This window comes from Quercus robur, chromosome 5, assembly GCF_932294415.1.
Source record: "Quercus robur chromosome 5, dhQueRobu3.1, whole genome shotgun sequence".
NCBI lineage: Eukaryota > Viridiplantae > Streptophyta > Magnoliopsida > Fagales > Fagaceae > Quercus > Quercus robur.
In genome coordinates, this window is record NC_065538.1 from 5,834,315 (window position 1) to 5,906,403 (window position 72,089).

Below are 72,089 nucleotides of genomic sequence, written 5' to 3' on the forward strand. Positions count from 1 at the left end.
CCCATTTCCCAAACTAATTAGGGAAATGCCCCTCTTTTGAAACTCGATTTTCTCCAAATCGAGTTAAAAAAAAAAAAAAATTGGAGCCCTATAGTGGTGTTTTAAGGAGCCTATAGTGACGTTTGAAGGACTTATAGTGGCGTTTTGTAATCCAATCTCCATGAAGTCGAGTTACATGCAATTTTTTTTTTTCTTTTTTCTTTTTTACCTATAACTCAACTTCATGGAAATCGGATTACAAAACGCCACTATAGGTCCTTAAAACGTCACTATAGGATCCTTAAAAACGTCACTATAGGATCCTTAAAAACGTCACTATAGGGCTTAACTCAATTTTGAGAAAATCAAGATTCAAAAGAGGGGCATTTCCCTAATTAATTTCGGAAATAGGGCAAAATGCTGGATTATGTTTTTGAAAGGGGCAAAAGCCAATTTTTTCCTCAAAGGTCATAATGCCCGTATGGCAAGTGGTAACTAACACCTTAATTACTTGTACAATTTGTTTAGCCTCTACTTCTTATTAGGTAGTAGTGTATTATTCAAACAATTGTTTTTTAGACTTCACCTAATCTTAGGCAAGTTTAAAGTCTCCTCCTTATTCATTGAATTTTGTTTTCCCAAATATTAAAATTAGGATGACTTTTACCTTAGAAAGTCAATGATGGATTGAATATAACTTTGTGTTTGAAAGGAAAATAAACTAGTATGTGAGATTTGGTTTAATTGATTATGGAATTTCTAAATCTAAATAGTATAGTAGTAAAAATGTAAAATAGAAGCATTGAAATTTTTCTAAACTTTCTTCTGTGTTGTAACATAAAATTTTGAAAATTCTTGGTTCTCAACATCAAAACCGTAATTGTTAGATCCAAATTATAACTCACCTACTAAAGTTCATACTTTCATTTTTCTCTTCAAATTCTCTTATTGAAAATATTATTTTGGTATTTACACTGGATTTTTCTTTATTTTGCCTTTGAAATGTAGGTAAGATATGCAATATCTGTCGCTTTGTGGGAAAAATTATTGAAATTAATCTCATATGATTTAAATATCTGAATGTATAATTTCATAAACATTATGTAAAACATAATTATTGTAGGTGACTAGATGTGGAGACTGGACCACCCAAAGCAAACAGATTTAGGTGGTACCGTTGTCTTTGTTGCACATGGTACCTTTAATTAAACATAATAGATACCTTTCATTTGTCAAACAGTGGTAGATAGCAATAACTTGATGTATTTGTCTTCTACTCGAATTCTCTTCTCCTATAAAAGGATAACAAACTGGTTTTATAAGAATCAACGAGTACTGTTCATAAAAAAAAAAAAAAAAAGAGTCAACGAGTACTGTAACACATACTTCCCAAACAGTAGAAAGCCCTTTTCTTTTAAAAGTTTTTCAGTACGTGTGGAAGGAGCTAACTACTATTACTTAGTCTTTAAGGTATGTTTGTATTATATATTGAGCAAGCATACATGTCTATATCATTATTTCTCTCTTTTTTTTCATTAAGTCTTTTGTACTATTTACTATTATTATTATTGTGTGTTGTTTTATTTTTAACTGTTGTGAACTCGTATACATGTATTTGCTTTAAAGTTTATAGCATCAACCAGTTTTTGAGCCGAAGTTAGGCAAATATTATTTGGCGTAAAGGAACCAGTTTTAGACATTGTAAAGCATATATTTGGTCTTAGATACCAACAATAATCTAGAATGGATCATATAGTAATCATAGTAATGATAAAATAGAATGTATCAACTCTTGGTTGATATGCGAAAGAGGGTTATAGATACAAATTGCATATAGAACGTGAAAATAATATAAATAGTATTAGACTATTAGTGCTGGACTAAATACATAGTATTAGTGACAAATCTAGTATGTATATATGTGTTGAAATTTTTAATTTTGGTCCTAATACCCCCACCCCCCCAAATTAAAAAAAAAAAAAAAAAAAAAACTGGTATACATATGTAATCTGAAAAATTAAGGGGGTATTTGGTACATGCACTTAAAAATTGAAAACATGTATTTAAAAATATGTGCAGAAATATGTGTGGATGAAAAAATGTGTCGAAATACGTATAATATTATTTAAAAACTGAAAACATGTGTTTGAGTGGGTGTACAAAACGGGGCCTAAGATTTGCCCTTAAATATATATATTTTTGGATCTCCTCTAAAATATTTAGATATTGACCCACAAGAAAAAAAAAATGGACTGAAAGTATAATTGACAAACTCTCATCCAAAAAAATAAAATAAATAAATAACCGACAAACTAAAATTAACTACAAATAAAAAATAAATATGGACTGAAAACCTAAATTACAATTCTCAAATTTTTACCCTAACCTCACTCTTCCTCCACTCAACCTCATCAACGCCTCCATCATTGCTAGCTTGCTGCTGCTGTTCTTTTCCTCAGATCAGATCCGATGTTGCTACTGCTACTGCTCCTCAGATCTTTGATCACAGTCACACACGAGTCTGGTAAATCTGAGAAATTTCTCTCCTCTCTTAAGTTCATATTTGTGTTTTTTTGTCTTTGCCATATTGCTCTGCCTTTGGCCCTCTACCCTTTACATTTTTTATGAAGTGTGGTGTGTTGTGTTTGAGTTGTGACTTTTTATGGACTGGTGTGTTGTGTGGACCGTAGACTAGTTTGTGGCATTGTACTGACTACTGTGAAATTGTGGCTTTTTTTGTGGACCGGTCAACTGTGTTTGTAACTTTTTTTTGTTTTGGTTTTATCTATAAAGACATAAAGTGGGACCACTAGGACAGTAGGACGTGAGTACTGATCTGTGATTGTGAACTTGTGAGACTAGTCTTTGGTAAGTGACTTTTTTGTGAGATCAAAGTCTTTGGTCTAATTATTTTGGTTTTATCAAAATTTTTTTCTTTGTCACTTTGTGTGATGTGGCTAATATTAGTAATATATATAAACTTGTGCTTGTCTGTTTTTGATTGTTTTGGTTTTAGATATTTTTTTTTTTTTTTTTTTTTTTTTTTTTTAATTTGGTTGAGAAGTCCTTTTTTTTAGTTGGTGTATAGATGTTAGTTTTTATTTTCATAAAAAAAAAAAAAAAAAATTGTTTTAAGCTTTGGCCCCCTAGGTTCGAATCCTGGTTCCGTCCCTGGTGACAAACTTGCTCCCTCGTGATATTTTTGAAGTAATTCAGCAAAGGCTTGAAAAACAAGAAGTACAGATTAGAAAAAAATACTTGCTTAGAAGTCATGAATATTTCAACATGCATGAAGAAATACTAAAACTAACATATCTTATTTATCATGAAAGACTTGAGGAGTGATATTAAGTTTAAAGGACATTATATTCTAGTGACAATTATAATATCCTTTATAAATACTAAATGACTTTAAAGTTTTAGACTCTTTCGAGTTCTTAGTTTGAGTTGTAAAAGAGACTCATATTATCTTTGTAAGTCTCGTCATAATTATTTGGAAGATAATAATTTTAAAATGTCATTTGAGGTGACCATGGTTAAATTATAATGGGACAAAAACCTCACATAACAACATAATGAGGGCGTTTGGATTCCCCGTTTTCCTACGTCCACGTTTTGGTTTTGCGTTTTCTTTTTTGTTGTTTTTTTTTTTTTTTTTTTTTTCTTCGCGTATGTTGACTTTGGTGGACAAAAATTACTGTTTTGCACTGTAGCAGTACTGTTTATGTACTGTAACAACACTGTTCACGCATTAAAAAATATTAAAAATGGGTCCCACGGTACTTTTCACACATTTAAAAATTATTTTGCTACAGTGTTTTCAGTTTTCAGTTTCAGCAACAATAAGCTCAATCTAAACGGACCCAATGTATAGATCATCTAAACATGTACCTAATGTAACCAAATGTTAGCTTAAAGGTTGATAATAAATGCATTAACAAAAACAATTACCATGGAACGAAAACTATAAGTTGAAATTCTATCAAGAAAATAAATAAATACATTGACAAAAAGGTCCCACAATAGAAAAACTGACTTTTCTTTATAACTTATGGATGTGGCTTTTTGATTCATGGCTAGCTGCAAAAAAATAAGAGGGAAAAAATTCATTTTTAATTTCATTAATATAAGTATCAAACTTAATTTAATTAATATTGGTAGTCTAATTATAGGTTTTTAAAATCAGATTATTAAATTTGTTCTTTTTAAGGTTTAACTCATCAAGTCAATTAGTCTTTAATATGTCCTAGCTTAAATTAACAGCAGCTAGTACAAGCACCTTTGAATTGAAAATTGAAGTCCACGGTATTCATTTATACCAGTATAGACTATAGATTCCTATCCAAAAATAATAATAATAATAAGAGTATAGACTATAGATATAAAAGCATAAACTTCTAAAGGCTCAACTTTTTATTTTTTAGTGGAACTTAAGGCTCAACTTAAATTATCTTTTCTCAAAAAACAAAAAGCTTAAATTATCAAAAAAATTCTATTAAAGTAAAGGGAAAAGTTAACTGATACATTATTGTTTAGGAAATATTTAAAAAAAAATTTATGAAAAAAAAGAATTAATTTTTTTTTACTATTTTGAATATTTTTCATAAAAATTGTGTTAAATTAAAAATTGCAGAGTGAACTTGTAAGGGGGGGGGGGGGGGGGGGGGGGGGGGGGGGGGGGGGGGGGGCCGGGGGGGTTGGGGGTTATTTATTGAAAGACGAAAAGGAATGAAATTTGGGGGGGGGGGGGGGGGGGGGGGTGGGGGGTTGGGGGTTATTTATTGAAAGACGAAAAGGAATGAAACCAATATAAATGTGCCGAACTGTAGCAAGGAGAGGGATTAATCTTTGACAAGACTTTTGCTATCTATGAGAATCGTACTTTACAGCTTTTGAAATATAGACATGATAATGATAATATATATGATAGACATTGCTGTAGCTAATGCTATTCTTTCAGATAATTTAATGCAACTTCCGACAAAGAAAAAGGGAAAGTTAATAATCTAGTACGTAGGTCATATGAATAATAGAATAATACATGAAAAAGTATTATTCATACATTTATACTAAAATAAATATTTTTTCTTCCGTTAAAATTAGAATTATATGTCCTTCAAGCATTTGATAATGTCTCCTCAAAAAAAAAAAAAAAAAAAAAACATTTGATAATGGACAATTTTATATGAAACATAAAAAGTTGTTAAATGAATTTTTTCTTCTCCCATAATATATTTTCTAAACTAATATCTTTAAAACATTCATTAACTTTTTTTCCAATGTTAATTATCATTGAAAAGTTTTCAGCTCGTTTTCAAAAAAAAAAAAAAAATTGTTTTTAGCTAGCTCCATGCACTTACTAGTAGTTCTAGCAAGGTTGTCAAACTCGGATCGGACCGGACGGTCCAACCGGGCGGTTCGACCGGGTTAACTGGAAATTGGATTGAAATCCGATTTTTTAAACATAGAGAACCAGATTTATTTAAAATTTCGTGATCCCCTTAAACCGCAATTGGACCACACGGTTCATGTAGATCGGTGGCATGAGCCGTGCAGTCAAACCACAGTTCAAACATGCTTGTTAATTAAGAAAAAATCAGAAAAGGGCGCTTTACCAGGTTTAGAACCTAGGCACGGTCAGAGCTGGAGCTATAATCTAACCACTCAGCTAAGCTTGCAAGTTGATGCTCAACAATTTTTTTTTTTTTTTAAATACTTGAAGTAAACTTAACGCAAATTTATTTTTTTATTTTATAAAAACAATTTAACACAATACTATTCTACTGAATTAAATTATCCATCTCTTAAAAGGAATAACAAAAAATTATAATTAAAATCCTTCAAAGATATTCAACTTTACTTCAAAAATTAATCATAAATTTTGATGTTTTCATGGTTATTATTTTATTTTATTAACTTTCTTATTTAATTTGTAAATATATGCTTGAAAATAATTAAATTTCCCTCATATATATAGATATATTAGTCAATTTTGCTAGTTTTATAAATTTAATATCTATATTTGGGCTTTAATTAATTATTAAAGTAATTATGACGTCATCTTGGTTCGACCTTGGTCAAACCTCGGTCTGACCTTAAAAACCTTGAACCTCTCCCTTTACCAGTTCTTTGAACGGTCCGAGTCTGAAAACCATAAATTCTAGTATACACTAAAATAAGCTCTTTTTTTGGGGTGCATGTGCAAAGTGCAAACAAGGAAGTAGAGTCTTTTTTTGTGCTACACAAGGATCATTCTGAAGAATCTGAACAGAATGTCTTTTGGCTTGCCAGCTCTGTACGTAACTTGTTCACATGCCCTTGGAAATACAAGAGCATTTTTTTTTTTTTTTTGGTCACTGTTACTCCATGAATTGCTGTCGAATACAAAAGTTAATAACCAAACATAAGTCTCATTTAAGATGTTAGTGTTATATTAATGTTTCATTTAACCATGTTGGAGTAATAAATTTAGGATTTTTGTTAAGGGATGCCCTGTTCATTTAAGGAAATACTTGTAATGTATGTTTGTGATTATATCTCAATATTAAGTCCTCACATATTGAGTTTGAGTTCTCAACAAACATAATTGAATTCAAATTCTTTTTTTACTTTTTATAATTCAATAGATGGTGGTTGAAGGATTTGAACTTTGAATATTTCCATTAAAACACCAAAATATGCCAATTAGTTGAACTTCAAGGCTCTTTACGAGTCCAAATCCTTTTAATTGAGATAGAATAATGAGTGACTTAGTAACCTTAGCACTCTTAAAATTTTAAAAGAAGTAAAGGAATTTATATTTTCGTATATAACTAAGCTTTTAGCTAACGAACAAAAATAAAGAAAGTTAGTAAGGATATAAATTGTTAGGTCCAAACTCCAAACCCATTAGATTCCTTAAACATCTCTCACCCTCAACATAAAAAAGTTATCTTTTCTTATTGCTAAAATCATATTATTCCTTAAACATCTTATATAATTTCTTAAACATGTGTTTAATATTTGGATAAACTAGTAATTAAATTAATTTTTTTTTTTTTTGAGAAAGCTTAAATTAAAATATTTAATAAGCCTTAGCCTCTAAAACGATATTCAATCTTAATGTTATAACAAATAAAATTGACTGTAAGACTTACTTGAAAAAGCTTTATTCAAAGTTATATTATCTACAATATATGAGTTAAGACCAAGAATAAACCAAAGTTTCATTGCTGCATACTGTTCTTGAGCTCTCTTTTTTTAATACTACTTTAGCAGCTGTTTCAATATTACAAAAAGAAAGTGAAGCGTTTTGGGGTGAAATATTGGTCATAATCTCGAAAGAATCCTTGTCTGATTCTGTTTGTGTAAAGAAAAATATTGAACATCTGAATGGGTCCCTTCTTTGTAAACCGTGCATCATATATATTTATTTATTTTACACTATGGTTTTGCTGTTTGACATTACTCAGACTAATCTGTCAAAAATTTTGGCCTCTAACAATGTTGGTTTTGTTAATTAATTAATACACATTAATTTTGATTATTTTCTGTTTCCCTGTACACTGCATGTGATTTTCTCTCATTCAGTATCACTGAATTCAGTAACCAAACCCATTAAATAAAAACTCTAGGGCACGTTGAATGACACCTCATTATGGTCAATGATTGACTCAATAAAAACTCTAGGGCACGTTGAATTTAGACAAACATAAACAAAAGCTAATGGCTTCCATGGCAGATAGGTCTATTAAAAGAGAAGTGAAGGCAATGGAAGCCATTAATAATGTTTCAACTAAGAAGGAAGTCAACAAGGGAGCATGGACAGCTGAGGAAGACAGAAAACTGGCTGAGGTTATTGCAATCCATGGTGCTAAAAGGTGGAAGACAATTGCAACTAAAGCAGGTCATTTTCAATTTCACCAAGTTGAATTCTAAACTTGCTAACTTCAATACTATATTTGTTATGAAAATGATGTTCCTAAATTTTGATCAAAGGCTGAATAAGTCTTTGCTTATTGTAGGTCTTAACCGATGTGGCAAGAGTTGCAGGCTAAGATGGTTGAATTACTTGAGGCCTGACATCAAGAGAGGAAACATATCAGACCAAGAAGAGGATTTGATACTTAGGCTCCACAAACTACTTGGAAACAGGTTAATTAATTCACATGTCAAACATAGACCAATATATATTAACATGGTTGTTCTAACTTCTATGTTCATATAGTTGAACATGGTCAAGGTTGGATTTTCCTATAATTGTTTGTTTTTAATTATCTTAGGTGGTCTTTGATAGCCGGAAGATTACCGGGGCGAACAGATAATGAGATAAAGAACTATTGGAATTCTCATTTGAGCAAGAAGTTAAGGCAGAAGGAGAAGCAAAGTGGAGCTGCAACAAGAGATGGCTATAGTGTTCAGGAAAATAGGGAGGAAGAGAAAGTCAATGAAGAAATGAGTGGAGAGGAGAATACATCTAAAGGAGTTGATGACTCAAAAAGTGACTTTGATGTAGATGAGTTCTTTGATTTCTCTAATGAGACTACTTTCAATTTAGAGTGGGTTAGCCAATTCCTTGAACTTGATCAGGGCTTCAGTGATGTTTCATAAACTGCCTGACCTTTTTTTTCTCTTCATAAATTTGGTGCAGTTCATGCTAATCAGTAGGGTGTATGTGATAATTCATTTAATAACTCTATTTTTTTTTCTTCTAAGTTCTTCATGAATTTGGTGGAGGTATCAGCTCTTAGATGTGCTGAACTGTAAATTACTTCCATGAATTAGTCCTTATCATTTTATGAAGTTAAATTTCCCTTTCATTTTCTTCTACATCAATCATTGCATACCAACCTGGCCATGGAAAAAGAAAAAAAGAAAAAAAAATTCATGGCTAGCAACCTAAGGCAATAGAAATATGAAAAGCACTATGGTAATGAAAATTTTGGCATTTAGTTCTTAATCGATGACAGTACAGCTTTGGTGATGGAAACAATGGTGTAAAGATATATAGTAAACAGCTATGATAAAAGTGAGAAAGGAAATGTCCACATTATTGTGGACAAGGGTTAAAGCATATAAGCATGATGCAAACACAAAGACAACACGCGATGTGTTATCGAAGAGGAAACCGAAGTCCTCGGCGAAAAACCTCTCCGCCGCCCTCCAAGCGGTAATCAATCCACTAGAAAATACAGTTGGGATACAAGGACAACAATAGACCCTCCAAGCCTAATCTACCCAGTGCACCTAAGCCCTCCAAGCTTCTTGCTCCAACGAGGTTGCGCCGAACCTTTTTCTTTTCTAGCTTCCCAGATTCCGCTACTAGATCGTAGCATCAACCAATGAAGATTGGTTCCTTCCTAACTGCTTCCCAGAAATCCAAACAACTGTCTCACAGTGAAGATGATGGTGAGAACCAGGTTTGGTATAATGCCTCTCAAGGATTTGACAATGGAGAGGAAGAGAGTAGGGGAATTTGAAGAGACTCTAAGGTATAGATTGTGGGTGAATCAATCTTGTTTTTCTTTAGGGTTTCTCTCTCAAAATTCTCTCTAGAAGCTCTCTTTCAATCGTGGGTAAAAGGGGTATTTATACTGGAGTGGGAGAGGAATGTGAAACGTCAGGTTTTACAAAACAGGGGTGGCTCGCGGCTTGACCTCGCGGCTTGACTAAGTCGCGAGATCCAGTCGCGAGTTAACCGTATGGCCAGTTGTCCTGTTTTGTCCTGTAGCGCTCCAGCTAGCATGACTGTTCATCTTCCAGCATGCTTGGCACGTGTGCTGCTTCTAGCGGCTTGCAGCCGCGAGTCACCCGCGAGTCCCAGCCGCGAGTCTCTGTTTTCTTGCACACTCTTGAGCAATCTTCACTCTATCTCACTCACTACCCTTACAACAAACCCACCTAAATACAGGGTTACTAAATGCTGAATTACAAGCAAATTTGGCACGGAATAAAGCCAATTAGATGGTTGAATAAATTCAACCTTACAATCTCCCCCTTTGGCTATTCCGTGACAAAACCCTAAAACAGACTCTAGACTTAACATGTGAGTTGGGAACAGTTGAACAAAACTCACTCACACCTAACTCTAGAAGCTGTAAAGCATTTGAATCATATGAACATAATACTCCTGAAACACAACAATACACCATGATCATTGTGAGCAGAAAATTATAAATGCATATGAAACAGGCAATATGTGATCAAGCAAAGATGGAGTTAATAAACAAATCATGGCTTGATCAACCAAGTGAACACCACAAGGTAGTGATCACAGTGCTCATTCACACTTGGAATGAACACAAGGACATACAAGTTAACAAGCACAAGGCAAGACACTTGTATGCTCAACACTCAACCAATGCATAACACACAAGGCATATGCATCTAGGAACAATCCTACAAGGGCACAAGAGTGACAGTACATAAACCAAAATGCAGAACATTTAGATTAAAGTACTGATTTCAACATAGCATAAAGGCTGCATTAAGCAAGGTACATACCATAAAGCCTACAAACTATGCATAAAACATTAACCCTAAAAGTTTACAAAAGCATATGGGTACAAACACAAAAGCATTCTGAATAACATCATCAAAATATATTAAAGTTTAAACCAAGAGTATAAGTTATGAATTAGAAACAGCTATACACAAAATACCCAAAAACATAAGCATATATAAACAAAGTTTCTGAATTTGATAATTTTGACAACTCCCCCTCAACACATTACTCCCCCTTAGGATTTGCTTTTCTGCTTTACATCATCAATGACATAATTTCTCCCCCTTTTTGACCGGAATGGCCAAAGGGTCACTGGTCATGCTGAGTTGTGAAGCTGTCAAGTTTTGCAGACAAGACATCAATCTGGTCTTGCATGGCTCTCATCCTGTCAGAGTGCTCAGTTTGGACTGCCCTGATCCCATCAAGTCTTTCCAGAATGATTTGGAAAGCATCTGGAGGTGTATCTGCAGAAGTTGAAGCTCTGGGTCTTTTGCCACTCCTCCTAGGTGTTGAGGTTGATGCATGCCCTGCTGCCTCTGCTTCAGTCTCCATTGGGACACCCTCTCCTTCATCACCTTCATCTTCTTCTCCCGGAAGCCTAACACTTATCCTTTTGCAGGTAAGCTTGTTAATTGCAGAGGGTGTGGACATGGGACTGATGTCTTGAGGGATTGGAACACCCTTCCTTCTAAAAATCCTCATTAGCAAACTGGGAAATATTAATTTAGGCCTAGAGGTTGTTCTTGTCTCATCCACAATGGTGTCATATATATGGGAACTTATGTCTATGAAATTCTTTTCTTTGAGATCCATCAGAAAAACTGCTCTAGCACAATTGATTGTAGTCAATTTCTTAATGGGATAGAGGTTAAACATCATGATTATTGTTAGACACCTCATATCCACTGGAAAGGCAGTGGTATTCAAACATTTCCCTTCTCTCTGCCCACCTATCCTTTGTTGAACAGTTTCAATAGAAACACTCCTATCCTTGTAATTGATAAATTCCTCATCATCTAATCCTTCAAGCCCTAGTACATCATCTATGACATGAGCATCCAAAACGAATTCTTTACCTCTAACCCAGCAACTTAATTCATTCTCCTTTATCACAGCATTTGAGTAAAATTCCCTAATCAGGGGTTCACACACAACAGGGAAATCGCTCAGAAGCTTTTCCCATCCTCTTCCTTCAAAACAGCTGGGAATAAAGGTTTGTCTTAAGTCCTCCAAATCAACAAATCTTTCTTGAATAATTCCTGCATTCAAGAAGTTATCCTTGTATCTCTTAAAGTGGTGAACTGACCTAAACAGTTTAGAATCCATCTTTAATCTTTTGTCAGCCTTCTTTGCAGTAGATTTCTTCTTCTGAGGTGAGGGAGCCATCTGTGAACAATCAGAAAAGGCCACAACAACATAGAACAATATATGTGCAGAACCAGTTAGTACCATGTAATTAACAAAGAGATATCATCCATACAAATGAACTTTGAACACTTAAACAATAAGCTACTTAGAACAATCACATGGATAAACCAAGCCTAAGAAAAGAAACACATGAACAACATGGAGAGACTATCCTAAAGGCAGATATATGTCATTGAGACATATAATAGAAAAATGATATGACACACAATCAGTATTTTAAGACTAACAGAAGCTCTCAACAAATTAACACACTAGAACAAGCACATTCAGCACAGTAAAACACACAATATCCAACGGAACATTTTGAAACAACACAACAGCTCAAGATCAGATAGAATAAAAAACACACTAAGCTAAGCACAGGATGAAGACCAAAAAGGATACGACTATCATCAACACAAACTTTAGCAACAGCATCCACAAGCTAAGCATGAACAAGGAGCAAAAACCGAAACACAAACCCATTTCTAAATCACAAACATATGCGAAAAATCAAAGGGGAAAAGCACAAAATCAAGTAGAAAAGAGTGCAAAACTGAAAACCCATACCTGTGACTTGAAGATTTTGAGCTACAAGAATGCAACAATGGAGATTGGAAATGGGAGCACGGAGTGTTTGGGAGGGAGATAGTTTAGAGAGAAGATGAATAGTCACAAAAGTTCGAGGGAAAACTGAAAAGAGGTTTAAAAACTGCTCCTGTTTTTGCAAAACACGCGTTTTTCGCGACTTGATTAAGTCGCCACACAGTCGCCAGCTCAACCCGCCAGAGCACACAAGAACAAAAATTTGAAAAATTTTTCTAAGTGTTTTTTGCGACTGGAAGGTCTACCCGCGAGTGAGTCGCGAGCTGAGCCGCGAAAATCTCTGAGTGAACCTCGCGACTAGACCTTCCACTCGCGAATAAGTCGCCAAAAATGACCAGCGAAGTTGCGACTGAGTCTCGCGACTTGACATACCCGCGACTGAGCCGCCAAAACAGGGCAAAACTGGATTTTTGAAATTTTCAGATTTTTCAAACAAAATACTTTCCAAAAACACTTAAAACACTCAAAAATATTTTTGTGCTTGAATTAACAAAGATTGAGCATGTGAAAACACATTTTATCAAGTACAATCACACAAATGAATATGACATTTATTGAACATAAACTTGTGTGTTGTGTGTGGATATCAACAATGAGATAGTCCTTTGTCTAATGTGAAGCTTCAATGATCAATTCAACCAAGGCATACACAATTAGCACTAGATTATGTGACCCATCTCAATTATAGAAATATGTATATATGACCTCCCACACAACTTGATAACATAACTTTGAGCTTATCATTTGACTCCACTTTCAATCATAACATTTGATCTTTTTGATCTTTTGAGGCAATGATCTCTCATTGTGAGAGTGATATATGACATTTCACTTTAATGAATAAGCCTTTGGCTTTTTGAATAAACAATCACTTTAATATAAGGTCGCTTACCCTTTTTCCTAGTCAAATACTAGAATGTGCGATAGGTTTTTGCAGCTCAATATCTCTTTTCATTCGGAGATTTACATTTGGTGAGCTCTTTTTAGCAAAACAAAAATAAAAAATGGGAAGATATATAGACACAAGTCTATGCATGTCTCAAGATCAACATAACCATTCACTAATCATTCATGACAAGTTTGAAGATCTATTTACAACAATCACATAGATTTCAAGATTTTTCCCACAGTGATATAAGTGCATGAAAACAAGCAATGCTCGAAAATGCACAAAGCCATTAGTACAAAGGTACAAGGCAAAACAAGTTTTGAGACAAAACTCAACAAAGTCAATCAAGCTTTTTGATTTTCTAATTTTTATGTGATTTTTGGATTTTTGACACAAGAAACAAAAAGATTGATAAATTAAAAATATTCACAAGTAGACAAGCAAACAACCAACATAAAAAAAACAGCAAACAAACCAAACAAACATTGTTGCAAAGCATAGGAAGTATTAATGCATGGACATGTTGTAATGCTTATGCATGAGTACCCTTTTTCACCCACACGTCACTTGCGTTTGGGGTGATTTCCTTATAGGATTGGGTACGGGAGTTAGGGCTTTCAAACCTTCGTGAGAAGCTTTCCAAGCAGTTGGTGAATGCACTAATCATCTTCATCACGTTCATCATTCCGGGATCTCCATTTTGATCTCTAGATTGATCACCTGCCCAAATTCTCCTATCATTTCTGGGTCCTCCTGACCTTTGAGGAGTTGCACTGTTCTTTGCTCTCATCTTTTGGCAATTTGGTCGAGTATGCCCTTGAAGTCCGCAATAATGGCACACATAAGTTCCTCTAGGACCTCTTTGTGGTCGTGGACGTGACTTGGCACGAGATTCAGACCTCCCCACAGACTGATTACGGGGATTCAGCATCCGTTGGTTCACCACATTCTTCTTCTCCTCCACCTCGAGTTTCTTACCAGTAAGGTCAGCTACAACTGGATCTTTGGCCTTTACAAACTTCACTTCTTTAGTGACATTTCCAGATGAACTACTTCCTCCGGTATATCCCAATCCGGATTTGTCTGAAAAGCTCTTTTGAGATGATATAACATCATTTAGCTTCTTGGTGGTGACCCTCTCTATTTTAACATTCGCTTGCACAACCTCATTCTCAAGAAATCTCACTTTTGTGTAAGTTTCGGACAACTCACCATTCAGTATTTCTATCTCACATTTGGCCTCCCTATATCGAATTAGGAGACTTTTGTAGTCCTCCTCAGCCTTCTTCATTTTTCTCACAGCAGCCTTGGCCACCCTTGTGTACTCACCCGACTTCTCCAAGAGTGAGTTATAATTCTCTTGAAGATTTGCTGTGCTTTCATCTTCTTCAGCATCTGATTCTTCAACAATTCCCAGTGATTCATCATCATTATGTTCTCCAAGGTCTCGTACAAGCAGATTCAACTCGTCCGAAGACTCAACATGAGCAATAGTCATAAAAGCTGAATAGTTTCCCTCTCCATCACAGCTCTCTTCAGATTCTGAGTCAGACGAATCCGAGTCACTCAAGGTCGTGGCATACACTTTACCTTTTGATTTCAAATAATTCGGACATTCCTTCTTAAAGTGTCCATGCCCGTTACATTTGAAACAAGTGACACCTTGTGTGGGTTGAGATTCTTTTCCATCTTTCTTTTTGAAATCCCTCTTCTCCCTTCCAGAACTTTGGAATTTTCTTTTATCATCAAATTTGCCATTATTTTTGAATTTCAAAAACTTTCTGAAATTTTTGACAAGGTAGGCTACATCTTTGTCAACCACATCTTCTCCCGATGAGTCTTGATCTTCCACCTTCTCATTAATGGTCTTTAGAGCAAGAGATTTACTCTTCCGTTGATTGGGCAGCGACATCTCATAAGTCTGCAGAGAACCAACCAGCTCTTGTACCTTGATGTCATCAAGGTCCTTGCTCTCTTCAATTGCTGTCACTTTAGCACGAAAACTTTCCGGCAATGATCGAAGGATCTTCCTTACAATCTTTGAGTCCTCCGTTTTCTCCCCCAAGTTGAACTTACTGACAACCACCTCATTTAGCTTTCCATAGAAAGAGTCAAAAGACTCATCCTCACTCATTTTGAGCTCCTCAAACCGAGTGGTCAGCATTTGTAACTTGGTGTCTTTCACTTTCTTCGTGCCTTCATAAGTGGTTTCCAGAATCTCCCATGCTTCCTTGGCAATGGTAATGTGAGAAATCCTGTGAAATTCATCTGGAGACACACCACAGAAAATAGCATTGAGTGCTTTACTGTTAGCATTAGATGCAGCAAGTGCTGCCTTATCCCATGTGGATTTGGCTGCCTCAGGTTTGGTCCAACCAATCTCAACAGCATCCCAAACGGATTCATCAATAGAACACAGAAAAGCTCTCATGCGAACCTTCCAAAAAGCATAATTACTACCATCAAAACATGGAGGTGCATTTAGGAATTGAGACCTATCCATCTCAAAAGGGAGTCAAGGATCACACAATGGTAATGAAACCAATAGCAGTGTACCCGCTCTGATACCAATTGAAAGTTCAAAAACGTGTACAAAACACCTTTGAACGTTTAGATCCCCAAAATACAACTTAACCAATACAAGCAATATGTCAAACAACTAGTGTGCGGAAACTTAACACATGCTATAATACGAAATTGGTTAAATACTATCTAAGCCATAACAGAATAAAACCACAGCAGATAATATAAAGGCAAAGATAAAGAGGAAGGAAGATGCAAACACAAAGACAACACGCGATGTGTTATCGAAGAGGAAACCGAAGTCCTCGGCGAAAAACTTCTCCGCCGCCCTCCAAGCGGTAATCAATCCACTAGAAAATACAGTTGGGATACAAGGACAGCAATAGACCCTCCAAGCCTAATCTACCCAGTGCACCTAAGCCCTCCAAGCTTCTTGCTCCAACGAGGTTGCGCCGAACCTTTTTCTTTTCTAGCTTCCCGGATTCCGCTACTAGACCGTAGCATCAACCAATGAAGATTGGTTCCTTCCTAACTGCTTCCCAGAAATCCAAACAACTGTCTCACAGTGAAGATGATGGTGAGAACCAGGTTTGGTATAATGCCTCTCAAGGATTTGACAATGGAGAGGAAGAGAGTAGTGGAATTTGAAGAGACTCTAAGGTATAGATTGTGGGTGAATCAATCTTGTTTTTCTTTAGGGTTTCTCTCTCAAAATTCTCTCTGGAAGCTCTCTTTCAATCGTGGGTAAAAGGGGTATTTATACTGGAGTGGGAGAGGAATGTGAAATGTCAGGTTTTACAGAACAGGGGTGGCTCGCGGCTTGACTAAGTCGCGAGATCCAGTCACGAGTTAACCGTATGGCCAGTTGTCCTGTTTTGTTCTGTAGCGCTCCAGCTAGCATGGCTGTTCATCTTCTAGCATGCTTGGCACGTGTGCTGCTTCTGGCGGCTTGCAGCCGCGAGTCACCCGCGAGTCCCAGCCGCGAGTCTCTGTTTTCTTGCACACTCTTGAGCAATCTTCACTCTATCTCACTCACTACCCTTACAACAAACCCACCTAAATACAGGGTTACTAAATGCTGAATTACAAGCAAATTTGGCACGGAATAAAGCCAATTAGATGGTTGAATAAATTCAACCTTACAGTAAAGATATATAGTAAACAGCTATGATAAAAGTGAGAAAGGAATTGTCCACATTATTGTGGACAAGGGTTAAAGCATATAAGCATGATGGGACAATTAATATTTGTGCTAAGATAATTTGTAACCTTTTAAAGGCCGACAAAGAACACAAAGCATTCTCATGTCCAGATGATTACTGCATAACACCTTGTGAAAGCCTGAAAGGCATGTAGGTTACTGTATTAGGAAAAGCTTTCGAATCTATAATCGGATTATTTTTTTCTTTCTTCTTTCTTCTTTTCATCACAAAAGAGTTGGGACTTTTCATTCTGAAACTTTTCCCGGCCTTATTATGGCTATAATAAGTCTTTATATTTAGAATTATTTTCACAAACTGTTAAGGTAGCAAGTTCTTAATGCTAATCAATAGTCCCATGTGAAAACTAACAACAGCTTGCCGCCTCAGTTGGTATGAAAATCCTTGCCTCTTTTATGGATTTCCTGTCTCTTTTTCTCTGGATGCATTTGATTGGCTAGGTTCAAGGACACGTGATATCTTTAACTTTTAATGGGACAACTTTTGCAAGGCACTACCATATATGTTTAGCAGAATCAATTAGCCTAACTTCAGTGACATTTAGTGGCTATATATCTAAGAGAGACTAATGGTAGACAATGCAGATGCAAATCGATATATCACCCTGCTTGACTTTTGTGATGCCCTAATTTGTTTGATTGTGTGATGTGTGTGGGTGTGTGATGAGTCCCACATTGGGTATTTACTGAGTTGAACTGGGTTTTATTAACAATTAGAAGGAGCTTCTATTGTGACTAGTCCTTTTGAGGTATAACGCAGATGTGGTTAGCGCAGATGTGGCTAGCGCTTTTCCTTGGATCGTTATATATGGTATCAGAGCCGGCCCGGTAATCCCGTGTGGGCTCAGAGACACTACCCCACAAAGTGGGCTCTAACGAGGACGTTAGGGATTTAAGTGGGGGAGATTGTGATGCCCCAATTTGTTTGATTGTGTGATGTGTGTAGGTGTGTGATGAGTCCCACATCGGGTATTTACTGAGTTGAACTGGGTTTTATTAATAATTACAAGGAGTTTCAATTGTGACTAGTCCTTTTGAGGTATAGCGCAGATGTGGCTAGCGCTTTTCCTTGGGTCGTTATAGCTGACCCTACTGGTGTGAAGCTCGAGGTGGAGGAGAAGAAGAATGTGGTAGACCAACGGATGCTGAATCATCGTAATCAGTCTGTGGGCAGGTCTGAATCTCGTGCCAAGTCACGTCCACGACCACAAAGAGGTCCTAGAGGAATGTATGTGTGCCATTATTGCGGACTTCAAGGGCACACTCGACCAAATTGCCAAAAGCTGAGAGCAAAGAACAGTGCAACTCCTCAAAGGTCAGGAGGACCAAGAATTGATAGGAGAACTTGGGCAGGTGATCAACCTAGAGAGCAAAATGGAGATCCCGGAATGATGAACGTGATGAAGATGATTGGTGCATTCACCAACTGCTTGGAAAGCTTCTCACGAAGGTTTGAAAGCCCTAACTCCCGTACCCAATCCTTTAAGGAAATCACCCCAAATGCAAGTGACGTGTGGGTGAAAAGGGGTACTCATGCATAAGCATTACAACATGTCCATGCATTAATACTTCCTATACTTTGTGACTGTGTCTGTTTGGTATGCTTGTTGTGTTTGTTCTTGGTTGTTTGATTATTCTTCTTGTAAATATTTCTTAATTTTTTTTTATCATTTTTTTTGGTTCTTGTGTCAAAAATCCAAAAATTACATAAAAATTAGAAAATCAAAAAGCTTGATTGACGTTGTTGAGTTTTGTCTCAAAACTAGTTTTGCCTTGTACCTTTGTGCTAATGGCTTTGTGCATTTTCGAGCATTGCTTGTTTTCATGCACTCATATCACTGTGGGAAAAATCTTGAAATCTATGTGATTGTTGTAAATAGATCTTCAACCTTGTCATGAATGACTAGTGAATGGTTATGTTGATCTTGAGACATGCATAGACTTGTGTCTATATATCTTCCCACTTTTTATTTTTGTTTTTGCTAAAAAGAGCTCACCAAATGTAAATCTCCAAATGAAAAGAGATATTGAGCTGCAAAAGCCTGTCGCACATTCTAGTATTTGACTAGGAAAAAGGGTAAGCGACCTTATATTAAAAATGATATTTCATTCAAAAAGGCCAAAGGCCTGTTCTTCAAAGAGAAATGTTACATACCCCTCTCACAATGAGAGATGATTGCCTCAAAAAGTTCATAAAGATCAAATGTTATGATTGAAAGTGGAGTCAAATGAAAAGCTCCAAGTTATGTTATCAAGTTGTGTGGGAGGTCATATATACATATTTCTATAATTGAGATTGGTCACATGATCTAGTGCTAATTGTGTATGCCTTGGTTGAATTGATCATTGAAGCTTCACATTAGACAAAGGACTATCTCATTGTTGATATCCACACACAACATACAAGTTTATGTTCAATAAATGTCATATTCATTTGTGTGATTGTACTTGATAAAATGTGTTTTTCACATGCTCAATCTTTGTTAATTCAAGCACAAAAAGATTTTTGAGTGTTTTAGGTGTTTTTGGAAAGTGTTTTGTTGGAAAAATCTGAAAATTTCAAAAATACAGTTTTGCCTTGTTTTGGCGGCTCAGTCGCGGGTATGTCAAGTCGCGAGCCTCAATCGCATCTTCGCTGGTCAGTTTTGGCGACTTGTTCGCGAGTGGAAGGTCCAGTCGCGAGATTCACTCAGAGATTTTCGCGGCTCAGCTCGCGACTCACTCGCGGGTAGACCTTCCAGTCGCGAAAAACACTTAGAAAAATTTTTCAAAATTTTGTTCTTGAGTGCTTTGGCGGCTTGAGTTGGCGACTGTGTGGCGACTTAATCCAGTCGCGAAAATCACGTGTTTTGCAGAAACAGGAGCAGTTTTTAAACCTCTTTCAGTTTTCCCTTGAACTTTTGTAACTGTTCATCTTCTCTTAAAACTGTTGTTTCCTTCCAAACACTTCGTGAATCCTTCTTTCAAACCCCTTTGGTGCTTCGTTTCGTATCCAAATCATCAAGAAAAGGTATGGGTTTTTGCTTTCTTAATCTCATTTTCTTTTTCCTGCATATTTCTGTTAATGTTTGGACTGGTTTTGTTTTCGTTATACTTATCTCTATGTGTAATGGGTATGGAGTGTCTTGTTTGATATTGTTTTCACCTGTTTTCATGCTGAGCAGTCACAATGTGTTTTTCATTGTTCTGATTTTTGCTTATTATTGAATCTGAGAATCTTTTCTGAAATGGGTTTGGTGTCTATGTGACTTACTCATTACACTTGCCTGAATATTGATGTTGGTGTTTGGTTTTGGTTACTGAGTTGATATGATAACATAATGTATGTTTCTCAACCACGTGCTCCAGTGTGGATGTTTGGTTTCTTCATGATTGAAATATTTTCCCCATGTTCATGTCTCTGATGGAGTGATTTATGTTATCTGCTCTAAATGTTCAAATGCTGTTTCATTTTGCATATCATGGTCATGTTAACCTGTCTCAATGACAGTTGTGATGTCTTTCTTTGTCTTGGTGCACTTTTACCAAGTTTGATGCACGTATTAGTTTGTGCTTCTGTGTATTGTTGGAAGTTTTGGTTGGGTTTGCACTATATTCAGTCTGGGTTTTTATATTGAAATATTGTTTACACTAAATCTTGTTGACAATCTTTTGTGGGGTATTGTTGCTTGGTTCTTTTCTGTTGGCCTGTTCTCTTGCAGATGTTTCGTCGATCTTCCAGGGGTAAAGACATTGTTGCTGACGAACCAGCAACACCAGTTGCTAAAAGGACTCGTCTATCATCTCAAGCATCTCAAGATCCCAATGAGGATAGATTCAGAGTTCCCCTTAACTCACACGCCTACTCAAATGTGTTTGACAAGTCAACAACTATAGTGGAGCGGGTAGTAGAGTTCAACACCTTAGGGACTACTTTCATCCCTCGAATCTTTGAGAAACGAGACTGGGCAAACTTGTTCGGAAACTTTGATGATCCAATGGATGAGCTGGTCAAAGAATGCTTCTCCAATGCAACTGATCTTGGACCTATCCTCATTTTCTGGGTCAGAGGAACAGAGTTTAGTGTTACCCCAGACTCCATCGCAGATCTTCTCGGCATCACCAGACCTCCGAATGTGAATTTAACTCCCTATGATGAACGAAATCCAGAGGTTGGAGAAATTCTACAAATCCTAGGACACGATCATGAGGTATCTAGTGCAGGAACTTCCATCAGCACCGCAAAGTTTGCACCTGAACTGACCACACTGAAGTTGATCATGTTCACCAATCTCTACCCACTGTCCAACACTACATTCATCAATCTTGGGAGAGCTATATTTCTGTGTGATCTCATTAGCGGAGCCCCCATTGATATATGTGCTCACATCTACTACAACTTGAGGAAGACCGCGTGTCGATCTACAGCTCGAGGAATCATTCCATTTTGCAGTCTCGTCATGAAACTCATTCTTAGTGCAGGCATTACTCCTCCTGCAGATGGTAAAATGTTGACTCGTCAACGTCCCATTTCATTATTCACTCTTCAAGCGAGCAGAAGTCACTCCTCCAAATCACCAAGAAGTGCTCACATCTCTCCGGTTACTTCATTTGCCCCTGACTCAGAGACTCCTGCACATACCACATCTGCATCTCGTGCTGTTCCTGAAGCTTCACCGGCTGGTATTCCGCAAGCACAAACTGCTTCTCATACTGACAGAGTTGACAGTGTACTTGAGCATATTCAGAAACGCGTTGATGAGCTTGTGGCACTTCTCTACTCCACAAACAACCATGTCCAAATGCGCCTCGAGACTATGGAGAATCAGCTAGACGAGATTCAACGAAAGTTGGACGAGAGTCTTTAGCTATTCGTGACAAAAAGGGGGAGAGCATTCAGTAAGGGGGAGAAAAGTTCAAAGGGAAGTGTGCATAGTGATAGGGGGAGTACACACATACTTTTGTCATACTTTTGTTTTTAGTCTTATCTTCTAAACTTATGGTTCTTATGGTTTTGATACACTGTGTTTTGGTGTATAGCTGTTTCTAACTCATTTCATAGACTCTTGGTTTAAACTTTAATATATGTTGTTGATGTTATTCAGGATATTCTGTGTTTGTTCCCATATGCTTTTGTAAGCTTTTAGGGTTATTGTTTTATGCATAGTTTGTAGGCTTTATGGTATGTACCTTGCTTAAGTGCAGCCTTTATGCTATGTTGAAATCAGTACTTTAATCTAAATGTTCTGCATTTTGGTTTATGTACTGTCACTCTTGTGCCCTTGTAGGATTGTTCCTAGATGCATATGCCTTGTGTGCTATGCATTGGTTGAGTGTTGAGCATACAAGTGTCTTGCCTTGTGCTTGTTAACTTGTATGTCCTTGTGTTCATTCCAAGTGTGAATGAGCACTGTGATCACTACCTTGTGGTGTTCACTTGGTTGATCAAGCCATGGTTTGTTTATTAACTCCATCTTTGCTTGATCTCATATTGCCTGTTTCATATGCATTTATAATTTTCTGCTTACAATGATCATGGTGTATTGTTGTGTTTCAGGAGTTTATGTTCATATGATTCAAGTGCTTCACAGCTTCTAGAGTTAGGTGTGAGTGAGTTTTGTTCAACTGTTCCCAACTCACATGTTAAGTCTAGAGTCTGTTTTAGGGTTTTGTCACGGAATAGCCAAAGGGGGAGATTGTAAGGTTGAATTTATTCAACCATCTAATTGGCTTTATTCCGTGCCAAATTTGCTTGTAATTCAGCATTTAGTAACCCTGTATTTGGGTGGGTTTGTTGTAAGGGTAGTGAGTGAGATAGAGTGAAGTTTGCTCAAGAGTGTGCAAGAAAACAGAGTGTCGCGGCTGGGACTCGCGGTTGCAAGTCGCCAGAAGCTGCACACGTGCCAAGCATGCTGGAAGATGAACAGTCATGCTAGCTGGAGCACTACAGGACAAAACAGGACAACTGGCCATACGGTTAACTCGCGACTGGATCTCGCGACTTGGTCAAGCCGCGAGGTCAAGCCGCGAGCCACCCTTCTTTTGGAAAAACCTGACGTTTCACATTCCTCTTCACTCCAGTATAAATACCCTTTTAACCCACGATTGAAAGAGAGCTTCCAGAGAGAATTTTGAGAGAGAAACCCTAAAGAAAAACAAGATTGTTTCACACACAATCCCTACCTTAGAGTCTCATCAAATTCCCTCACTCTCTTCCTCTCCATTGTTAAAACCTTGAGAGGCATTATACCAAACCTGGTTCTCACCATTATCATCTCTGTGAGACAGTCGTTTGGAGTTCTGGGAAGCAGTTAGGAAGGAGCCAATCTACATTGGTTGATGCTACGGTCTAGTAGCGGAATCCGGAAAGCTAGAAAAGAAAAAGGTTCGGCGCAACCTCGTTGGAGCAAGAAGCTTGGAGGGCTTAGGTGCACTGGGTAGATTAGGCTTGGAGGGTCTATTGCTGTCCTTGTATTCCAACTGAATTTTCTAGTGGATTGATTACCGCTTGGAGGGCGGCGGAGAGGTTTTTCGCCGAGGTCTTCGGTTTCCTCTTCGATAACACATCGGGTGTTATCTTTGTGTTTGCATCTTCCTTCCTCTCTATCTCTGCCTTTACATTATCTGCTGTGGTTTATTTTGTTATGGCTTAGATAGTTGTTTAACCAATTTCATATTATAGCATATGTTAAGTTTCCGCACACTTGTTGTTTGACATATTGCTTGTGTTGGTTAAGTTGGTTTTTGGGGGTCTAAACGTTCAAAAGTGTTTTTGTACACGTTTTTGAACTTTCAGGTGGTTTAACTGTACACAGATGGAGGAGATTAAAAAAAGCATTTCATTGCAAGATTAAAAACTGCAATGAACGTGTGAGTGCCCACAAGCCAATAGAACAAACTACAAAGCCTACTAGTTTATGTTCATTTGACATGCCATAGAGATCAATATTCTTGGTTCCAGTCATTGTGAACCCAATCATTGTCGAAAAGGCACCTGTAACAAAAAAACAAGATTCTCATTCAATTAAATTCATTTTAGTGTTGGATTCCTAATTAAACAAGCTCCCAAGAAAAGCAAATCCAAAAAATTTAAGTCAAGGTATAAAAAAAAAAAGAAAAAGAAACACAAACTGAAAATAAAATAAATATGACAGTATAATGAAGACGGGGCAACCTAGAAATAGTTATTTTTGCCTGTACTTAATACCTGCTTTACCTGTTTTACTTATTTTTGCCTGCACTTAATAGTTATTCAAGAATGGAAGATGTGAAATAGTTCATGCTAGTCTCAGCCATAAATAAATAGAGTTAAGAAAAAGCACAAATTCAACCATCATACAAGTACTTAAAAAATAAATGGTAGGCACTGATCCAAGTTGAAAAAATTTGTACAAGGAAATTCAATATCATCCGAACAATAAGCCTTTTGATAACATAATAGAAAGTGTTAGGTTCTAAATGTTTAGAACAATTGCAAATCGTGAACACAAACTTTTCTAGATATAGATCTTAGAGTCTATAGGTTTTATTAGACAATGCTCAAGGTGATTCAAGTCAAGATTCAAGAACATACAAGCTACAAGAAGAAGATTTCATAATCTGTCTGGTTCGATCGATCGAAAGACAGGCTCGACCGATCGAAAGTCGTATCTGTAGAATTTTAATTAAGCCCAAACAGCTGTTCAAGCCCATTTAGGATTAGAGTTTCTAATCTACTTCTCCCAGTATATAAAGGAAACCCTAAGCACGTTTTTATGTGGCTTTTCAGAGAAAAAAGAGTGTGCCTCTTTTGTATTTAGGGTTTTGTTCCTAAAAAGCTCTCTTATGTCTTCTACTAGTATTATTCCTTGAAGTATCTCAAGATCCAGTGTTGTAGAAGTTGCTGCCTTCTCTTGTCATCAAAGATGTTGATAATCTAAACCTTCAAGGGTGGTCTTGGAGTCACAAACAAGAGACTTTGTGTTGCTAAACCTTTGAGTGGGATCTCAAAGTCACAAACGGGGGTGTTTGTGTTTTGCAAATGCCAAAGAAAGAAGGAGTCCATGGATTCGGAGCTTGCACGTGGTCATGTCAGTAAGTTCTACTGGTTGGTAGCAATAAGAAGTCGAGTGTGAGGGCTTGTAAGTCTTATTGTATGAACTTCGATTCTTTCAAGATAGTGAATTCAAGTTTACCTTGAGGATAGCTAAGTCAAATCCTCCCCAAGTTTTTACCGGTTTGGTTTCTTGGATGATCATATCTTGTGTTATTTATTTTCCGCTGCTTTGCATGATTTGATCTTTATTATTGTGATAACCTAGACTTGTTTAATTGGACTAAGTAACAACTTGGTTAATTACCTAGGTTTAATCAATTGTTTAAGGGGTCTAAAAACTGTTAGAAAGGACTACCACCTTTCAAAAACAAGAAGAAAAAAAAAAGAAAAAAAAGAAGAAGATATCCAATGAGGTTTATAATCCAATAGTATTACCATATATAGTTAAGAAAATTGAGAAACACAAAATCCTAGCTACGAACAAGGAGAACAATCAAGCTCATCAACCAAAAAGACAAAGAAAAAGAGCCTCAATAGTTGAATAGTAGCTTTGATACATCTTAATAAGGAACTGGTAACATTTAAAAATAAAATAAGTGTTACTAATTTCAGTCAAAGTTTATCAGATTGTATATTTGTATTTGTATCCAGCTTATAAAGGAAAAATTATTGATTTCATATTCAGATTCCCCTTTTATGTTTGGATACGGTAGTTGTAATCTTAGGAATCAGAGGTATCCATTGTCAAGAACTAAAACCAAAATTAAAATCTCTATAAGTTTCACATTTATACATTTGCTAAAGGATATTTTAGTGGGCAAATTTCTCATGGGTTACATTATACTTTTGCTGTGCTGTAGTATTATCTTGTTCTACAATATTTGTACTTCTAAAACTTAAATCTTGCACCATTGGGAGTGACATGAAATTGTTTTCCTTTTAGTTGATTTAAAAAAACTGACAGTTTGTCAGATCAATGGCAGCTAGTTACTTATCATTTGTGTATGGCTTTCTTGTAATAGATTGCAGTTCTAATTGACAGCAGGAAGAAAGGAAGCTCAACTTTTTTATTATATACTTAATTTACAAAATGAAGGAGGAAGAAGTGAATCGATGCCAAATTCAAGAGTGTTACAAGAAATTTAAGTCTGTATCCATTAAAACTGAAATCCATGAACTTCCAAGAAATTTAAGTCTGTACAGGTGGGTGGCCTATCACTTAAGAATCTAATCAAAACCCATGAAAATACCCCCCCCCCCCCCAAAAAAAAGGCAAAATCCATATAAATCAACAAAACCTATACCAATATGAACAGATTGATATCCAAAAAATAACCCAAACCCATCAAAATTTCAAAAACTATATTTTGGGGAAATAACTAATCAAACAATAAAGGGGAAATTAATATTAAAAAAAAAAGCAAAATCCATATAAATCAACAAAACCTATACCAATATAAACAAATTGATATTCAAAAAATAACTCAAACCCATCAAAATTTTGAAACGTATATATTGGGGAGATAACTAATCAAACAATAAAGGGGAAATCGGAACAAATCGCAGTATTTGGTGCGTGGGCGTCGGCTCAGATTGACACCGGAGCGGCTCCAGCGACGGGGAGTAGCTCCGTTGGTCAGAGGAGCAGAGGAGAGGAGGCGTTGGCACTGGACTCTGTTTTCTCCAAGTAAGAGCATTCACAGCAGTGGTACTAAAAAGCAATATTGGTATTTTTAGCTCCTCAAACCCCTAAAAACCATGCTGTAGCAGTGGAGGCATAAGTAAAATTTTTACCTGTTCAGCTACAGTGCACATCTATCTATAGATGTGCACTGTAGCGCAAAGCTAAAAAAAATAATATTTTATTTAACTTTTCTCTCTCTTTTCCATTAAAATATTTTTTTTCTCTCTCTCTTCCTTCTCTTTCTTTTCGTCAGACTCAAAAAGGCTCAACCCTTTCTCTTCCTTCTCTATCTCTTCACTATCTTTTCTCTCTTCTTTTCGCATGATCGGCGATAGCGTGGGTCGATGGGTCGACGATGGCGTGGGTTAGTGGGTTGATGATGGCGTGATCGGCGATGGCTGGTCTGCTTCGACGGTGGTCTGGGTTTGATGGTGGGTCTGTGGGTTTCGTGGATGGCGTAGGTCGGTGGGTCTCGTGGATGGCGTGGGTTAGTGGGTCGGTGATGGCATGATCAGCAACTGCTGGTCTAGTTCAACAGTAGTCTGGGTTTGATGGTGGGTTTTATGCCTCTTGGTCTTGTTTCTTCTCTCTCTCAATCAAGCTCAGATGGTGGGTTTGATGGTGGTCTGGGGTCCTAGCTCAACACTCTTGGTCTGAAAATCAAGCTCAAATCTATTGGATTTTTGGCAGTGGTTGTGGATTGTGCCATTTGTAGTGTTTTTTTTTTGTAGTAGTATGTATTATTTTATTGGAGCGAATATATTATTTTATTGTAGTAGATATATTATTTTATTATGATGTTTATATTATTTTATTGTGTTAAAAGCTAAAATAGATCCACTGCTACAGCATGTGTGTAGGTAAAATAAATAAAGTAACTTTTGGTGGAGCTAAATAGCTATATTTTTAGCTCCACTACTATGGATGCTTTAAGGGCTTCTTCTGAACAGAACATGTTTGGGGACTTTGATTTTGTTTGAGCTACAATCCTATGTGATAAAGTGTACTGAGGCCTCAATGTGTATCTGACGTGGCAGCTGTCACGCCCCAAACTCGATACCCGGATTTGTGACCATGACCGGCATGCTAATATCAAGCCTAAACCTGATATTAACAAGAACCACTTAACTTTTAAAACTTTTACCAAAAGCTTTCTTCTTTCTTTTCAATCCTTGTTTCTTTACTTAAATTATATAACCTTTTCACTTGACATTCAGAGCATCTAAATTGTACTCCAAAGAATAACATAATCCACCAATCATTTAATTTCCACACTTTTACATAATACATCGCTTAATACCTTAAGGTACACAACTTTCATTTGATCCTAAAATACACAATACTATAAAGCTAAACATCAAATTGTTAATTTAGGATCTATACATATCAAACTAAAACCAGCTCCTTCCAAACTCGACTAAGGCTCCCTCTGCTCCAAAATAAAACCTGTTAACTGAAAGAGTGGAAGGGGTGAGCTACACAGCTCAGTAAAGGTAAAATATGTGAGAATTCAGTAAGGATGCATGTAAATCAAAATCATTTCATTCTATGAATATTCGAACAGGAAAACATCTTTTCATGCATAGTATTTTATACTATTCATAATAATAACTTATACGCTCTTTATAGAAAATAATTGTTCTCCTTTTTCTTATCGGTTTAATATTACCAAAACCTTTTAGATTAAACTTCTTTCATTTCCTACAAAGTCACCATATGTATATTCTTATTACAAAATAATCATTTTAACTTAAATCAATTAATCGGCAACTTTGTATCAAACTAGAAACATCTTGACCCAATAAGAAAACCTTTCTTTATAAACCTCTTTCCGAAAAATATTATAACTTTCATAGTCATAAAACTTAACATTTCATAATGAACAGGTATCTGGTAACTTTTAAACATAACTTGTATTTTCATCAGAAGCTTTACCTTTATGGCATATCAGAACTTCAGAAACTTTTATCTTTATTGAACAACTTTTCTTTTCATTAGAAACTTCTTCTTGCCATGAGAGTTTTCACTTTTCACAATGCATTTAAACAAAATAATTCTCTCATGATTAATAACATAACATAGCTGTTCATAAATAATTCATTGGTTAGCCCTTATCTGATAAGTCTGTACTTATTTGGGAGGCTTCTAGCACCACGGCGCTAGGCATCTAGCATTCCCCACAATGCTAGGTATTCCCGAGATTACATCATAATACATATCTTCCAATCATGGGGATAGGTTGGCTTCCCCCACAAGTTGGCTGTAACCAACAAGGGGTGGGTACAGCAGAGCCAGTCCCACTTAATGGCCAATCATATAACGTTTTCCATGGAAAGCTAGTAATTAACCCCTACTAGTAGAGTTCAGATCACCAGAGGACATAACCCGAAAACATTTCATACTTTACATCATACTGAAATTTCTTATTTTGCATAACATTTCATAATAATAGCATTTCCATTCTTTTCTTTAAACATCATGTTCGTGGAATCAGTAATATCATCAATATGCTTAATCATATACATAAGTTTTTGGAAAGCTCACGAACATATCTTTGTCAGAATAATGATTACATGCCATATCTCTAATCAAATACATTTTAATGCATAACATACTTTAAAATAACCTCATGACTTACCAAATGCCTATATAACTTATCCCTTACCTGAAAGCAGAGGAACCGAGAGCCTAAAGTCGAAGGAGCTTAAACCTAGGGAACTGGTAACGCCTAAACCAAATATCAAAACTTATTACTATCCATAATTCCTTATCATAAACTTCACATTCATCTCAAAGCCTATCTCTTAGAATCAAGGAAGTCCTAATCCCACCTCAAAGAGGTTCCCACAAACACAAAATGCATTCATCAGACCACATGATGTACTAAATCATAGAGAAACCAATTCATAAAATTTATGTATGATTCTAACATACCCAAGGATGAGCATATTAAATTATAACTCAAAACATTCACCCTAACTTTAGAATTAAATCTTCAAAGTTAGGCATGTCCTTTACTGTTCACTGTTCTGTTCCAGCAGCATATGCCCCATTTGTAAAATACAAACGGGCTGTCCAAACACATCCAATTGTCATGAACTTTTACATAACTACTCCCCTGTATGTCTAGTATGTACCATAAAAATTTTGGAGTCAAATCATAAACCAATAATTTACTAAAAATCACACAAGACAGTATACTCAAATCTGTCCTGACAGAATTTCTTGTAACTTACAAATTAGACCATTATTTTTATGTTCATCCAAATGCTGTGAGAACACTTCTATAAAAACCATGTGTGCTTTAGAATTCATAAAAACTACCCCTTGCATCCTAATTCACAAAATACGATTTAATACAGAATTTTCTTGTAGTAAACATCAAATCTATCACAGAGACAGCTTCAGTACATAATCTTACAAAATCATCAACAAATAGCAATAGGTCTTAATTTAATTTGGGTATTGTTAGGTTCTAAATGTTTAGAACAATTGGTAAATCGTGAACACAAACTTGTCTAGATGTAGATCTTAGAGTCTATAGGTTTTATTAGACAATGTTCAATGTGATTTAAGTCAAGATTCAAGAACATACAAGCTGCAGGAAGAAGATTTTATAATCTGTCTGGTTCGATCGATCGAAAGACAGGCTCGACCGATCGAAAGTCGTATCTGCAGAATTTTAATTAAGCCCAAACAGCAGTTCAAGCCCATTTAGGATTAGGATTTCTAATCTACTTCTCCCAATATATAAAGGAAACCCTAAGCACGTTTTTGTGAGTTTTTTCCAGAGAGAAAAGAGTATGCCTCTTTTGTATTTAGGGTTTTGTTCCTAAAAAGCTCTCTTATGTCTTCTATCGGTGCTATTCCTTGAAGAATCTCAAGATTCGATATTGTAGAAGTTGCTGCCTTCTCTTGTCATCAAAGGTGTTGATGATCTAAACCTTCAAGGGTGGTCTTGGAGTCACAAATAGGAGAGTTTGTGTTGCTAAACCTTTGAGTGGGATCTCAAAGTCACAAACGGGGATGTTTGTGTTTTGCAAAGGCCAAAGAAAGAAGGAGTCCATGGATTTGGAGCTTGCACGTGGTCGTGTCAGTAAGTTCTACTGGTTGGTAGCAATAAGAAGTCGAGCGTGGGGGCTTGTAAGTCTTATTGTATGAACTTCGATTCTTTCTAGTGGATTTGCTTTTTACCTTGAGGATAGCTAGGTTAAATCCTCCCCAAGTTTTTTACCGGTTTGGTTTTCCTGGGTGATCATATCATTGTCTTATTTATTTTCCACTGCTATGCATGATATGATTGTTTGATTGTGATAACCTAGACTTGTAATTTGGACTAAGTAATCACTTGGCTAATTACCTAGGTTTAATCAATTGTTTTAAGGGGGTTTAAAAACTAACAGGTATTTTTATACCTATAGTATACATATTAAAATACCCTAATAAGCATCCAATAGACCACAATATCATCAATATTTCAAGTAACTAAAACAGAATCACCAATTCAACTTCCAAAATCAGAGTAGAGAACAAAGAGGGAAAGTAAGCAAACAATTATACTATCCAAATACAAAAAATCATATGAGGTTTAATTACTTACCCACACACTTTGAAGATGAAACCTTAAGGCTAATTGTTTAATTTCTTCTTTAAGGAAACTAGAATTTTTGGTGAGAAAGGAAGAGAGAGATGTTGCCGTGTAAGAAGGGAAGAGGAAAGAAGAACAAAGAAAGAGGAAAAAGGAGTAGAGAAAGTGGAAAGTGAGCTGCTGGACTTCAGATGCAGCAAAATAAAGATAAACCAAATTGACTTTAGGGGTGGGGTACATGGGATGCTAGGGAAGAAAATATCCCACCCCTTTTCAACTTCCTTTTTTTTTTCTTTGCATTCACACTTATATATATATATATATATATATATTCTTTGCATTCACACTTATTTTTCTTTGCATTCACACTTTTATATATATATATATATATATACTTTGCATTCACACTTATCTACAAGAATTATATTATTTTACACACACACACACACACACACACATATATATATATATATATATATCCTTACCTTTGTACACTTAATTAAACACCAACAATTATATATCTAATAACTTAAACCACTTAATATAATTTTGGACATACTTAGTATATATTTAAAATACCGATAGCAATTCAGTTATGTATAATCTTTACAATTCTCATTCAATGGCATTATAAAATAATATGCTTATTAAATACTCTTATATTAATTTTACAAAGTAAGTGGCTTAAAATATTAATAATACTTAACCACTTAAACACATAATTTAATTATAAAAATTGGGTCGGGGTGTTACAGCAGCTCCTGATTGGTGGCATAAATAGCCTCTTTTTTGTCAGCTCCGAATAGAGCATTGCACTCTGTTTGTTTTAGCAATGGTGTTTTCTAGAAAATGAGTCATTTTTCAAAAAGCATTTTCTATGAAACTATCTTATTTTCCAATGTTTGGTAGCAACTTTAAATAAGTTGAAAAGCAACCTCCTAACTTCCCTTATTTAGCTTACTAAGAGATAAAGTTGTTTTCCAAAAAAATTTAATGAAAAACAATTTCTAAAAATAAGACATACTTTTTATATTGACCAAAGAAAGTTTTCTTTTTACTCATCTTTTTTTATGCTAACAAACAATGAAAAACACGGAAAACTATCTTTATAAAAGATTTCCCATTGAAACAAACGGAGCGCAACATAAGAGAGAAGAAAGATATAGATTTCAATAAGGGCCTTCAAAAATGTACTACTAAATATACATGTTCAATATATCATATACAAATACATAATAGTGTTGCCTATTATTGCCGCCAATATGATAATTGAAAAGGCTGCAAATGCAGTAAATGATAGTAACTCTATTATTAAAGTCCACCGCTGTCTGCCATACCCTGTCACTCCTCTATACATGGATGCCCCTCTTGAAAACCCACTGCTCTTCCTATATACGCATTAAAAGAAAATTAAAAAATAATAATAATTAATAAAAAATCTAAAATAAAAATAGAAAATAAAAACAAATAGAAGTAATAGTCTATGGAATTATCAAATGGGTGCCTTCTCAAATTGGCAACAAATTCTTGCCTAGTCATGTTCTTCATCTCTTCAAGTTCTTTCTCATAAGTGCTTATCTGAGCATTTACAGTAAAAATAGTAACAGTTAAATTTAGTTACATGAAATGAATACTTGAATAGTGTCCATAGAGGAAAGCCCTAACAAACTTATTGGGAAATTTATGTGAGTTGTTGGACCCCAATACTTGAGTGCAGCTAAGTCATAAGCCCTTGCTGCTTTTTCTTCCTTCTCATAACCACCTGGTAATCATTTACCAATGGAAGATTTTAGTTTTAATTTTTTTAGCATGCACGTATTCCCATGGTTCAGATTTCCAGAATGTAATCAAAAACACTTGAATAGTGTCCATAGAGGAAAGCCCTAACAAACTTATTGGGAAATTTATGTGAGTTGTTGGACCCCAATACTTGAGTGCAGCTAAGTCATAAGCCCTTGCTGCTTTTTCTTCCTTCTCATAACCACCTGGTAATCATTTACCAATGGAAGATTTTAGTTTTAATTTTTTTAGCATGCACGTATTCCCATGGTTCAGATTTCCAGAATGTAATCAAAAACACATTATTAAATCTTTAATGAGTTTTTCATTTTGTTCTGAAAAAGAAAAAAAATAGGTGCAACAAAGATAATAAAGCAAAGTAACATGCAGAATGATGTGGGAGTTTTAACTTTCACTATAAACTGCACAGAGTAGAAGCCGTGACAGGGTGAAGAATCAAACAGTCCATGAAACAAATACCGTTAGTATATTCTTCGCAAAAATAAAAAACATTAGGAAAAAGAAATAAATGTTAAAATATATTTGTGGGGGGTGGGGGGTGGTTAGGGCATGTTTGGATCTATCATTTTTTTTTGGGTTACAAATAAAAACTGAATATATAACTGAAAACAAGCTGGGATTTGGTTGAAAATGAATACATGAGGGGACCATGAATATAAAAGAAACACATTTTGTTGTTCCTTTTTATCTAAACATAATGCAAAAGGAGAGCACATCTTGGACAACCAAACAAGTCCTATAAAATGTTCTTCACAATCTCACCTTGCCTTCCTTTCCTTGTTTGTCCCTCCTTTCTGCAGCTATTATCCCACAAATGGGCCTCATATCTCCCAGTCCATCTATGTCTAACAATCACAAAATCCCATATGACACCCCCCAAAAAAAATGAAAATTATTACTTAAAAATATGAACTTTGTCAAGATTCAAACTAAGACTTTCATCAAATAAAGCAGCATAGAAAAGTGTTCTTTTAGTACCTAGTAACACCACGATACTGAGAGGTTCTCTGACCAAAAGTATCAATGGATTTACGAGGAACAGGTTCTCTAGCAAGAAACTTTGACACAGCTCTTTTTGCGGGTATGATCAGCTACCACTTGCAAAGGTGAAATTGCACCAATATCATTTTCTGCACTTGGGCTCATAGTGAGAGCTAGAGACTGAAAACTACTCCCATTTGGCTGAGTTGAAGATTTTGCATCAGAAAATGGTGTTTGGCCTAACCAAGACTTGTACATGCCACTGCTAGTCATTAGAGCTTGTGTGGTTTCATTGAACTGGTTATAAGGTTGGAATAAGGGAGATGGGGTTGTGAGATTATTGTCTCCGGAATTAATTTCACCATTGGTGTTGAAGTTGTTGGGGGCTATGTTAACATTGATTTTGGAGATATTGTTATTGCTATGGTTTTGGTTTTCTTGGGTTTGGCAATAGACATTGGTTTCATCAGGCGGTGAGTTTGAGTAACAGCAGCCTAAGAAATCTTCAAGCTTTGGTCCATCTTCATCTGGATTTGTTCCACCCATTGCATGCTCATATCTCCAATCTATAAAATAATCGCCAATAAGAGATTTGAAAACTCATAGACTCAGTTTCATATTTAGTAACATGCAAAAACAGAAAAAGGGAAACAAAAACATTAGCTTCAACAACATGCAAAACAAAAAAAGGAAAGGTTTTATTTAGCTTGCAAGATTACCATCAGCAACATTGGAGCGCCTAAAAGGGTCAGCAGCAACACAGAGAGAGCCATCAGAGAGCAAGGGCATGACAGACAAGTGAGGACGAAAAGCTCCATGGTCTTGGTGGGTGTCTCTCCCAAAACCATCATCAATCCTCAAGTGTGGAGTCAGAGAGAACCCCAGCCAATTACTCATATTATCCACTTTCTAAATGTTAAATATTAGCATTGATACACCATATTGAATATGCTAGTATGGATGCAGAAGCGAAAGTATAAAGTGTAGAATACAGTAACACACGAGAGTTACGTGATTCAGCCTAACGGCCTACATCCACGGAGGAAACCTTAAAGGGTTACATCAATAATATATTAGAGTGTAGTACAAATCTCTGTGTTATAATGAATCATAACATATGTATATATAATAAACTAAACCCGAGACTAATAGACTTCTAGTACAAGTAGGAGACTTAGCTTGCACACAAAGTAGAATTAGGCTTGGGCTTATGCTAATGGGTTAATATATCTCTAACACCCCCTCTCAAACTCAAAATGGAAGCTTAATGAAATCTTGAGATTTGATAAGGTTGAGAAGATCCCTTAAATGAAGTTTGGCTCTGTGACGATCGTTTGAGGAAGGCAATGGTCTTGTAGTGTTGATGCGACTTCTAATGGTGGCTTGACTATACAGGAGAGTTTTGATGGTAGCAGTAGGAAGCCAAAAAAGATGAACGCAACGAAAAAAAATACCGAGGAAGACAAAGATTGCTCTTAAATATACCGTAAGGACAAAAAACCATAGCCATAAGAAAGTGGCTCTGATACCATGTTAAATATTAGCATTGATATATCATGTTGAATATGTTAGTATGGATGCAGAAGCGAAAGTAAAAAGTGTAGAACACAGTAACACACGAGAGTTACGTGGTTCAACCTAACGGCCTACATCCACGGAGGAAACTCTAAAGAGTTAGATCAATAATATATTAGAATGTAGTACAAATCTCTGTGTTATAATGAATCATAACATGTGTATATATAATAGACTAAACCCTAGACTAATAGACTTCTAGTATAAGTAGGAGATTTAGCTTGCACACAAAGTAGAATTAGAGTTGAGCCTATGCTAATGGACTAACATATCTCTAACACTAAAGAAACAATCACACAAACCCACACAACAAAAAATCTCTCTCTCTCTCTCTCTCTCTCTCTCTCTCTCTCTCTCTCTCTCTCTCTCTCTCTCTCTCTCTCTCTCTCTCTCTCTCTCTCTCTCTCTCTCTCTCTCTCTCTCTCTCTCTCTCTGGGTTTTGAGCTCAAACTTCAAAGCTGCTAGTGGTAATGGGTATGGGGTGTGGAGTAAACTCTTTTTACTTCACAGTCATCATGGAAGCTTGATTTGTTGTGGTGAATCTAATATATATATATATATATATATATAAAGCACAAAAATGATTGTAAAAAAAAAACTATATAACTTTTCCTCTTGCCTTAATATTCTCGGCACTATTTCTATTTTGTTTTCAAAGTCTTGGGCTTTGTGCCAGCCTTTCATTTCTTTTCTCAGATTTTGGCAGAGGTGGCCATGACATGTAGACGAGAGAAAAGGAAATTAAAGACAGAGGTCAAATTGAATTGGGCTCTGATATGGTACGTACGAGTTGAAAGTATGAACTTTGCATTTACAACAACACTCGATGTGGGTCCTCCAAACTAATAGAATTTTTAGGTTTTCACACATGGCAGGGATTTAACGAGAGTGAAAGCTAGCATGTCAAAAAAATAAAAGGGACATCAAAACAAAGTTGTCGATACTTTACTGTATCGCCGGTTTGTTCGGTATTTTTCGTATTGACATGTGATCAAGCGTAAATAACTCTTTTGAAATGTTTATCCTAAATATTGAATAATACTAGGTTGAATGTATTGGGTGTTTCAGCTTGTAATTAGAAATTTACTTAGTACCCAAAATTAAATAAACTCTTTATTAGATTTGATACAAAATTTCCTATTGTGCTCCTCTTTCTTTTGTACCCTCCCACCTCTTTCTCCCTTGCTTTGATTTGGTTTTTAGTGTTCTTGTTTTTTGTTTAAATTTGACATAATGGAAGAAGATGATGTCAGGTGTGTTTGGCCTTTAAGGAGGCGGTTGTGGAGAAGAAAATACAGAGAGAGAGAGAGGTTTTTGGGATTTAGAGATGGATGACTAAGATTATTTGTCAAGTATGGTAAGAGGATGGCTAGTTGGGTTTGCACAAATTTCTCTCTCTCTCTCATGGAAAGATGTTAAAAATCTAAAAACATTTAATATGCATATTTCAATTTTTTTTTTCCAAGTTCAACCGGAAAATATTATATTCACTATAAAACATAAACTTATTCACAAATTAACCTCTCTTTCTAACCAAACTGAAACAATCCAAAACTTTACATCAAACTCCAAATCCTTTTTAGTGGAAAATGACAATTTTTGTTAAATCACTTTTTGTTTTTGAAAAAATGGTGATAATGTTAGAAATTCTGAAAAATTATTCATTTGACTTTATTTTTTTTTTTAGTGGAATAAAAATTTATTCTTTATTAAATCAATGAATGGATATTCCTTATCCACTAAAAAAAAGTATTCATTGCCATTAGTAAAAAGGAATTGAATCTTAAAAATAAACAATACTACAAATGGGTTGGTAGCTTTTGGCCCAAGGGTGGTACTCTTGCATGGGTAGAGAGAGTTTAAGTTAGCTCTAAAGAGATTTTGTTAGTTTGTGAGAGAGTGCAACACTTTGTAATCTCTCTTGAGAGAAGTCCCGCCAAGTTAGAGATGTATGAAGAAATTGTATATGGTGGCTTGATTCATGCCAAGGTGGAGAGAGAATTTGATGAACTTTGGTGGTTTGCAAATATTGTTGAGGTGGATTCATTATTAGTTTTTGGTTCAATTTGTGACATTGTTTTTTGGATTAAGGTGTAACTCTTGCCAAAAGAAGAAGATTTCTTGGTGGAATTTTAATGAAGGTGGAGATTTATTAGAAATTGTCTCAAATTCCTAAATTTAAGATTTGATTTTATTTTAAGTGGAAAAAACTATATTCTTTGTTAAAAAAAATAAATTGATTCCTTTTCCATTAAGGAAAATAGTCATTGTTACCAAGAAATAGTACTGAAGTTTTTTGAAATGGATAAGACTAGAAAATGTTTGGTGGCTTTGGGTACATAAATCCTCCCATAAGGAGGGAGATTTTGTTGTCTATGGGTGTTCTTTAAGTGTGTAAAGACTTTATAATCTCTCTCTCTGATATAGTAAACTCATCCTCCTGTGTCTGTGGAAGTATGCCTAAAGTCAAGTTACGTAAAATCCATAGTGTTCTCTTGTGTATGGTTAGCCTTTTTTTTTTTTTTTTTTTTTTTTTTTTTTTTTTTTTTTTTCTATTGTTTTTTTGTGAGATCTTTTACAAGTCCATAATAATGATTACAATTTATCTTCATGTAGGAATGTTTCCAAAAATCATTTTACACAACATACTGAAAGCTCAATAGTCTAAAACACTAAAACTTATTTAGACTTCCAATTGTAAACTTACGGCTAAATTGCTTTAACCTACTCAACTAAGTGCGGAATGAGAGTAATTAATGGGCAATTAACTGGGACTACTACCTAGTGCATATGCAAACATAATCAATAAGTAATTATAAAGCACAAGTAGTAAGGGGAGAGAGATGCAAACACAAGATAACACCAAGACGTGCTATCAAAGAGAAAACAAAAATACTTGGCGAAAAACCTTCGCCACCCTCCAAGCTGAAATGATCCATTAGTGAATAAAGTTGGAGTACAAAGAAATCAAGAAGACCCTCCAAGCCTAATCTACCCACTATACTTGAACCCTCCAAGTTCCAAGTTCCAACAGACTTCACCAAGTCATATCTTCACTAGTTATTCGAATCCTGCAATTAGCTCCGAATTCCAACCACCATAGAATGACTTCTTCCAATGTTTCCCACATGTACCAAAACAATTTTCAACACTCAAATTGGTTGAGGTATGTGTTTGGGACAAAAGCCTCTCAATAATTTGTAATTAGAGATGTAGGAGTAGAGAAAAACTAGGAGAAATTTGTAGATGATTGTGGGTTTACAATCTCTAACTCTCAAGTGTATTTCTAGGGTTTTCTCTCTAAAAGTCTCCTTATAATTTCATGGGTAATGTGAGCTTTTATAGTGTGGGTAAAGAAATTAGGAAAGCAAACTAAAATAGGCTGGCAATGCATTTCATGGGTCATCTCACGATTTGGCCTAGTCACGAGATGCCTCCTAACACTTGACTTTTCAGCTTCTAGCATGTGCTTCTCACGTGACCTTTTGCGGGTTGTCCACTCGTGAGCTAGTCATGAGCAAGTCACGAGTTGTCTTTTCTTCACAGTTCTTCACCAAATTTCACACACTCAACCCTTACATTAACTCCCACAAACATACAAGGAAATGATTGAATAAATACAATCAAATTTAACACAGAATCAAAACTAACAAAACATAATTGAAAATTACAACTTTATATATACCAATATTAATGTTTTCGCTATTGCAACAAGTTGTTCATTTCATGATTACAAATTTATTTTTTAGTAGTTTAGGAATTAGGATTATATACAATGTCATGTTATTTAAAATCAATCATCAATCATTAATTGATACAATTGAATTTAAATGACATGACACAATATACTGATAGATTACCGATTCTCCCAAAAACTTAAATTGTGAGAAAATTGTAAATTTAATCATTTAATTATAGTTCTAACCCTCCCATCATGTGTGGGCCTAAACTTTCCCTTAATAAGTAGGTCCTAGCACATGAGATTTTAACATTTTAAATGGAATGTAGACTTATCTTAGGGATCAAATTTAGGCTGTGTTTGGCTTCATGTAAAATATTTTCTAAGTGTAAAATAATTTCAGTTGAAAATGTTTTTGGAAATGAAAATATTTTCAGGTGTTTGGTTGTATTCCAAAAAATGTTTTGGAAAATATTTTCATGTGTTTGTTTGTGTTTTTGAAAATGCTCTAAAAAACACATTTTCTACCCATTTCTCATATTTTCATAGCTTCCAAACAAATATTATAATAAAAATCTCAATATATAAACCCAAAGGAAAAAAAAAATACAAAATGAAAATCTCAATTCCACAAACCCAACACTAGATCGTGAGAGAGAGAGAGAGAGAGAGAGATTTGATAGAATGAGAGGATTAAGGCGGCGGCAACGAGAAAGAGAAAGGTAGAGGCGGTGGCGAGATCTGAGAAAGAGAGAAGTAATGACAGTGAGCTTGAGAGAGAGAGAGAGAGAGAGAGAGAGAGAGAGAGAGAGAGAGAGAGGCAGTGGCAACAAGATCATAGGTGAGATCTAAAGGTCCTGTTAGGTAGAGATGGTCTGATCTAGTCACGATGGTTATTGTTAGTGGGCGTGTGGACACAATGGTTCGATTGGTTTGTGGGTGGGTCAAGGCAGTCCGATCAATTCATGGGTGGGTCACGGTGGAGCAATGGTGAGCAACGACAACAACGGTCCGATGAGAGGAGGCATGAACTTGCAGTGGAGCCATGGGTAAGCTCTCTCTCTTTCCTTCGACTAGCAGATGTGTGATGTGAAGAGAGTGGAAAATGATTTGAAGGTAATTTGGATGTATAAAACATATTACACTCCACATCACCATATTTTCTGATCAACTGAATTTATTTTCAATTTGACCAAATTTTCATATTTACCCAAACACCATATAGCATGGTCTTTTTGTCATATCAGTAATTCAGTATCACTACAGTTTTTAATATATTAGCTCATAGTCTTGCAACTTGGACTGCCTCTAGTGAGTTCTGCCGCCACTGGCGGGAGGGGGGAGGGGGTGGCTGTCATCTCTCTTTCATAAATCCGCTGATGCTGTTGGGGATGTGAGCTAAACTCAATTTTTCCCCTTAATTTAAATTTATTAAAAAACCAAGAGAAACAAGCCCAATGCTACAAAGGATTTGTACAATCACTGCCATTGCAAGACAGCACCATCACTGCCATAGCAAGACATTCCCAAAACCCCATAAGAAGTTGCTCACAGTGTCACATTATAGGCCAACACATTGCTTGCCTTCTTAATAAAACGAAAATCCCAAACAAGTACTATTGTCTATTGGTCCGGAAGCACAGTTGTTGATGCACTAAGTAACCTGCTTTTACAAGGAATTTTCTTCTACTATTATCTATCCATAAAAGAGACTATCTTTTGTATCTCAAAATCAATTATTCTAGTTTATTTGCTTAGCGACAAACACCCGATTTTAATTTTTACTAGTTAATTATTTCGAGTCCCTGACCACAGTGAATCAGTGATGAAAGTAAAATGCTGCATGCACCATTCTGTTCGAGTTTTGCAGCAGTTATGAAAAAGTAATGAGTGAACTATGACCACATGCTAAGATTTTTTTTTAATTTAAGGAGCGTCTTTGGGATGGAAGAAGGCTGTACAACACCTCCCCCTAAGCTAGAAACTAGAGAAATCTTATCAAAATCCGCTTTCTGAAAGTTTCTTTTCTAAATATTTCTTTCAAAGTGTAGATTCCTAGTTTTTTCTTCTTCTAAAAGTGATATTAACCTTATTTTCAAGATGTGATCTGTTTAGGATTTCCAAGAAACCCTTCCGACTACTCTAATCGTTCTCGTAATCTAGTTGTACATGTTGAAGGGTAACTAAAAAATAGTTTGTTGAATAGTTTGTAGCTTGTTGTGTCGTAAAGCTTTATATCTATAAAAATTAGGCTAAAATATTGTTTTCATTCTTAAACCTTAACAAAAATTTGGTTTTTATCCCTAAACTTCAAAAGGTTCGTGTTTTGCACCTAAACCTATAAAAATGTCTTACTTTACATCCTTTTATCTATGTCAGTTAATGTAAAATATAAATTCTACCAACCTATTTTCTTTTAAAAAGCATGGACACATGCATTAAATTATTGGCACACACGTGGGACTAACATTTCACCGAGACAAAATTACTCCTTAGCAAAGGTTTCAATAGGAGTGTTGGTTGTGGTGGATGTGAAAATTGCTTTGTGGATGAATGAGGAGGAAGAGAGCAGGTTAGTGAGTGAAATAAAGGTGCAGAAGCGAGTTCTAGAGTTAATGGACTCAAAAATTGATAACTCGACCACAGAATGGACCCTTGCTATGAAAGATGTGTCCAAGGCTGCACTGAGTGAGGATGGATCATCTTGTGTTGCATTAACAAAACTCGTTGAGTTGTGGAAGCGACAATGAGTTGAATCTAAACTTGTTCATGGCACGGCATGTACCCTTGCGCTTTTACTATGAGTAATTAAAAAGCCAAAAACAAAAAATCAAACACATGCACACATACACACATCATTATATCATTTATTTTCTTGCTTTTGTAGTACTCTAAATATGTTGAATATTGTCTGAAAGTTCAAAAACGTGTACAAAAACACTTTTGAACGTTTAGACCTCCAAAAACCAACTTAACCAACCCAAGCAATATGTCAAACAACTAGTGTGCGGAAACTTAACATATGCTATAATATGGAATTGATTAAACAACTATCTAAGCCACAACAAAATAAACCACAGCAGATAATGTAAAGGCAGAGATAGAGAGGAAGGAAGATGCAAACACAGGGATAACACCAGATATGTTATCGAAGAGGAAACCGAAGACCTCGGCGAAAAACCTCTCCGCCGCCCTCCAAGCGGTAATCAATCCACTAGAAAATACAGTTGGAATACAAGGACAGCAATAGACCCTCCAAGCCTAATCTACCCAATGCACCTAAGCCCTCCAAGCTTCTTGCTCCAACGAGGTTGCGCCGAACCTTTTTCTTTTCTAGCTTTCCGGATTCCGCTACTACACCGTAGCATCAACCAATGAAGATTGGCTCCTTCCTAACTGCTTCCCAGAACTCCAAACGTCTGTCTCACAGAGATGATAATGGTGAGAACCAGGTTTGGTATAATGCCTCTCAAGGATTTGACAATGGAGAGGAAGAGAGTGAGGGAATTTGATGAGACTTTAAGGTAGAGATTGTGGGTGAAACAATCTGGTTTTTCTTTAGGGTTTCTCTCTCAAAATTCTCTCTGGAAGCTCTCTTTCAATCGTGGGTTAAAAGGGTATTTATACTGGAGTGAAGAGGAATGCGAAACGTCAGGTTTTTCCAAAACAGGGGTGGCTCGCGGCTTGACCTCGCGGCTTGACTAAGTCGCGAGTTAACCGTATGGCCAGTTGTCCTGTTTTGTCCTGTAGTGCTCCAGCTAGCATGACTGTTCATCTTCCAGCATGCTTGGCACGTGTGCATCTTCTGGCGGGTTGAAGCCGCGAGTCCCAGCCGCGACACTCTGTTTTCTTGCACACTCTTGAGCAATCTTCACACTATCTCACTCACTACCCTTACAACAATCCCATCTAAATATAGGGTTACTAAATGCTGAATTACAAGCAAATTTGGCACGGAATAAAGCCAATTAAATGGTTGAATAAATTCAACCTTACATTGTCAACTACAACAACAGATGTAGACAGAAGGACATAGAATAGTATGTTTTGAAAATTTTAGAGACAAAGAATGAACATTTAAAATTTTAGGGATCAACACCAAATTTTTGGTAGAGCTAAGGAACGAAAGCAATATTTTAACTAAAAAATTATTGATAATATGTCAAAAGTCTATCCACATATTTTAAAATATATAGATATCATTTTTGGAATTTTACAATGAATTTACACTAAACATTCTAAAGGGCCCTAATTCCACCCTTATGGCCTGTTTGGTTAGAGAGATGAAAAAGTAAAAAGATACAAAATTGAGAGGAGATAGAAAAGTGAAAAGATATAAGAGATTTTAGTTTTTTTTTTTTTAATTTATTTATGTTTAATTGCAAGCATGAAAAAGTAGAGGGATAAAAACTATTTTGTTTGGTTAAAAAGAAAAATTGGTGGATAAAAAATGTAATTTGTATAAATTTACAATCATATCCACATTTGATAAAATAAAATTAAAAAAAAAACACTTTCTTATATTTTTTATTTTTAAAAAATATAAATGAATGGGCACTTAATTTAAATTTTTTTTATTTAAAAAAGCCCAAGAAATTTTAAGAACCTAAAATTATTTTCTAAAAAAAAAAAAGAAAACAATTTGCTTCCTTTGCCCAATTGCCTTATCCTTCTTCCTTAGGGCTCATGGGCTTTCCATCAACTCTTTACTTTCTTACTTCATTACTTCGGGCCTGTTGTGGCCCATTCTTACTTTTCTACATTACATTATGCCCATGGGTTTACTACTTCTTTCTCTGGGCTCCTCTAGGCCTATTTGCTTTCCTTAAGGCCCATTTATTTACTTTATGGGCTTATGATCCATTGTTCCTATCATTCGGGCTTAATGATTTTTCTATCAATCTATAACTCTTTTCTACCCATATTGTTGGGCTTCTTCCTGCTATTGGGCTTCCAAAATGAGCATCAACAAAGTTCACTCTAAACTAACTCAAAAATAAAAGAACAGTAAGTAATATTCCTCAAATATAAAAGATTTATTAGATATATGTTAGGCTTGTTCCTGGATTCCCTCACAAAAGGAGAGTACCATTTTGGTAAATTAAAACCATGGTTTAGTCTTTTTTTTTTTATTTATTACTTTTTTCATTTATTTATTGAATCGATAGTTTATTAGAGGAAAAAAAAAAAAGATTTAGAATTTACAATGGATTGCATAATAGGTAGACACTCTTCTATCCACATTTGAGTGCCCCCTATTTCAACAGAAATAGCCGCTAACACCCTTGCAGCCATATTAAAAGATTTACTAATCAATATATATATATATATATATTCTTGTCCGTGTCTACCCGAACGCTTGATATTCCGTAGTTGTGTTCCCTTCTTACCGTCGTTGGCGCCACCCTAGTCGTAAAGTGAATTCCTAGGACCTAGCTGTAAGGCCCGTTTGAGCCAAGAGAGGGCGTGTAGGGCATGAGAGGTATGAGGTTGGTTAGGGTATGTGTTACGAAATGCAACGGTTGTGAGAAAAACATGATAACTGAGTGTTGATCCTAGGATAGTATGGATAAGTTGTGGAGATCCAACTCCTCTATCAGCTCCAGGACTAGTTGTCCTCCTGATATTGTAAATGAAGAAGATCACACTATTGATGATAATGAGGTGATCCCTGATTTTAGTAAATGGACTATTCCTAAAGTCGATACTAAAACCATTTATAAAACTAGTTTTGTTGAAAGTGCTTTTCATTCTGCTTACAAAGCTAGAACTGTTGAACAAATTTTCTCTATTTCGAGAATTCATGAAAAATGCTGTTTGTTTACTAAAAAGAATATTAATGACTTCCTTGCTGCTAAAAAATTCAGTGATTTGCATATTGGTTTGGTTCAAGTTGCTATTAAACCACTTACTCGAAAGGGTATTAATGCTTCTGTTCTCATGTGTTTAAGAGATGCTAGATTTAAGATTTTTAAAGATAGCATTCTTGGAATGATCACTGCTTCTTTGTACGATGGTCCTGTTTATTTTAACTGTTATCCTGATCTTACTCTTGCTTTGGATGATCCTAATATTGTTAAAGCTTTAACTTTGAATATTGCTTCATCTGGATATCACATGGAAGAGGGTAGTAAGCCTTTTGCTTTGATTTATCGCATTTATTACAAACTAATGGGTACTCAAATGAATCCTTATGCTATAATGCCTAGAGAACCTTCAGGTAAAACCATGTTAATTAAATGTTCAACTCCTGATGCTAAAATCCAAGTTCCGAAAATGATTCAATGGCAAGATGTTAAACTTCCTAAGGATTGGTTGTTAGAACAAGAAACCCCTCCTGCTAAACCTATTTTTGATGAGCTTGATCTCACCCATATTCAACAATATCTTGATGGTACTGTTAAAATAAGTTTTCAAAACAATCCACCTTTGAGGATCAACGAAGGAAGACATTCCTTTGCTGGATCTGAAACTATTTCAAAAAGAGACCACGAGATCAATGAATTTTTGAAAAAGAATTTGGAAACATCCTCTGATTTAAAGCTAAAAGGTATTTCAAGTGATAAATCTCAATTTAGCTCTGTTTACTATTCAACTAAACCTGAAACTTCCACTCCATTTAGTAAAACTGCTAATGAAGATGAGGAAGATACTGTTTCTGTTACTCCATCTGATCTTGATTCTCCTATTGAAACTCCTCCTGTTTACCAAAATCAATTAAGAGTTTTGACTGTTTTAAATGATGATTTTGAAATTGATTGGGATTCTTTGTACAATGAGTTTATGCTTGCTTCAAACAAAACCAAGAGAAAATATTTCCAAGATAATTTTGCTCAGTCTGATAAAGACCGTGTTAAATCAAAATGGTTGGAAATGATGAATCAATTGAAAAAACATATTTTGTTTTTTGATTTTCTTGAAAACCATTATGTTCCAAATAATGAGGTTTCAAAACAACATTTGAATGTGATAAAGAAATCAAATTTTGTTAAGATTGATAAAACCATTGTTAGGTCTAGTCATCCTCCTCTTGATTCAATTTTGATAACTACTAAGAATGATGAAGTGACAAAAGAGGAAGTGAAGGCCTCTCCTTTCAAAATTGCTGATGATCAAACTCCCATTGTTAGCCTTATTGAACAAAACAATTTTACTAATCAATCTTTGCATATTATTGGTCAACAGCTTGACCGTATTGAAGAAAAATTTGTTGAAAAATCTGTTTCTGTTTCTGAAAAACCTGTTCCTGTTAAAATTGAGAAACCTTTGATTGATTTACCCAGTCAAAGAGAAAAAGTTATGTTTAAAACTTCTCAGTCCAAGACTCTTGAAATTGTTGACAAAATGCTTTCTAATCTAAAGATTAAAACTGAGGGTACTAGTACTTCTACAAGTACTCCAATTGCTCGAACTATTTCCAAAAAAGAAATTGTTTCTGAAGAAAATACAGATTCTGATACTGTTTCTTCTGTTTCTTCTGTTCCTGCAAAAAGAATCTTTGATGATGATTTCCTAGAAATTAAAAGATTTGTTGGGAACTCCAAACCCATGTCTTTTACAAAAAATTGGTATCCAAAACCTACTCCTCCTGATATGCAGTTTGAAGAAAGATCTTTTCAAACACAGTTTTCTGTCTCTGCTGATAAGCTCTGTGAATGGAATATTGATGGTTTATCTGAACAGGAAATCATTAATAAAATGAGTCACATGTCTATGGTTGGTATTGCTTATCAAAACAACCATGATCTTGATCAACCTGAAATTGTTAACTTACTTCTAACTGGTTTTTCTGGTACTCTTCGTGGATGGTGGGATTCATACATCACTGAAGAATCCAAAGAGTCTATTAAACATGCTGTTAAAAAGAATGAAGAGGGTTTGCCTATTTTTGATGAAAGTATTGGTCGTGGTATTCCTGATGGTGTTAATACCTTGATCTATACCATTCTCAAACATTTTGTTGGTACTCCATCTAATATTTCATCCCGTGTTTCTGATTATCTAAATAATTTGAGTTGTCCAACTATGTCTGATTACAGATGGTATCAAGATGTTTTTACTTCTAGGGTGATGCTCCGGAAAGATTGCCATAAGCCTTATTGGAAAGAAAAGTTTATTGACGGTCTGCCTCCTATCTTTGCTCATAAGGTAAAACAAGAATTAATGGGTAAAAATGATTCTATTGATTATGATAATTTAACTTACGGTGATATGTTCAGCACTATTAAAAAACTTGGTATTAATATGTGCAATGATGAAAAATTGTTAAAACACCAATTAAAGAATAAAAGAAAAGCTAAATATGAAATGGGAAATTTCTGTGAACAATATGGTCTGCCTCCTATTGCTCCCTCTAGGCAGAAAAGTAAAAAACATGATAAAAGCCATAAAAAATACAGAAATACCTTTATTAAACCTAATGATTTCTATGCTAAGAAGAAAAATGTTTCTAAAAAACATGTTAAACAAAAACCAAGTAAAGGTAAATGCTTCAACTGTGGTAAACCTGGACACTTTAGTAAAGATTGTAAAGAAAAACCTGGTAAGTTAAAAAACAAGTTCAACATGTTAAACATTGATGATAATGTGCAAGAAGAATTATTTAGAATCCTTGAATCAAACACTCCGTCTGATTCTTTGGAAGATGATTTTTCTTCTTCATCTGATTCTTGCTATCAATCTGCTGATGATTCTTCTGATTCTCCTAATATTAAAATTGGTTGTAGAGATTCCTGTTGCAATGTTATTAATGCTCTCACCAAGAGTGAAGAAGATGAAAAACTGATAATTCAGCTAATAAATCAAATTCAAAACCCTGAACTCCAGAAAGATTATTTGGATAGGTTTAAGAAAAACTTGATAAGAGATGAAATTGGTAAAAAACCAAAATCAACCATAAGTTTTGAAGAAACTTTGGAAAGATTTAATAAAAAGAAATCTAAAGATTTAACTGTTAATGATCTCCAAAATGAAATTCATATTGTTAAACAAGAGATAAATGAATTAAAACATGAATTTAAAAGCATGAAAAATGATAACCATAATCTTAAACAAGAATTGACAATGCTAAAACTTGATAAAGATCTTAATAAATCCAGTAACGAACAAAATGAGCACAGTGATGGAAATGATTCCAGTCAACAAGCTCTTCTTTCTGATAAAGGTACTCCTGATACTTTCACTAATCCCCAACTTGCTTTTGTTAATAAATTATTTCCTCCAAAGTGGTTTACAAAAGTTAAAATTGTTGTTTCCCCTGATTATCATTTCACTGTTATTGCTATGATTGATTCTGGTGCAGATATGAACTGTATTCAAGAAGGATTAATTCCCTCAAAATATTTTGAAAAATCTACTGAAAGATTGGTTTCTGCTAATGGTTCTCAAATGAAAATTAAGTATGAATTGACTAATGCTCAGGTGTACCATGATAATGTTTGTTTCAATATTCCTTCTGTTCTTGTCAAAAATATGACTGATAAAGTGATTCTTGGTCTGCCATTTATTAACGCTTTGTATCCCTTTCTTGTTGAACATGATGGAATTACTACTGATCCATTTGGACAGAAAGTAAAATTCAAATTTGCTTCAAAGTTTGAAATTGATATTGCTAATCTGTCTTATAAGAAGGACTCTCCCATGAATGAACTTGTTCAAGAACTAATAATGAATTCTGATGATGTTAAAGGTAATTTTCATAACACCAAAATATTAAAAACTATCCATTATCCTAACAATATTACTGATTCTTTGCAGGAATCGGGTAATGATGCGTGGATAAATACCACTAATAAGTGGGATAATAATAATATTCATATTTATACCACTAGTAAGTGGATTATCATGGAAAAGAAAAACAAGGGAAAAGCTCTTGCACAGGACTATTCCCAAAACAAAGGGTTCCCAGCGGGACGACCTTTTAAAATGCATGAAGGTGCATCTTCTGGTGTAAAACCCAGTGGATCAACATCCCTTCAAGGAGATGTCCCGGCAGAGGTGACATACTCCAATGGTGATATATTAATTGCTCTACAAGAAGTTTTGTCAAAAAACCTACAATTCCACAATGGAACCTGTTCAGAATTACCAAATTCTATTAAACTCATCCTTGATAACCTTCAATTTTCTTTTATTAGAAACCACCATGATCTTTTCCAAAAAACTCTCAGAAACCTTGAAATCCATCTTGTTAACCTTATTGTTCAAAATGAAGCCTCTGTGAGCTACCAAGTTAACCCTATTTCAGAAAATGATCTTGCTTTAATTGTTTCAAAAAACGAGGCTTTTGAAAGCCATCCTGTTAACCACCCAAATATCAAAGATGAACCTAATACTAGTCAACTCTTTGGCAAAGAGGATATCCATTCAATGGATAAAAAGACTATTATGGGCACTGATTATGCAAGATTGAGTCTTAAGACCCAATCTTTGTTGAAAAGTGCTATTGCCAACTTGCCAACAGACATACAATCTCGTATTCTGGAAAGCAAGGCTATGTTTAAGTCTTCTGACTTATGGTTCGAACATTTCAAGATACTTGTTACAACTGCTATTCCTGATCCTGCTAATTCAGATGATTTTAGTGACATTCTTCAACAAGTTGATTGGAAAGCACACTTTGGGACTAGTTTCAGAGTGTATGAAAAGAAACACCCGTTTCCCGGCCTTCTAGTCAATTATGATGATGATTCAGATGATGCTATGAGGAGTTTTGATTGGCTCTCCCAAATGTTTGAGTATGGCTTTATTAGGCTCATAAGACTCACAAGCCATGACCAAACCAGCCAAATCCCACAAATCATTCAGACTGCTATTAAAAAATTTGAAAGTCCTTTTGTTTCGATCAGATGCTGGAGCACTTTGCCTCAATGGGAAAGAGATAACTGGATGAATGTCCAGCCCTCAAAACATCTCATTCTCATTAATGGATACACGCATCAAGGGCAATGGTATGAAGGAGACTCTTATTTATCCTTCAAAAATCCTTGGGCTCTAGCAGACTGCTGGAGTAATTATTTTAGCAATCAAATTCGTGAGGTTGCTCAGAATTTATGGAAGAATTATCACTTTATGGGGAATTCAGGCAGGATTTCTGTTTTTGGTCCGAAACCTTATGCTAATGCCATTCCTCATTTGCGGATAGCAGATCACTGTAATCCAAGAAGTTTTCTCACTCCGGGGAAAACTCCAGAGTTTGAGCCACTTCTATACTGTGGATTTTGTAACTGTAAGGTTGAATTTATTCAACCATCTAATTGGCTTTATTCCGTGCCAAATTTGCTTGTAATTCAGCATTTAGTAACCCTGTATTTAGGTGGGATTGTTGTAAGGGTAGTGAGTGAGATAGTGTGAAGATTGCTCAAGAGTGTGCAAGAAAACAGAGTGTCGCGGCTGGGACTCGCGGGTGGACTCGCGGCTTCAACCCGCCAGAAGATGCACACGTGCCAAGCATGCTGGAAGATGAACAGTCATGCTAGCTGGAGCACTACAGGACAAAACAGGACAACTGGCCATACGGTTAACTCGCGACTGAATCTCGCGACTTGGTCAAGCCGCGAGGTCAAGCCGCGAGCCACCCCTGTTTTGGAAAAACCTGACGTTTCGCATTCCTCTTCACTCCAGTATAAATACCCTTTTAACCCACGATTGAAGGAGAGCTTCCAGAGAGAATTTTGAGAGAGAAACCCTAAAGAAAAACCAGATTGTTTCACCCACAATCTCTACCTTAAAGTCTCATCAAATTCCCTCACTCTCTTCCTCTCCATTGTCAAATCCTTGAGAGGCATTATACCAAACCTGGTTCTCACCATTATCATCTCTGTGAGACAGACGTTTGGAGTTCTGGGAAGCAGTTAGGAAGGAGCCAATATTCATTGGTTGATGCTACGGTGTAGTAGCGGAATCCGGAAAGCTAGAAAAGAAAAAGGTTCGGCGCAACCTCGTTGGAGCAAGAAGCTTGGAGGGCTTAGGTGCATTGGGTAGATTAGGCTTGGAGGGTCTATTGCTGTCCTTGTATCCCAACTGTATTTTCTAGTGGATTGATTACCGCTTGGAGGGCGGCGGAGAGGTTTTTCGCCGAGGTCTTCGGTTTCCTCTTCGATAACACATCTGGTGTTATCTCTGTGTTTGCATCTTCCTTCCTCTCTATCTCTGCCTTTACATTATCTGCTGTGGTTTATTTTGTTGTGGCTTAGATAGTTGTTTAACCAATTCCATATTATAGCATATGTTAAGTTTCCGCACACTAGTTGTTTAACATATTGCTTGTGTTGTTTAAGTTGGTTTTTGGGGGTCTAAACGTTCAAAAGTGTTTTTGTACACGTTTTTGAACTTTCAATTGGTATCAGAGCGGGTACACAGCTGTTTGGTTTCATTACCATTGTGTGATCCTTGACTCCCTTTCTTGTTGAGATGGATAGGTCTCAATCCCTTAATGCACCTCCATATTTTGATGGAAGTAATTATGCGTTTTGGAAGGTTCGTATGAGAGCTTTTTTATGCTCTATTGATGAATCCGTGTGGGATGCTGTTGAGATTGGTTGGACCAAACCTGAGGCAGCCAAATCCACATGGGATAAGGCAGCACTTGCTGCATCTAATGCTAACAGTAAAGCACTAAATGCTATTTTCTGTGGTGTGTCTCCAGATGAATTTCACAGGATTTCTCACATTACCATTGCCAAAGATGCATGGGAGATTCTGGAAACAACTTATGAAGGCACGAAGAAAGTAAAAGATACCAAGTTACAAATGCTGACCACTCGGTTTGAGGAGCTCAAGATGAGTGAGGATAAGTCTTTCGACTCTTTCTATGGGAAGTTAAATGAAGTGGTTGTCAGTAAGTTTAACTTGGGGGAGAAGATGGAGGACTCAAAGATTGTAAGGAAGATCCTTCGATCATTGCCGGAAAGCTTCCGTGCTAAAGTGACAGCCATTGAAGAGAGCAAGGATCTTGACGACATCAGAGTACAGGAGCTGGTCGGTTCTCTGCAGACTTATGAGATGTCGCTGCCCAATCAACGGAAGAGCAAATCCCTTGCTCTAAAGACCACTAATGAGAAGGTGGAAGATCAAGGCTCATCGGGAGAAGATATGGTTGACAAGGATGTAGCCTATCTTGTTAAAAATTTCAAGAAGTTTTTGAAATTCAAAAACAATGGAAAATTTGATGATAAGAGAAAATTCCAAAATTCTGGAAGGGAGAAGAGGGATTTCCAAAGGAAAGATGGAAAAGAATCCCATTCCACACAAGGTGTCACTTGTTTTGAATGCAACGGGCATGGACACTTCAAGAAGGAATGTCCTAATTATTTGAAATCGAAAGGCAAGGTGTATGCCACAACCTTGAGTGATTCAGACTCGTCCGACTCAGAATCTGAAGAGAGCTGTGATGGAGAAGGGAACTACTCAGCTTTCATGACTATTGCTCATGTTGAGTCTTCGGATGAATTGAATTTGCTTGTTCAAGACCTTGGAGAACATAGTGATGATGACTCACTGGGAATTGTTGAAGAGTCAGAAGCTGAAGAAGAAGAAAGCACAGCAACTCTTCAAGAAAATTACAACTCACTCTTGGAGAAGTCGGGTGAATACACAAGGGTGGCCAAGGCTGCTGTGAGAAAGATGAAGAAGGCTGAGGAGGACTACAAAAGTCTCCTAATCCGGTATAGGGAGGCCAAATGCGAGATTGAAACTCTGAATGGTGAGCTGTCCGAAGCTTACACTAAAGTGAGATTTCTTGAGAACGAGGTGATGCAAGCAAATGCAAAAATAGAGAGGGTCACCACCAAGAAGCTAGATGATGTTATATCATCTCAGAAGAGCTTCTCAGACAAATCCGGACTGGGATATACCGGAGGAAGTAGCTCAACTAGAAATGTCACTAAAGAAGTGAAGTTTGTGAAGGCCAAAGATCCAGTTGTAGCTGACCCTACTGGTGTGAAGCTCGAGGTGGAGGAGAAGAAGAATGGTGTGGACCAACGGATGCTGAATCATCGTAATCAGTCTGTGGGCAGGTCTGAATCTCGTGCCAAGTCACGTCCTCGACCACAAAGAGGTCCTAGAGGAATGTATGTGTGCCATTATTGCGGACTTCAAGGGCACACTCGACCAAATTGCCAAAAGCTGAGAGCAAAGAACAGTGCAACTCCTCAAAGGTCAGGAGGACCAAGAATTGATAGGAGAACTTGGGCAGGGGATCAACCTAGAGAGCAAAATGGAGATCCCGGAATGATGAACGTGATGAAGATGATTGGTGCATTCACCAACTGCTTGGAAAGCTTCTCACGAAGGTTTGAAAGCCCTAACTCCCGTACCCAATCCTTTAAGGAAATCACCCCAAACGCAAGTGACGTGTGGGTGAAAAGGGGTACTCATGCATAAGCATTACAACATGTCCATGCATTAATACTTCCTATGCTTTATGACTATGTTTGTTTGGTATGCTTGTTGTTTTTGATTTTGGTTGTTTGTTTATTCTTCTTGTGAATATTTCTTAATTGTGTTTTATCAATCTTTTTGTTTCTTAAGTCAAAAATCCAAAAATTACATAAAAATTTGAAAATCAAAAAGCTTGATTGACTTTGTTGAGTTTTGTCTCAAAACTTGTTTTGCCTTATACCTTTGTGCTAATGGCTTTGTGCATTTTCGAGCATTGCTTGTTTTCATGCACTCATATCACTATGGGAAAAATTTTGAAATCTATGTGATTGTTGTAAATAGATCTTCAAACTTGTCATGAATGATTAGTGAATGGTTATGTTGATCTTGAAACATGCATAGACTTGTGTCTATATATCTTCCCACTTTTTATTTTTTTTGCTAAAAAGAGCTCAGCAAATGTAAATCTCCAAATGAAAAGAGATATTGAGCTGCAAAAGCCTGTCGCACATTCTAGTATTTGACTAGGAAAAAGGGTAAGCGACCTTATATTAAAAGTGAAATTTCATTCAAAAAGGCCAAAGGCCTGTTCTTCAAAGAGAAATGTTATATATCCCTCTCACAATGAGAGATGATTGCCTTAAAAGATCAAATGTTATGGCTGAAAGTGGAGTCAAATGAAAAGCTCCAAGTTATGTTATCAAGTTATGTGGGAGGTCATATATTCATATTTCTATAATTGAGATTGGTCACATGATCTAGTGCTAATTGTGTATGCCTTGGTTGAATTGATCATTGAAGCTTCACATTAGACAAAGGACTATTTCATTGTTGATATCCACACACAACACACAAGTTTATGTTCGATAAATGCCATATTCATTTGTGTGATTGTACTTGATAAAATGTGTTTTCACATGCTCAATCTTTGTTAATTCAAGCACAAAAAGATTTTTGAGTGTTTTAGGTGTTTTTGGAAAGTGTTTTGTTGGAAAAATCTGAAAATTTCAAAAATACAGTTTTGCCCTGTTTTGGCGGCTCAGTCGCGGGTATGTCAAGTCGCGAGCCTCAGTCGCATCTTCGCTGGTCAGTTTTGGCGATTTGTTCGCGAGTGGAAGGTCCAGTCGCGAGATTCACTCAGAGATTTTCGCGGCTCAGCTCGCGACTCACTCGCGGGTAGACCTTCCAGTCGCGAAAAACACTTAGAAAAATTTTTCAAAATTCTATTCTTGAGTGCTTTGGCGACTTGAACTGGCGACTATGTGGCGACTTAATCCAGTCACGAAAATCGCGTGTTTTGCAGAAACAGGAGCAGTTTTTAAACCTCTTTCAGTTTTCCCTCGAACTTTTGTAACTGTTCATCTTCTCTTAAAACTGTTGTTTCCTTCCAAAACTCTTCGTGAATCCATTTTTCAAACTCCTTTGGTGCTTCGTCTCTTCTCCAAATCATCAAGAAAAGGTATGGGTTTTTGCTCTCTCAATCTCAGTTTCTTTTTCCTGCATATTTCTGTTACTGTTTGGACTGGTATTGTATTCATTATACTTATCTCTATGTGTAATGGGTATGGAGTGTCTTGTTTGATATTGTTCTCACCTGTTTTCATGCTGAGCAGTCACAATGTGTATTTCATTGTTCTGTTTTTGCCTATTATTGAATCTGAGAATCTTTTCTGAAATGGGTTTGGTGTCTATGTGACTTCCTCGTTACACTTGCTGAATATTGATGTTGGTGTTTGGTTTTGGTTACTGAGTGGTTATGATAACATAATGTTTGTCACTCATCCACGTGCTCCGGTGTGGATGTTTGTTTTCCTCATGATTGAAATTTTTTCCCCATGTTCATGCCTCTGTTGAAGTGATTTATACTATCTGCTCAAAATGTTCAAATGCTGTTTCTTATTGCATATCATGGTCATGTTAACCTGTCTCATTGACAGTTGTGATGTCTCTCTTTGTCTTGGTGCACTTTTACCAAGTTTGATGCACGTATTAGTTTGTGCTTCTGTGTATTGTTGGATGTTTTGGTTGGGTCTGCACTATATTCAGTCTGGGTTTATATATTGAAATATTGGTTATACTGAATCCTGTTGACAATCTTTTGTGGGGTATTGTTGCTTGGTTCTTTTCTGTTGGTCTGTTCTCTTGCAGATGTCTCGTCGATCTTCCAGGGGTAAAGACATTGTTGCTGACGAACCAGCATCCCCAGTTGCTAAAAGGACTCGTCTATCATCTCAAGCATCTCAAGATCCCAATGAGGATAGATTCAGAGTTCCTCTTAACTCACACGCCTACTCAAATGTGTTTGATAAGTCAACAACTATAGTGGAGCGGGTAGTAGAGTTCAACACCTTAGGGACTACTTTCATCCCTCGAATCTTTGAGAAACGAGACTGGGCTAACTTGTTCGGAAACTTTGATGATCCAATGGATGAGCTGGTCAAAGAATGCTTCTCCAATGCATCTGATCTTGGACCTATCCTTGTTTTCTGGGTCAGAGGAACAGAGTTTAGTGTTACCCCAGACTCCATCGCAAATCTTCTCGGCATCACCAGACCTCAGAATGTGAATTTAACTCCCTATGATGAGCGAAATCCAGAGGTTGGAGAAATTTTACAAATCCTAGGACACGATCATGAGGTGTCTAGTGCAGGAACTTCCATCAGCACCGCAAAGTTTGCACCTGAGCTGACCACACTGAAGTTGATCATGTTCACCAATCTCTACCCACTGTCCAACACTACATTCATCAATCTTGGGAGAGCTATATTTCTGTGTGATCTCATTACCGGAGCCCCCATTGATATATGTGCTCACATCTACTACAACTTGAGGAAGACCGCGTGTCGATCTACAGCTCGAGGAATCATTCCATTTTGCAGTCTCGTCATGAAGCTCATCCTTAGTGCAGGCATTACTCCTCCTGCAGATGGTAAAATGTTGACTCGTCAACGTCCCATTTCTTTGTTCACTCTTCAAGCGAGCAGAAGTCACTCCTCCAAATCACCAAGAAGTGCTCACATCTCTCCGGTTCCTTCATTTGCCCCTGACTCAGAGACACCTGCACATACCACATCTGCATCTCGTGATGTTCCTGAAGCTTCACCGGCTGGTATTCCGCAAGCACAAACTGCTTCTCATACTGACAGAGTTGGCAGTGTTCTTGAGCATATTCAGAAACGCGTTGATGAGCTTGTGGCACTTCTCTACTCCACAAACAACCATGTCCAAATGCGCCTCGAGACTATGGAGAATCAGCTAGATGAGATTCAACGAAAGTTGGATGAGAGTCTTTAGCTATTCGTGACAAAAAGGGGGAGAGCATTCAGTAAGGGGGAGAAAAGTTCAAAGGGAAGTGTGCATAGTGATAGGGGGAGTACACACATACTTTTGTTTTTCGTCTTATCTTCTAAACTTATGGTTCTTATGGTTTTTGATACACTGTGTTTTGGTGTATAACTGTTTCTAACTCTTTTCATATACTCTTGGCTTAATCTTTAATATATGTTGATGATGTTATTCAGGTATTTGTTGGTTTGTACCCATATGCTTATGTAAGCTTTTAGGGTTTTTGTTTTATGCATAGTTTGTAGCCTTTATGGTATGTTATGCATTTTGGTCTATGTACTGTCACTCTTGTGCCCTTGTAGGATTGTTCCTAGATGCATATGCCTTGTGTGCTATGCATTGGTTGAGTGTTGAGCATACAAGTGTCTTGCCTTGTGCTTGTTAACTTGTATGTCTTTGTGTTCATTCCAAGTGTGAATGAGCACTGTGATCACTACCTTGTGGTGTTCACTTGGTTGATCAAGCCATGGTTTGTTTATTAACTCCATTTTTGCTTGATCTCATATTGCCTGTTTCATATGCATTTATAATTTTCTGCTTACAATGATCATGGTGTATTGTTGTGTTTCAGGAGTTTATGTTCATATGATTCAAGTGCTTCACAGCTTCTAGAGTTAGGTGTGAGTGAGTTTTGTTCAACTGTTCCCAACTCACATGTTAAGTCTAGAGTCTGTTTTAGGGTTTTGTCACGGAATAGCCAAAGGGGGAGATTGTAAGGTTGAATTTATTCAACCATCTAATTGGCTTTATTCCGTGCCAAATTTGCTTGTAATTCAGCATTTAGTAACCCTGTATTTAGGTGGGATTGTTGTAAGGGTAGTGAGTGAGATAGTGTGAAGATTGCTCAAGAGTGTGCAAGAAAACAGAGTGTCGCGGCTGGGACTCGCGGGTGGACTCGTGGCTTCAACCCGCCAGAAGATGCACACGTGCCAAGCATGCTGGAAGATGAACAGTCATGCTAGCTGGAGCACTACAGGACAAAACAGGACAACTGGCCATACGGTTAACTCGCGACTGAATCTCGCGACTTGGTCAAGCCGCGAGCCACCCCTGTTTTGGAAAAACCTGACGTTTCGCATTCCTCTTCACTCCAGTATAAATACCCTTTTAACCCACGATTGAAGGAGAGCTTCCAGAGAGAATTTTGAGAGAGAAACCCTAAAGAAAAACCAGATTGTTTCACCCACAATCTCTACCTTAAAGTCTCATCAAATTCCCTCACTCTCTTCCTCTCCATTGTCAAATCCTTGAGAGGCATTATACCAAACCTGGTTCTCACCATTATCATCTCTGTGAGACAGACGTTTGGAGTTCTGGGAAGCAGTTAGGAAGGAGCCAATATTCATTGGTTGATGCTACGGTGTAGTAGCGGAATCCGGAAAGCTAGAAAAGAAAAAGGTTCGGCGCAACCTCGTTGGAGCAAGAAGCTTGGAGGGCTTAGGTGCATTGGGTAGATTAGGCTTGGAGGGTCTATTGCTGTCCTTGTATCCCAACTGTATTTTCTAGTGGATTGATTACCGCTTGGAGGGCGGCGGAGAGGTTTTTCGCCGAGGTCTTCGGTTTCCTCTTCGATAACACATCTGGTGTTATCTCTGTGTTTGCATCTTCCTTCCTCTCTATCTCTGCCTTTACATTATCTGCTGTGGTTTATTTTGTTGTGGCTTAGATAGTTGTTTAACCAATTCCATATTATAGCATATGTTAAGTTCCCGCACACTAGATGTTTAACATATTGCTTGTGTTGTTTAAGTTGGTTTTTGGGGGTCTAAACGTTCAAAAGTGTTTTTGTACACGTTTTTGAACTTTCAGTAACCAATATGTTCTCTATCATGAGCATGAATGTAATGATGATCCTCCATGGGAACTTTACGATGACTACCCATCAGATGCAACCTCCACTGATTAATGAGTTTATTCCTGAGGTTAATACTGTTACGAGACTGGTGTTACTTTATTTGTCTGGCTTGCATAACAGCCAAGGTAAAATACTGTCCTTCACAAATATGTTGCGGAAAATCCGGTACTGGCTCACACTACTCCGGATTTTGCGGAAGATTTTGATTCTCTTATTTGTCTAGCCTGCACAATGGCCAATGCTCCAATATTTACTACTGCTAAAAGTTGATTTTCCACTTTGATTCGGAAGACTAATGTTCACGTGAAGACAACAAAATGCATGCCTAGTTCCTTTTGTTGGCTTCTTTCTTATTGGCTTCTTTTGTCTTTAAAGGACACCAATAAGGAGGCCTTGTTCCTACACTTATAGGACACTACGGAGGATTCCCATAATCCTACAAGATTCCTCACAAGATTGGGTCAAAAAAGATGAGAAATTCCAATTATTACTATTCAGTCACTATTCACCTGTCACTATTCATCTGTCACTATTCACTGTTACTGTTCATCCGTTTCTATTCATGACACTGTTCACTCCGAATTTTGCCTATTTAAGGGGGGTTGTCCCTTATGTTTGGGGGCTTCTCAAGCAAAGTTAGAAGCTAAGTTTTAGTTCTGATTTCTCTTCCCTTAGAACTAGCCTTCTTAGAGAGAGAACCCATTTGCTTCCACTACTACTATTGTTCTACTACTACCTTGTTCAACCTTGTTCACTACAAGCCTTGTAATCCTACAAACCTTGTAACTAGGACTAGTTCAAGCTTTGTAACTGTTGAAATCTTGTATTCACTACTACTACTGTAAGTGTTTATCCTACTTTCAATAACAAGTATTTTCAGTTCTATGTTCATTACTTTACTTGTTGCTACCACCACCTTGGACGGATTACCGCCATACCGGATGGTTTTAAATTGCTTTCATTTATTTTGAACTATTGTTCTTATTTACTTTGAATTATTTTGATATATACTGCTTGGCTGGTTCTACCGCCTTATTATTGTTCTTACATTCAAGTTATTTATTTTCAAGCTCTTTACTTTCAAGTTCTTTACATTATTTCCATTTACAATATTACTGTGCTTCCGTCTCCTTCTCTTCAGCAGCGTGTCCCCATATATATATATATATATATATATATATATAAAGACCTCATGTGGGAGTGCATGAGATCCTACTAAGTAGCGCTCTAATTTTGCATTTTGCATTTTTTACCTCTTTCATTAAGTTTTGTTTACTGTTACCCAAAAGTTCATATTAACTTATTTTACTGTTATCTCATTAATATCTCATTAATTGCCTAAACTTACACCACACCTTTCTCTATTCTTCATATCTTTTAGCATACCTACTATTTTAGTATTTTAAAAAAAAAGAAATAATAATAATAATAATAAGTAAGGATTAATAGTAATAACTAACCAGAGAAGGCCCTAGAGAGAGATAGAGAAACACAAAAATGTTGTGGATTGTTAAATAAAACACACTATTTCACTATATATTACCAAAATAAAAGACCTGACACTAACAAAATATTTTACAGAGAGAGAAAGAAGAATCTAATGGGTCACCACCTTTGTTATACTAGTCTCCCACCACCATCAAAACGATGAAACCCTAATTATTAATTTTTTTTTTTAATTAAGGGCTTAAATATGATTTAGGTTTAGGTAATTTGGTTGGATAGTTTTTGTTTTGGGTATATAAGTAAAGAGGAATATTTGGTGCGCAATGTAAAGTCATATTTTACCATGGTTTAATTTTAAATCATCTATAAGACACATGCATACACACTTGCCCACACCATGTCTTAGTGTCGCACTATCGATGAGTGAAATATGGTCAGAGAGTTGGACATATTTTCATTTCATGTAATGAAATATGTGAACACAATACAAATTAGTTGATTTTCATGGTCTAGTTACTCTTTTACATTTATTTTTGGTTTCATGATTTAAAAAATATATATATATATATATATATTACCTTAAGAAGGCCATAAATATACAATGAAGCTGCTAAACTAATTTTTAATATTTCAAAATGTATATGTTTCTTTACTCTAATTTAATTTACTTTTTCTTTATAATATATGTATAACATTATCCAAAACTGTCTTACATAAAATATTACAAAATTATCCATGCATCGCATGGGCAACTTACTAGTTACATTAAAACATTAAGAGTCACCATCGTGCACCCTTAGTGCTGTGGTCACTCCACAAGTATAAATGTTTGTGGGGTGTGGGGGGCAAGGGTCAGGGTTCAAGTTCCAGGAGAGAGCTTCACACACATATACATTTAGATTAGGCTAAAGTAGAAATTATATCTTGTAATAAATAAATAAAAAATAAAACACATTAAGGGTCTATTTGGATATCACTTATTTTGCTGAAAACTAAAAATTCATTACTGAAAACACAATAACAAAATATTTTTTAAAAGGAAAAACACTACTCATGTGTTGGCTGGTCCATGAACAGTGCCACGGGACCAGCAAAAAAAAAACGCAAACACAGAAACATCTCTACGCAAACGCATGCTAAAAGAAGGATCATGTTAATGGATGCTCTTAGGACAATTATTAATAAATCATAATAGAAAAATTTTGACACCACTTTTATGAGAAATATAAAAAGTTGTTAACAATATTTATTATTTTATCATTCTCTCAATAAAATGTTTCTAAAAATAGTTCTTAAACTAATGCCCTTAGGGCATTGATTAACATTTTCCTTAAAAGAAATATGGTAAAAATAATTAAAAAAATCACAGATATCCTCCACAATAATGCCAAAATCTAACCATGGTTTAGTCTTTGAGTACTGACTAATGAGTTTCCAAGTTTTGAACGACTATCAAACATTCAAAGGCTAAAATGTTCAATTTCAAAAGCTAGTAAAAGCTGCTTCTTGAATGCATGGACTAGAATTTCATAAAAGCCTAGTCCAAGCTTCAGAATTTAGCTTAACAAAATTGACCCATAGCACACTCCGGCCCAATAATACATCTGACTGGAGTTGCTGATAGGCTCAGTCCCACATCCAATCTGACCTTGGTTCTATTTGAAAAGTTTTCACTTTTCACCCTGAGCCCAAGGTTATGGGTCTGATCTCCCCCAATACTTGGGGATGGATAATATAAAGTAAAAATTTGTTTTATTCTAATGGGTTTTTTATTAGACCGAATATTATTCCAATTCAGTCAAAACTTAATAAATAATTTTTGTACATTTCGATGAACTAATCGGTCTATTTTTTAATTATATAAAATCATAGTTATATCTTGAAATATATTATGTTTTAAGGACTTGTATATTCTCTTTTGAGATGAAAATGAAAAAGGTTTCTCATCCTAATTTGGGAGAGAAACCCTTTAAACTACTTATATACCCTTATATACATTTTTATTAGATATGAATTTTAAATATCTTACTGTTAGATTATAGCATATTTTTATTATATCTTCCATGCTTGTAAAATTTTAAGAAAATCAAAAATCAATAGAATGATAGATATATTATCAATCAAATGTTTAAATTTAAAGTTTTTTTTTTTTTTTGTATCTAAAATTGTGCATAAAAAACAAGTTTATTGATTAAATATGTACGTTTTTAGACCCCTTAAAATCACAATCAGATTAACCTAGGTAATTAGTCAAGTGATTACTTAGTCAAATTAACAAATCTAGGTTAACACAAATATATCATATCAAGCGGAAAATAAAAAACACAATGATATGATAACCCAAGAAAACCAAACCGATAAAAAACCTGGGGAGGATTTAACCTAACTATCCTCAAGGTAAAAAGCAAATCCACTAAAAAGAATTGAAGTTTTACAATAGCGATTTAGACCACTAACATCCTATTGCTACCCACCAGTAGAAACTTACTGACACGACCACGTGCAAACTCCAAGATCACGGACTCCTTCTTTCTTGGATTTTGCAAAACACAAACACCCACGTTTGTGACTTTGAAATCCCACTCAAACGTTTAGCAACACAAACTCTCTTGTTTGTGACTTCAAGACCACCCTTGAAGGTTTAGATCATCAGCACCTTTGATGACTAGAGAAGGCATCAACTTCTACAATACCGAATCTTGATATTCTTCAAGTAATAATATCGGTAGAGGATATGAGAGAGCTTTTTAGGAACAAAACCTTAAATACAAAAGATGCACACTTTTCTCTCTAAAAAGCCTTATAAAAACGTGCTTAGGGTTTCCTTTATATACTAGGAGAAGTAGATCTGAAACCCTAATCCTTAATAGGCTTGAACTGCTGTTTAGGCTTAATTAAAATTCTGCAGATACGACTTTCAATCAATCGAGCCTGTCTTTCGATCGATCAAATCAGACAGATTATGAAATCTTCTTCTTGTAGCTTGTATGTTCTTGAATCTTGACTTGAATCACCTTGAGCATTGTCTAATAATACCTATAGACTATAAGATCTATATCTAGACAAGTTTGTATTCACGATTTGCCAATTGTTCTAAACATTTAGAACCTAACAAAATAGTAAATATCATCTAATTTGAATGAAATTTTATATGTGTGTTAAGAACGTAAATAACATATAATCCTATAGTTAGATGTTTAAGTTTCATATCCAATAAAAATATATAGGAGAAGTTTAAAGAGTTTCTTTCCAAACTAATTTTGAAAGAAACTTGTTTGATGAAAATAAACTTTCTAAATAAGAAATAAAGGAAAGAAAATTTTAAGTTGACCAAAAGTTACATGCTTTGCTAAAACAAGGCAGTCGTAGCCTTTAACGATGTCTCTGTTCACCACTAAATTCACTTAGAAAAAGGATTTGGACCATTTGGTTATTAATTTAGTCCTTGAGCAAGGGTCCGGTCAATCACTCAATCCCACAAATTTTAGATTGTTGCAGTTATGATTAATTAAACATTTAATAAACAAATATATAAACTTAAATAAAAGAAAACTGTTAGGTTCTAAGGAATTATGAACTAATGTATTAGAACTTCATTTTATAATGTTGGCAAACCATGATTAAAATTTTTTAGTCTTATTTAGACTTGCTCAAAGTATGTGTTTGTATGTAAAGTTGGAATCAAGTAGTTGTAGGATTTATTGTGTAAATCTGCCTGGCTCGATCGATCAAGAATTAGACTCGATCGATCGAAAGTTGTGTAGATTGTTTTTTCTGCAAAATTTCCAACTCAGCTCAAGCCCGTTTGACGTGTAGGGTTTTATGTTTTGCCCTAGGTATAAAAAGGAAAACCCTAACCACGTTTTTATGTTGTTCTTTATGCTGTGTGTGTGAATCTCTTGTGAAATCTAGAGGTGGTTGCCTTCACATACACTTAGGATTTCCAAGATTCAAGATTATGTCAAGAACTTGATGATCAATTTATTTACAGATTCAAAAGCTTAAAGATACACAAGCGAGAGTGCTTTGTACTTGCTGGAAATCCAAGAAAGAAGTAGTTTGTGGATTCGGAACTGTCACGTGGTCGTGGTAATAAGTTTCCTACTCGAGGTAGTAATAGGATGTTAGTAGTCTAAGTCGCTATTATGTATACTTCAATTCTTTCATAGTGGATTAAGTTTTACCTTGATGATAGCTAGGTTAAATCATTCCCAGGTTTTTTACTAGTTTAGTTTTCCTAGGTTATCATGTCGTTGTATTCTTTATTTTCTGCACTTGTCAATGATATGATTTATATGTGTTAACCTAGATTTGCATAATTTACCAAAATTAATCATTTGTCTAAATAACTAAGTTAATCTGGTTGTATTTTAAGGGGTCTAAAAACAAACAAAAACTTTAAGTTGACCACAAGTTACATGCCTGGCTTAACTAGGCAGTAGCAGCCACCAATGAAGACCTCCTCTCCTTAAGCAAGTTTCAATTCAAAAATTCATGAACGGTGCGAAGTTTCATTAATTGAGATGGTTGAGTATATTAAACCTTATGACTGTATTACTATTTCAACACGATAGATTTTTTTTTTTTAAATTTTAATTTTATTCTATATATATATAACATGTGTGATTCATTAATCAATATAATATAAATTTTAAGGAATTGTAGTTAAGTTTTTGTTCTGTGTAGAATATGTATGTGTGTCTACGAGAGAGAGAGAGAGAGAGAGAGAGAGAGAGAGAGAGAGAGAGAGAGAGAGAGAGAGAGAATTTCTTGATATTAATCTTGTTTAATTATAATCTAGACTTAGTACCAGTATTTATTTAGTGATATCTAGCAATAACATAATAATTGCAATTCCAAAAAATACAGAATTGATCCGTGAAAAGTGGAGCCTGTTGAGCATAACAATTGGAGCCATTTGAATAATTTTCTTGCCTTATTGTAATTGAATTTTAACTTAACAATATGACATCGTTTAAGTGATCATTATACACGTGGCTTGTCACTAACTGAAATAGCATCACTTGGACATAGCCGTTGTAGCTGTTGATGCTTTGTTTTAGTTTCTGGTTTTAACATCCCCCTTAAACAAGAGGAGGAATCCACCAAGAGTTTGCCGAGAAGAAATAGAAAATGGGGACCTGGTAAAGGCTTAGTAAAGATATCAACATAGTTATCCTTGCCAGAGATGAATTTAACACACAAATCGTGCCGAAGCACTTTCTTTCAAACATAAAGAAAATTTACTTCAATGTGTTTTTGTTCTCTAGAGTGAAAAACAGGATTTGAAGCCAAGGCAATAGCTAAAACATTATCATACCAGAGAACTGGGATATGGTGAAGAAATAAACGAAGTTCTTTGAACAAGATACGAAGCCAAGCTAACTTTGTTGCAATAGTGGCCAAGGCACGATACTCAACCTCAGTGGAGGAGTGAGAGACTATAGATTGCTTCTTGGAGGACCAAGAAATGGGGCTATAGACAAGAAAAACCAACAAACTAGCGGTGGACTTCTTGTCAATAGGGTCACTAGCTCAATCAGCGTCTGAGAAAGCCGACAAAGTGAGAGGGCCTAGGGAGAAGTGAATCCCATGATGCAAAGTCCCTCTAACATATCTAAGAACATGTTTGGTAGCTTCTAAATAAGTGGTGGTAAATTTTATCTGTTTATTTAGAGGTCACTCTGAACTAACTCAAAAATAAAAGAACCTTAAGTGATGCTCAAATTAATATGAAAGATTTATTAGATATATGTTAGACTTGTTTATTCCCTCATAAACAAAATGACCATTTTTTGGTTAAAACCGATGGTCTTCCATCTAGTGGGCGGAAAAAAAAAAAAAAAAAAAAAAACTGTGGATTTCTTTTTCTAATGGGATTTTATTTTATTTCTTTTTTGGACGGGATTTTATTTATTTTTCTAGTTAGGATGGTTTTGTCTTTAGGTAATGTTTGTTTCTCAAAAAAAAAAAAGAGAAAAAAGAAAAAAGGAAGATGTTATGAACGACCGTCAAAGGCTTAAACCTTAAAGCTTCAATTCCAAAAGCTAGCTTTTGATTAAGGCCAAGTTCAAGTTTGAGTTTTTTAAAGCATTACAAAATTGAACCATGGCAACCTAGCCCAATGACACATCTGACCAGGGTTGCTAATGGGTTAGTCTCGCGTCCAACTTGACCTTGGGTCTATTTAAAAAGTTTCACCCCAAGCCCAAGGTTGTGGGTGTGATATGCCAAATTGCCAATTCAGTACTTAGGATGGATAAGAAGTAAAAACCTTTTTTTTTTTTTTTTTTTTTTTAATTCAATAGTAGTTATAGTGAGGGAGATAAGCTTTAAACCATAGACATTTCTATTTGAAGCATTAAAAAGTGCTAGTTGAATTGCAAGGTTTTTAGCAAAATATTAATTTTAAGATGAGTTTGTCGAATATTATTTCAATTAAGTCAAAACTTAATAAATAAGGTATGAGTTTAGATGAGCTTAATTTTATTAGTTTAATTTGTTTGTTATATAAAATATAGTTGTATCTTTAAAATATTATGTTTAAAAATTTTGCATATTCTCTTATCTTTTATGCGTAATTTACTATATGATCCATAAACTTATCTTTTATATATAATCTTAGATTATGATTTACAATTTAAACAATTGATTGATGACATAGCTACTGATCTTTGATTTTCTGGAAATTTTGTATGCATTGAGAATATAAAAAGAAATGTAATCCAATTACGCATTTGCCAAAATTTACAGACACTAAAATGATATTAAGTAAAGTTGTAGCCTTCAACTATAATTAAGTTTGTAGTGAAACTTTGTCCATAATCTTATCCAAATGAGTAATAAAGGAAAGAAAATTTTAAGATGACCAAAAGTTACATGCTTTACTAAAAGGGTTTTGGCTTACCTCGAGTACTTTTAAACTCGAATCTTCTTTTATTTTAATAAGAAACTGTCACATCACTAAATAACTAAATTAAATGTGAAAATTAAAATCCACTACCTCTTGTCATTGTGTATTTAAAACAAAAAGAGATTTTTAATTTAAAAAGTACTGAAGGTAACCCAAACCTTTACTAAAACAAGGCAGCCGTCACATTTAATGATGTCTCTTTTCACTATTAAATTTACTTAGAAAATGGAGTTGGACCATTTGGTTATTAATTCAGTCCTTGAGCAAGGGTCAATCATTCAATCCCACAAATTTAAAATTGTTGCAAAGATTAATTAAACATTTAATAAACAAATATATAAACTTTAATAAAAGAAAATTTTAAGTTCACCACAGGTTACATGCCTGGCTTAACTAGGCAGCGGCAGCCACCAATGAAGACCTCCTCTCCATGAGCAAGTGTCAAGTCAAAAATTCATTAATGGTGCTAAGTTTCTTTAATTGAGATGGTTGAGTATATTAAACCATATGACCTGTATTACTATTTCAACACAATAGATTTTTGTTTTTTCAAACAAGTATGTAATTCATTGATCAATATAGTACAAAATTTAAGGATAATATATATATTATCCTTAAATTATCAAATATATATATATATATATATATTATCCTTAAATTATCAATTTATATATATATATATGGATAAGAAGTAAAAACATTAATTTGTTTTTTTTTTGATAATTAATAGTAGTTATAGTGAGGGAGATGAAATTTAAACCATAGACATTCCCATTTGAAGCATTAAAAAGTACTAGTTGAATTGCAAGGTTTTTAGCAAAATATTAATTTTAAGATGAGTTTGTCGGATTGAATATTATTTCAATTAAGTCAAAACTTAATAAATAAGGTATGAGTTTAGATGAGCTTAATTTTATCAGTATAATTTATTTGTTACATAAAATATAGTTGTATCTTTAAAATACGATGTTTAAAAAGTTTGCATATTCTCTTTTGAACAATGAATAAACAAAAGAAAATTTTAAGTTGATCAGAAGTTATACTCTTGATGTATAATACCATTTTCATGCAATAAAAAGTCTATTTTGTTTTATCCAAAGCCAGCTTAGGCCTAGGCCTGTGGCTTCCTATGCCTCCAAAAAAAATAATTATAAAATGAAAATAAATTTTAGATGCTTTTAACGTATAGCTTCATTCATTACACATTACCTCCACACCATCTCTTTGATTTGAAGACCACTCTGAACTAACTCACAAAAAAAAAAAAAAAAAAAAAAACAAACAAACAAACAAACAAACAGTAAGTCCTCAAATATAAAAGATTTATTAGTATATGTTAGGCTTGTTCCTGTATTCCCTCACAAAGGAGAGTACCATTTTGGTAACTTAAAACCATGGTTTAGTCTTTTGAGTAATAAGTTTCCAAGTTTTGAAGGACTATCAAACAATGGCTAAAATGTCAAATTTCAAAAGTTAGTAGAAGCTATTCAGCGAAAAAAGAAGAAAAAAAAAAAGAAAAAAAAAAAAGAAAAGAAAAAAAAGCTAGTAACAGCTGCTTCTTGAATGCATGAACTAGAATTTCATCAAAGCCTAGTCCAACCTTCAGAATTTAGCTTATCAAAATTGACCCATAGCACAACTCAGCCCAATAATACGTCTGACTAGGGCTACTCATAGGCTCAGTCCCACATCCAATCTGACCTTGGGTCTATTTTAAAAGTTTTCACTTTTCACCTAGCCCAAGTTTATTGGTCTTATCTCCTCTAATACTTGGGGATGGATAAAAAGTAAAAAAAACTTAGTTTTATTTTAATGGGTTTTTTATTAGACTGAATATTATTCCAATTAAGTCAAAACTTAATAAATAATTTATGTACATTTCGATGAACTAATGGGTTTATTTTCATTATTATATAAAATCATAGTTACATCTTGAAATATGTTATGTTTTAAGAATTTGTATATTCTATTTTGATATGAAAATGGAAAGGTTTCTCTCTAAGTTAGTTTAGAGAGAAGTCCTTTAAATTCCTCATATATCTTTTTATTAGATGTGAATTTTGAATATTTAATCGTTGGATTGCATTTTTTTTTTTTTTTTAATATAAGATAGAAATTCTACTCTAACTTAATTTAAGTATATATGTGTGTGAAACTCCCTCTTGGAGACTTGAACCCCGACTTTTACCCCCTACCTCACAAGCACTTATATTTGTGAAGTAACCATCACACTAAGGGTGTGCGGTGGTAATTGCATGTTCTTATTATATCTTCTATGCTTGCAAAATTTTAACAAGATTAAAAATCAATAGATATGTCATTAATCAAATGTTAAACCTTCAAAAAAAAATTTCTCTAAAATTATGCACAAAAAATAGCTTTATTGATTGAATAGTAAATACCATAAAATATGAACAAAAATTGACATACGTGTTAAGAACATGCAATCCAACGATTAAATTTTCAAGTTTCACTTCTAATAAAAAGATATAGGAACAATTTGAAGAATTGTTCACCAAACTTGTTTGGAGAAAAACCTTATTCAATGAAAATAAATTTAGGACAAAGTTTGGTTACTATTAAGTTTTAAATATTTAAGATTAAATGTTTAGTTTCCAAATATTTATATGTTGGCAAACCAAGAACAAAAACATATCTAGATTAAGTATTAGACATTGCTTAAATTTGTCCAAGTCAAGTTTCAAAAACTATCAAACTGTAGAAAGAAGAATCAAGCCTTTGTGAAGCTTGACCGATCGAAAGTTAGGTTCGACCGATTGAAAATTGTATTCTATAGATTTTATATTAGGCCCAAACCCTTTAAAAACGTATAGGGTTTCAATCCAACACTGCCTAGTATAAAAGGAAAAAACCTAATCATGTTTTAGAAGCTCTTGGAAGTCTTGTGAGTTACTCCTATAAGATTTATGAGGTTTATGTACCTTCTAACTTAATAAGCATCTACCGGAATGAGATCTACAATCAAGAACCGGTGGAAACAAGTTGCTCCATAAAGATTTACTATTGATGGTGACCTGAAACCTTTTGAGTGGGATCTCAAAATCACAAACGAGGAGTTTGTGTTCAGCAAATTCAAGATAGAAGAGTCCATGGAATTGGAGCTACATGTGGTCGTGTTAGTAAGTTTTACATGAGGTAGCTTTAGATTTAGGGGTTTAAATCTATTGTAATCTTTCATTCTATCATAGTGGATTTGTTTACCTTTAGGATAGTTAGGTTAAATCCTCCCTAGACTTTTACCTTGAAACGGTTGGTTTTATTGGTTTTCTTGGGTCATCATATTAATGTCTTCTTTACTTTTCCGCACCAAGTAACATGTTTGCTTGTGTTTTGTTGTGAAATTTTAAAGTACTTGCAAGTGTATGAACCGTACCGAAATATAGTTTGACAAAAACGAGTTTAAATCCACAGAAACTTGAATGAGCATAGGAAAATTAATCAAATCTTAACCAAATTAATCCTAATCTAGTTTAATAAAAATTGGTTGTTTGCAATTAAATATACTAAGCAAATAATTAAACTAAGAAAAGATATAATATAAAGCAGTAAAGAGATGTAAACAATCTAAAGAAAAGAATTAAGGTTTTGGAATCCGTCTTGTTAATTCATATCAGCATATATTTACGATCATTAATTTTTCCTAACCACTATATGATAATCTAGAAATCAATCTTGTTACCATGGAAAATATTATCATTAAAACTTTTATTAAATATCTAAAGCATGCTTTTCTTCGCTTCCTAGGTATAAAATCAAATCATCAATTGTATCCATAGCCAAACAAATCACAAGAGATATCCAATTTTAAAATCAAGAAATAACAAACCAAGCATTCAATTCATTAAGACAAATTCTAAATCATAAGAAAAACATGATTGAACTCATATCTAGAATCTCATCTTAGTCAATTGATATGAAGAAAAAATAATTTAAATCATTAAAGAACAAATATTGTGGGAAAAATCAAATAACATAAATAATATAGATAATCCTCAACAAGTTTTCATCCTCAACCTCAATTATAAATTTAGCTACTCATAACAATTGAAATAAAACACAAGAATAAAATACTAAACATTAAACTAGACAAATTATTAAAACTAACTGTCATGGAAGAAAACCAAAGAGGTAGCCACGACCTATATGTTTAGCTCCCAACCATCCTCTAAATTTTTCCCTAAAAAGCCTTTAAATAGGTCAAGGAATCCTATTAGAAGTTGAATTCCAGTTTGGAGAAAATCTCAAATTTTCAGGCTTCACTTAATCAACGATGTTGGCCCATTTAGCTTCAGAATTTAGACTTTTAGTAAAATACAAAGTTGTAGCTCTTTAAGTTCACTTTCCAGTCCAACTTGAATCATCGCGATTGGACATCTGAACCAAAAGTTATGTCAAAAATACTAACTGATGCGCAGGATGGAATTCTAATCCGAATTGGATTTGGATTCGGTGCAAATTTCTTTTGATTCCTTGCTCCAATTGGACTTAAATTTAATTGGGTTAGCCTTCTTTTGATTCCTTCTTTAACACATGTGTGAGTGGTACACCATGCCTTGCTCCAAGGGCTTATAAGGCATGCGTGGGGCGCTTCTCTAACCGATGTGGGACTCCAAGGATGCAGTGTAAAAGGCTACAAGGCAAGCCCTTGGCCCGAAGATCTGTCCATCCAAGGTTCCCACACTCGGGGACGAGGACAAATCCGT

At 35.4% G+C, this 72,089-nt stretch overlaps 1 protein-coding gene, 1 long non-coding RNA gene and 1 pseudogene across 2 annotated transcripts; 1 reads left to right on the forward strand and 2 right to left on the reverse strand.

The window, feature by feature from the left end:
- The first annotated feature begins 7,699 nt into the window (after positions 1-7,699).
- LOC126728994 (transcription factor MYB114-like) lies at positions 7,700-8,618 on the forward strand. The gene is made up of 3 exons (XM_050434765.1): positions 7,700-7,864; positions 7,983-8,112; positions 8,241-8,618. Exons 1-3 carry the CDS (start codon positions 7,729-7,731, stop codon positions 8,566-8,568), a joined length of 594 nt encoding a protein of 197 aa, XP_050290722.1. The 5' UTR covers positions 7,700-7,728; the 3' UTR covers positions 8,569-8,618.
- Positions 8,619-28,046: 19,428 nt separating this feature from the next.
- LOC126724924 (uncharacterized) lies at positions 28,047-31,608 on the reverse strand. Its single transcript, XR_007655193.1, has 3 exons — positions 31,405-31,608; positions 29,470-29,532; positions 28,047-28,257 (listed from the first exon to the last, which is right to left on the reverse strand). It is a non-coding gene; the product is annotated as an uncharacterized LOC126724924 (long non-coding RNA).
- A 2,320-nt stretch (positions 31,609-33,928) lies between these two features.
- LOC126727720 (AP2-like ethylene-responsive transcription factor AIL1) lies at positions 33,929-35,081 on the reverse strand (annotated as a pseudogene).
- Between the last annotated feature and the right edge of the window lie 37,008 nt (positions 35,082-72,089).

What these genes read in the sequence shown, in the direction of transcription:
- LOC126728994 (XM_050434765.1), top strand. Translation starts at nt 7,729, where the DNA reads ATGGAAGCCATTAATAATGTTTCAACTAAGAAGGAAGTCAACAAGGGA. An exon ending in GACAATTGCAACTAAAGCAG is followed by an intron (nt 7,865 to 7,982) that starts GTCATTTTCAAT and finishes TGCTTATTGTAG; the next exon opens with GTCTTAACCGATGTGGCAAG. An exon ending in CACAAACTACTTGGAAACAG is followed by an intron (nt 8,113 to 8,240) that starts GTTAATTAATTC and finishes TAATTATCTTAG; the next exon opens with GTGGTCTTTGATAGCCGGAA.